Source organism: Glycine max, chromosome 1 (assembly GCF_000004515.6).
Source record: "Glycine max cultivar Williams 82 chromosome 1, Glycine_max_v4.0, whole genome shotgun sequence".
In the NCBI taxonomy this organism is placed as follows: Eukaryota; Viridiplantae; Streptophyta; class Magnoliopsida; order Fabales; family Fabaceae; genus Glycine; species Glycine max.
In genome coordinates this window covers 49,983,123-50,042,719 of record NC_016088.4, presented here as the reverse complement: position 1 = coordinate 50,042,719, position 59,597 = coordinate 49,983,123, and the positions used below count along the sequence as shown (strand labels likewise).

Below are 59,597 nucleotides of genomic sequence, written 5' to 3'. Positions count from 1 at the left end.
TGGCGCACGCAATACACATGATACGCATGAGGAGGTTGCCACCCAAGTGCTTCATTCGCAACAGCTGACTTTATACTTGCATGACGATCAGGAATGAGACAGATACCATCTTTATCTGTGACATGTTCACGCAAGTGTGTCAAAAACCATGACCACGCTGTTAATGTTTCCCCCTCAACCACAGCGAATGCAAGTGGAAGAAAATGACTATTTCCATCTTGTGTTGTTGCAATTAACAGCGTACCGCGATACTTCCCATACATGAATGTACCATCAACTTGTATGACTGGTTTGCAATATTTAAAAGCCTCTTTGCATTGACCGAAGGTCCAAAAGACTCGATGGAATTGTCGGTGTTCACAGCTGACAGTATTGCCAACAACAAAATCATCATCACAAATTTGATAATACGATCCTGGCGAATGATTTTGCATGTGTTTCAGCCATGACGGAAGAACGACATAAGACTCATCCTAGTCGCCATATTCAATTGTTATTGCCTTTTGCTTTGCCTTCCACGCTTTCCTGTACGAAATGTTGTAATTAAACATTCCATTGATCCTCTCTTGAATCAAAGAAATCTTGAGTGACGGATCTTCTTTGATCATCCCTATAAAAATAAGTACAAAAAATTATTGTACACCACACCAACAAACACAAAAAAAAGGATAAATAAGAATGAAAATTTATAATCATACCTAGTACACAAGTGGCAATCAAATCAGAATCCAATTTATCATGGTCTTGAGTTATACTCATATTCAAGCAACTGTGTGGTCCTCCCCATTGCGTAACTTTCCATGTATCAGTTTTTTTTGATAAAATTGCCCTCATATAAAAAGGGCATGGGATGTCATCGCTTCTATTTCCACAACAGACGACATATTTCTGCGATTTAGATTCAACAACTTTGAAACTTTGATGCACTTTCATTACATATTGTTGTAATGCATTTTTTACTGCGCTTTTGGTATCAAATTCCATACCAACATATAATTCTTGACCCATATTAAAATTTGATTCCATATCTAAACCGCAAATTTCTTCTTGGTCAGGATAACTCTAATTAATATTACTATAGTGAGAAGCAGAATCCCAAAATGGAGTCTGACTTCCACCTACAAAAACAATATACCAAAAATTTATAATTCAAGGGTAGAGAATTATTTAAATATTATAATATTTATTTATATATAACAATAAATATACCTTCTCCCGATTGCACAACTATAAGTGGTTCGATCAAACAAGCAGCTTCATCATCTGTGTCAGATATTTCATTAATATCCTCATCCTCATCTAATGAGTCCTCAGCGTATGAATTAGATATTAAATAATCATCATCATCAAAATCTTCTTCTGAATTTGTTCCAACTGTTGCACTACCCGATTCATTGTGAGACATATTATTTCCGCATGATAACAATGAATTTGTCAAATTAATTGCAGAAGCACCCGCAACATCAACTTCAACACATAATTCTATGACAGACATTTCTTGTTGTTGTTCAAAACTTTGAATCATTGTTTCAACATCTTCATCGTCACAAATTTGCAGTGCAATATATTTACCTGCAACTAAAAATCTACAAGTGATAGTAGATATACTTTCATGTTTTTGTAATTTTACCTTGTCGTGTATCCTTTTTTTTAAACTCTCAAAACTAATACCACGCTTTATTTGAATAGCTTTTTTAGGGCCTTCAAATGTGATACCATCATCAGTTTCGTACATCTTACCATTTAAATAGACGAGTGTAATAATTGAATTCATTTTTCAAAAATATACCTACAATAAATAATTAATGTCGTCAACAAACAATAATATAAAAAATATATTAACATAACATAAATTATTAACCTAAAATAAATTAACAACAACAAATTACTCTAAATAAATGAAATTACTGTCACAACAATTTCCTACTTCGCACACTCATGACGCAAAACAATCGGCATTTATTTTTAATGTCTATGTATAAATTTTGGCTATTAAAAAAATATACCAACAACATCAATAATTATGAGCTTAACTAATAATAATAATAATGTGCTAGACATAAAAACTACTACAATAAATAATTATTGTCATCAACAAACAAATATATCATAATTATAACCAAAAAATAAATTATTAAGTTACCAAAAATTACTAATTATCACACAAAAAATATAAACAAAATTACTATTTCATTTTATAGTTCATGTCAATTTGTTTATGCACCTACAAAATATAATCATTATTATCATCAACAAAATAAATATTAATTAATGCTATAATGTATTGAAGATAAAAAATATTTACTAGTTTTGAAAAAAATTTCTAACCGGTACGTTTCAACTCAGCTTCAAGGTTTCCAAATGAGCTTGATTTTTGTGTGAAAATGAAACGGAGGGCAGATGGTTTTATAGGGAACAGGGACGTGCCAGGGGCCCCACCACTAGTGGAAGTGCCTGCCAGGCTACCACTAGTGGTCGCGCCTGGGGCCCTACCACTACTGGTAGCGCCTGGCAGGTAGGCACGACTGGTAGCGCCTGGCAGGCAGGCACGACCACCCCTGTCACATCGTCCTGTCCAGACAAGCCACGTGTCGCGTTCTGGTGGAACGCGCTCCTCAGGTAGGCGCTTTGTAGTAAAATAACAGACCCCCTTGGTAAATAAAAATAAAACAGACTCATTTTGGTAATTAATTTGTAAAAGGGACCCAATTTGGTGATTTTGCCATTTGTTGAATGCAAATGTTTTATTGAATAACTCTTGATAAAGCTACTCCTTTCAGTATTGTACATGTATATTTTGATTAATTTAACCCTTGAATACTTTGATATGAACTTAATTTTCATGGCAACTAAATTTGTGATAAATCAGACATTTGTAATTATATAATCTTATAGATAACTTAATTAATATAATTAAAACAATATTTCTATTATCAAAATAAAAATACATAAATAATTTTCAAAGTAAATACCTTTTAAATATTTTTTCTTCCTCTCATGTCAAAGATTGGAATTGATACCAAATGGAGATGATAAGATATGGGAACTTACTATTGGTCCCAACCCCATTTGTTACCGACCCCTATAAATGTGAGAAAAAATCTTTTTATTTCTTCCTCTTCTCCTTTTCTTTCTTTGCACCCCACCCAACCCATCACCATTAGCCAAGGCCGTGAGCCACCACCTCGCCACGAGACTTGACCCCACCATGTCATCACCTCACTGTGCAACCCCTTCACCGACCATATTTGAATCGTGAAACCCCCTCACTGGCTAGATATAAATGCGACATCACCAATGGCATCATGCGTCGTTCCCAATTGCAGATTCGTGAGCGTGCAATCTGTTAGCTCTCCCTAGCTATTGGCTTCGAGGAACCAGAACCTCCGGCAATTAAGAAGAAGAAGACATAGAGAAGAAGACATAGAGAAGAGAAGAGAAAGAATAGAGAAGGATGAGGTAATTTGTATATTTTTCATTGATTTCCTTGCTTGTTATTTACATATATTTATAGGCTTCCTAGTAACAGAAGGATTCTAGGAATATTTGCAATAATCGAATTTGTTAGTGCTTGTCCCTCTAGAGCAGACAACATCAAGCAAGGTGGTTTCGCTGATCATCATCCATTCTTCCTCAGACGTAGTCGTTAAGGTAAGATGGTTTTGCAACTTTTCTTTTGGGCTTTGCTTCTTCTTGTACCCCCTGGTTTGCTATTTTGACCCTTACCCCTACTATTGTTTCTGAGTTCCTATCATCCTTCGACCCTTGTAAGACCACTTTGTCCTCAAGGTGATAGTTTCGGCATAATTGGGTCCAGTCTTCCCAGGAGGTCTCGTCTGGTGAAAGGCCATGCCACTGCATGAGGACTTCCCAGGGTGCTTTCGGTGATGCTCGACGATAGTCAAGAATGGCTAGAGGAAACACTAGCGGTTGATCATTAAGGAAGTCAGTGGGCAGTTGAAGCCCTTCCATCTGATTAGGGGAGCCTTGAAAAGGTTTAAGCGTGGAACAGTGAAACACAGAATGGATTTTAGTTGCCTCGGGTAACTGTAACTTATATGCAACAGGACCAATGCACTGTATGATCTTGAAGGGCCTGTAGAATCTTTTAGCTGGCTTGCCTGTGATTGCCTGAGAGCTTTTTGCCGTTGTCTAACGGTGAGAACGGAGATTCAAGAGGACCCAATCCCCTTCCTGGTAGTTGACCTCCCTGCGGTAACTGTCAGCTTAACTTTTCATGGCTGCCTAAGCTTTAAGAAGCTTTTTACGAATAAGTTGAAAAGTATCGTCCCTGTTAGTAATCATTTCCTCAATAACTTCAATGTTCGAAGACCCGGTGATGTATTCTGGAAAAGTGAATGGTTTACGGTCAAATGTAACTTCATACGGTGTGCTTCCTATTCCTGTGTTCCATGAAGTGTTATGAGACCATTCAACCTAAGGCAAGAGCTTCCCCCATAGGCTTGATCGGCGATGCACAAACGCTTTTAAGTACTGTTCAATTATCTAATTCAAGACCTCTGTTTGACCATCACTCTGGGGATGGTATGCAGAGCTCATCCGCAGTTGTGTTCCACTTGATCCGAACAACTTTTGTCAGAACCGACTAATGAATAGAAGGTCTCTATCCAAGACTAAGATTTTGGGAATTCCATGAATCTTCACGACAATGCTGATGAACAGAGAGGCGACCATGCGTGCCGTGTGCACAGTGGGTAGTGTGCCCAGGTGGATGCCTTTTGAGAAGTGATCCACCACCACTAATATGGTTGTATGGCCCTGGTACGAAGGTAATCTGATAATGAAGTCGAGAGAAAGGTCCTCCCATGGCTGACAAGGCACCAGAAGAGGACAAAGCAGACCCGTGACCTTTTGGGTTTCATATTTTGTAACTTGACAATCAGCACAATTAGCTACAAAGTGCTTGACGTCTTCCCTGAGACCGGCCCAATAAAAATTTTCTGATATCCTGGCTAAGGTCTTAGCAACACCGGCATGACCATCGGTGGGTGTGGCGTGGTACTCTGTGAGCAATGCAGAGGTAATCGGAATGCCCCGGGGAAGCCAAATACGGCCTGCGTGTAACAACAAATCATTCGAAAGGGAGAACTGGGGATGTTTGGTGGGGTCTTCGCGGATGTCCTGGCATTGCTATGTGTATTCAAGATGAGCTTCCAGCTGGCAACGAAGCTCTTCAAGGAAGGTCAGAGAAGTCACTGACAGAATCATGGACAGGGAGGGTCCCTGTTTCGACAGTCGTGACAAAGCATCCGTAGCCTGATTGTGGCTGCCGGAGCGATACTGTATTTGGTAATCATAGCCCATCAAGTGCGCCAAATACATATGTTGTTCCGGTGTCTGAATGACTTGAGTGAGTAACTCCTTGAGACTCCGATGACTAGTGATAATGGTGAAGTGCTGACCAAGAAGGCACTGCCTCCAATTCTTGACCATCGAGGTGATAGCAAACAATTCTCGGACATATGTGGAAGCACGGAGGAGTTTCATATTGAATGGTTTGCTGAAGAAGGCAATGAGGTGTCCCTATTGCGATAAGACAACACCCATACCTATCCCAGAAGCGTCTGTCTTGACAGTGAATGGCAAGGAGAAACCAGGCAGGGCCAGGACTAGGGCAGTGGAAAACGCTTGTTTCAGTTGCTCAAAAGCCAATTGGGCTTGCGGGGTCCATACAAATGGCTCAATGGTGGCGGTCTTGACCATGGGGGCTGCAATAGTGGCATAGCATATGATGAATCTCCGGTAGAATCCAACGAGGCCTAAGAAGCTTCAGACAGCTTTAATGGAACGAGGAACTGACCATTGATGAATAGCGGCGACCTTAGAAGCCACGGGCTCCACTCCCCGCCGAGAAACCATGTGTTCGAGATACTCCACCTGGGGCTGCGCAAAGAAACATTTAGACAATTTTAGAACAAAATGATTGTCAAGCAGCACTTGAAAAGCAATTTCCAAATGGCTTAGGTGAGCCTCAAAGGAAGCACTGTATATGAGGATATTGTCAAAGAAGATGATGATGAAGTGGTGGAGGTATGGCCGGAAAATCAAGTTCATTGTGGCTTGGAAGGAAGATGGCACGTTGCACAACCCAAACAACATTACTTTGAACTCGTAATGGCTGTGATGGGTTCTGAAGGTGGGCTTGGGGATATCAGCATCATGTATCCAAATATGATGGTAGCCCTGCAACAAATTGAGCTTCGAGAAGCATTCCGCGCCACCCAACTCGTATAGCAATTCGTCAATGGTGGGGATAGGGAACCTATCCCTGACCGTCACCACGTTAAGAGCACGGTAGTCGATGCAAAACCTCCACGTACCATCCTGCTTCTGGACAAGCAACACCGGCGACGAGAAGAGGCTCGTGCTGGGTTGAATAAGCCCTTTCTGAAGCATGGAATCAACCTGAAGCTCAATCTCCTGCTTTTGATAGTGAGGATAACAGTAGGGCCTCACGTTGACTGGAGGGGAGTTTGGGACCAAGTGAATATAATGATCGATGGACCTAGCCGGAGGAAGGCTCTGGGGTAGTGAAATAAGGGTGCAAACTTAGTAATCAAAGGTTGAATTACGTCAGGTGTGTTGATGGGAAGTGGGTCAGGAGGATCTTCAAGAAATACAACAATATGGAAGTAGGAAACATCGTCGTGTTTCCGATAGAGGCGACGAAACTGGGGTTGGTGAGAATACCCAAGTTGGTGTCATTCTCGCCCTGTAATTCCACCAAGCGCCCTTGATGAAAGAATTGCATGCATAGGGTAGCATAATCAGTGAGGACTAGCCCCAAAGTCTTGAGCCATTGCACCCCCAAAACAATATTGGCGCTTGAAATTGGTAGGACATGGAGGTCGAGGACGAAGACATGGTTCTGAATGGTCAAAGAAACTGATTCACAAAGGCTGGTGCACTCCAAGTATTGACCATTTCCCGCCATCACTCGTAATGGGGTTTGAGTGGTCCGACAGGGCAAGCTCAGGGCGGTAGCTAATTGAGGCTGGATAAAATTGTGGGTACTTCTCCCATCAACAAGGAGGATCATACGATGGTCGGAAAGAAAGCCTGTGAGGCGCAAAGTTTCCGGTGCCAAATTGCCCGATAACGAGGTCAAGCTAATTTGGGCCGGGTTCGGGTTAGATGTAGAGTTTGTGTCTTGGGTCGGGTCGAAAGGGTCTATATGAGGCCAACTGGGGTCTTCATCTTCCACGATAAGAAGGAAAACCCTAGAGGTGCAACAATGCCCTCTATGGTACCTTTCGTCACAGTTGAAACACAGCCCACGCTCCCGGCGTGAGGTGAGTTCATCTGGAGTCAAGCGTTTCACTGTGGGTGGTGGGGGTTGAGGTGGTGAGGGCAAGAGAGGCAGGAGCATCGTGGGACGAGGAGGTGGGGGAATGATGGGTGGGGGTCGTGGTCGCGGTGGCGGGCGATGGTCTGACAGCTTCTCTTCTTGGAGGCGCGTGAGGCCGGCGGATTGGACCAGAGTCAGGGATGATGGGCCTGGGCTTTGCGGCGAATCTCTGGCATCAAGCCGAAGATGAAGCAACTCAAAAGGAACGGGGCCGACAAATCGATAATGTGATTAGCCAAGTCTTCGAACTCCGACAGGTAAGCTGCCACTGAACCCTTTTGAGTAAGTTTGAACAGGGCACCGAGGTCCTCATATTGTGATGGGGCAAACCGGGTTTGTAGTGCTTGCAGGAATGTGGGCCAGGAGGTAAATTGGGCGTTGCTGGTCATGTACTAAAACCAAGCAAGAGCCCAACCCTCCATGTAGAATGAAGCTATGGTAAGACGATCCTGGTCCGGGGTGCCATGGTATTCAAAGTACTGGTTGATCTTAAAGATCCAACCAAGAGGTTCGGTGCCGTCAAAACGAGGCATTTCTATCTTCATTTTGTGGGTGGTTGCAGGAATAGAGGTGGAGTGGTGAGGAACTGGTGTGGGGTTGTTTGTGGAAGAGGGGGTGACGGGAGCAATGTGGGTGATAAGCTCGTCCATTTTTTAGGGTCATCGAGTGCATGGTATCGCCAAGACGAGCAAGGACATCCTCGAGATGGCTGGAGAAGCCTGCGTGCTTGTGGGTGTCGGACATGTGGACAACGAGAACACCAAATGTTAGCTCTCCCTAGCTATTGGCTTCGAGGAACCAGAACCTCCAACAATTAAGAAGAAGAAGACACAGAGAAGAGAAGAGAAGGAACAAAGAAGGATAAGGTAATTTGTATATTTTTCATTGATTTCCTTGCTTGTTATTTACATATATTTATAGGCTTCCTAGTAACAGATGAATTCTAGGAATATTTGCAATAACCGAATTTGTTAGTGCTTGTCCCCCTAGAGCAGACAACATCAAGCAAGGAGGAGATTTTTCCTAAGGTGACTTCGCTGATCATCATCCATTCTTCCTCAGACGTAGTTGTTGAGGTAAGATGATTTTGCAACTTTTCTTTTGGGCTTTGCTTCTTCCTGTACCCCCTGGTTTGCTATTTGACCCTTACCCCTGCTGTTGTTTTTGAGTTCCTATCACGACCCCTCACTAGCCCAACCAACACCATGTGTCCTTAGCATCGTGTCCAAACACCACTGTGTAGCCACAATTCCTTTCCTTGGTTTGTGTGCCCATGCATCATTAGATATATTCTCGTAAAGGAAGAATAAAAGGGAAATGGGCAATGGAAGTCAGTTCCATTTTTGTGTAAAAAAAACAATCAAATCATGATTCCATAATATTTTTTGCACCCCTTCAAAAAGAACATAAACACAATTTTATTGTATAACAAAATCATGTTTTCGTGGTTTATCCACTAAGATATGTAGTATACTTTGAGTCCACATTCTGTCATACATAAATGGCTCTTCGGTGTAACAATATCGTTACATGGCATTATGAAAACATAAAAAAAAACCCACTTTTCCATGTCCAAATGGAAACGGTTTGTCAACTATCAAGTGAAGGTAAAATAAAACAGGACTATTCATGAAAAAATTAATAGACAAGACTTTTATCAAAGGCAACACTTGTTATATCCACTCCCCTTCTTTGTTTATCCACTCTTCTTTTCTAAGTAAATAAGAGAGTGTATTTTTTGAAAAACAAATTATAAAGGGAAGTGGATATAAGCAAAGAAGGAGAGCAAATATAACATCTGCGTATTAAAATTTGTCTAGTCTTCACTTTGTTGGGAGGTATAGAAAAACTGGTCCAAGTAAAATAGACTTGTATTAGTCATGGTGAAAAAGCCTTCACTTTAGGGCGTTTGCTTCACGAAATTATCTTACTTTCCTGAAAATATGAATGTTTATTTTTATTTTTTATTTATTATTTCAAAACTTTAAAAATATTTTTAGGAATATTAGAAATTAACCTAACGCATTTATATATATATATATATATATATATATATATATATATATATATATATATATATATATATATATATATATATATATATATATATATATATATATATATATATATATATATATATATATATATATATATATATATGTCAAGAAATAACATTTCCATTTACAATATTTTTAGAGATGTAATTCCCAAAAATATAAAATAATTACGTGAAACAAATAATTCCTCCGTTGTATAGTAATTCATAGTGGGTTAACTCTATTAAGTGAATGACTAATAAAATAATCCTGTTAGTTGATTAATTCTGCTAGTGAAAGTGATTAATTAACTCTTGATTTTTATACATTAATATCTCATATGCGACTTGTATAAATACATATGTTCAGTTCAGTTGTATGTAATAGACAGTGTGTTAAATCGATTTAACGATTTATGCAAATTTTTGGATTTTTTATTTTTGTAATTTTTGGTTTCAACAATTTTTTTATTTGTTAAATTGATTTAACGATTTATAAATATTTTAATTCAATTTTAAATATCCTTATTTCATACCAATATCATAATATTATAGAAAAAAAGTCTAAGACTTTTGATTGTCTCAAGACTTCATAACATTGCTTTTAATAAAGTCTCCCAAGGAATTTCTTAGTAATAATAGTAGTCAGTGTTCTCGATGGACCAATTCCGGGATTAGCGGCTACTGAATTTCCATTCATTGATCCAGCTCAATCTACTTTCTTTCATTTTTGCCCTTTTTTCTTCTTTTCAAATGTAAGTACACACTCTAAATTATTTTGTTTTATAGAAACAAGTATTAGAGTTTTGCAATATTTCATGCATCTTATTATTTAATAAAATGAGTTAGATTCCTTTTGATGCACTTTAAATATATGTGATATTAAATAGTTTCTCTAAATATAAAAGTATATGAAATAAACCTTAGTTTGATTACAGTAACTTGATAAAATGACTGTTTAGATATTAATTATTTGTAGGATTTATTATTTGATACAATAAAATTTTAAAACTCCAACTTAATATAGGAAAATAAGTAAGTTAGTATTTTCTAAGTAAATTATAATTTATTAAAATGTATAATAACTTAAATAACAACTTATAATAATAATAATAATAAATTAATAATAATAATAATAATAATCACACCTCTATTTCAACAGGGTATCCCTCTCCTGAAAGTGTAACATTTTTTTTATAGAAACATTATTTTTTAACAACTTAAAACTAATTAACACAAATAATTTATAATCCGAACTATCCGAACCTTATTCCTGGAAAAATGACATAATCTAATTTTATGAGAACGAAAAATAGATTATTTTTATTATAAAAACAAAATTCAAATTTTGTCATGGATAAAAAACATATTTTTACCTATAACATATTAAAAAATGATTTCAAAATTGAGACGCATATCACGTCAAATTACAAAATGATCATTTTCTATTTTTGCTACTATTTTTCATTTATAATTTTGAACATTTTAACCCTTAAAAAAATTAAATTTGGATTTCGAGTTTCGTAACTTTTCCGATAATTGTTTTAGTATATATTTTTACATTTATCAATAATATAACTTAGGAGGAAATTAAAAGTATTTTTAAAAATAAAATAATACTTTTATAACTATTATTAAACTAATTATTAGCACAATTCCTGTGCTATCAATGCAGAGCTCAATTTCTACACACAAAAAAAAAAAAAAAAACGCAGGGCTTAATATTTCTTTTGGTAGAGTAAAATTTAGGGGGAGAGGATGGTGCCCATTCGAAACAAGAAAAAAATCTTTTAAGACTCAAAAAGCACTTACAATAAAATGGAAAAGGCTAAAGCCTAGAAATTAATTCTTTTTTGTAGAGGAGGCTTAATTCTATGTCTTGACCTGTTACTATAAAATAATACCATACCATATATTACAATACCAATAACTAAAGTCATTTTATTACAAATTTAACATTATTGTTAAAAAAACAAAAAAAACAAAATACATTAAATCCATTAGCATTTAAATTCAATAAAAAGTTATATAACTCCTAACATTTTTTTGCTGAATTATATAACTCCTAGCGTAAACATTATACATACGTACAAAACTTGTTATGCATATCAATCTTTTTTTTAATATAATTCTTGCTTCTATAATGATTAATTGCACACCATCATATATTCTTCGTCCGAGTAAAATTGAGTTTGATCTCTAAGTAACTTTTGGATTTGATCATATATGCTGAATAAAAAAAATGTAATTAAAAGAAAAGTAATCAAGTAAGTTAATTGGACAAAAATTAATAATTGGTAAAGGTAGTAGGAATTCCACATCAATATAATGGTGAAAAAAATGATAAATTGCTCATTAAAATTGTTTTTGTATCAAATTTTCTTTTAATTTGATATTAATGATATATTAATTAAATTGTTATCAAACTTTTATTACATGCTAAAAGTTATCATTTTATATCATACAATTTTGCATATCATTTTCTCTTGATTAATTAAACAAATGATACGCAGAAAATAGATAAGAATACATATTTAAAAGAATAAAATATATTTATAATCCTTATATTTTCGTTAAAATTTGGTATTAGTTTCCGAACTTCTACTTTGATCCATTTGGTCCCTAACTCTTAAAAAAAAAATTCGTTCCTCATGTTGAAAATCATTTGTGATAAGCTACAAAAACAATTACTTTTCCAAAAATTCAGGAACTAAATTGTTATAATACAAGGACTAATACCAATTTTTACTAAAATTACGGGATTAATAACATATTTCACCAATATTAAAAAATATATTTGACTAAAGCTGTTTTGGGGCTAATTCTTAACGTGAATAAAAAGTCCCTCTCGTTATTCTAACTTTATAAATTTCTCCAAAATTAGGTCCAATATGCAATTGCCTGTTGGTTGGTTATTGACTTGACCCTTTACTTGCATTATTGGTTACTGACTTGACCTGAACGACGTACATTTGTCTGATTCCATCCAATTTACCAGACTCCATATAAGACTATCTAAGAATAGAAATACCACCATCTAGCAGAAAATGAAGCATTTTTATCTCATGTTACTTGCATTTTGGTTTGTATACGTCCACTTGTTCTTTTTGTTTACACTAAACACATTATGGCTTAGCCCAAACATGTCTGCCTTTGCATCAAGAAATGAGGTTGATCATTTGACATTGCTTAAATTCAGAGAATCCATATCCAGTGACCCATATGGAATCTTGCTCTCTTGGAATACTTCTGCTCACTTCTGTAACTGGCATGGAATCACATGCAACCCCATGCTTCAAAGAGTTACAAAGATCAACTTGCGAGGATACAACTTGAAGGGATCCATATCTCCTCATGTAGGCAATCTCTCTTATATCAAAAGCTTCATCCTTGCAAATAACAGCTTCTACGGGAACATCCCACAAGAATTGGGACGATTGTCACAATTGCAGATTCTCTCTATCGGAAATAACTCATTGGTAGGAGAAATTCCTACAAACTTGACAGGTTGTGTTCAACTCAAAATCTTACACTTAAATGGAAACAATTTGATTGGCAAAATACCGATCCAAATTTTCTCGCTTCAGAAGCTTCAGTATTTTTTGGTTGTTAGAAACCAGTTAACTGGAGGAATCTCATCATTCATAGGGAATCTTTCATCCCTAACTTACCTCCAGGTGGGAGGTAACAACTTAGTGGGAGATATTCCACAAGAAATATGCCACCTTAAAAGCTTGACAACCATAGTAATTGGTCCTAACAGATTGTCTGGTACATTTCCTTCTTGTCTTTATAATATGTCATCTCTTACAGCAATCTCAGCTACAGTAAATCAATTTAATGGTTCTCTTCCGCCCAACATGTTCCACACCCTCCCCAATCTCCAAGAAGTTGGATTTGGTGGCAATCAATTCTCAGGTCCGATCCCACCTTCCATCATAAATGCATCTTTCCTTACAATATTTGATATCAGTGTAAACCATTTCTCAGGACAAGTTTCAAGTCTAGGGAAGGTACAAAATCTTTTTTTGCTAAATTTGTCTGAGAACAATCTAGGTGACAATTCAACTAATGATTTGGACTTTTTAAAATCATTAACAAACTGTAGTAAGTTGAATGTGTTATCTATATCTTACAATAATTTTGGAGGTCATTTGCCAAATTTATTGGGCAATTTATCCACCCAACTCAATGTACTATATCTTGGGGGTAATCAAATATCAGGAGAAATTCCTGCCGAATCAGGAAATTTAATTAACTTAATTCTCTTGACAATGGAAAATAATTATTTTGAAGGGTTTGTTCCTAGTGCTTTTGGGAAATTTCAGAAGATGCAAGTGCTAGAACTTGGTGGGAACAATCTTTCAGGAGATATTCCAGCCTTCATAGGCAACCTCAGTCAATTGTTTCATTTGGGTATAGGAGAAAACATGTTAGAAGGGATTATTCCTCGAAGTATAGAAAATTGCCAGATGTTACAATACTTGAAACTTTCACAAAACAGACTTAGAGGAACCATACCCTTAGAGATTTTTAATCTTTCATCTCTAACAAACTTGAATTTGTCACAAAACTCATTGAGTGGTAGTATGTCAGAAGAAGTGGGCAGGCTAAAACATATCTCTAGCCTAGATGTGTCTAGCAATAATTTGTCTGGTGATATTCCTGGAATGATTGGAGAATGCCTAATGCTGGAGTACCTTTATTTACGGGAGAATTCCTTCCAGGGATTTATACCAACCTCTTTGGCTTCATTAAAAGGTCTAAGAAAATTAGACCTGTCACAAAATCGCTTGTCTGGAACAATTCCTAATGTTTTGCAAAATATTTCTACTTTGGAATACTTGAATGTATCTTTCAACATGTTGAATGGTGAGGTACCAACAGAAGGTGTCTTTCAAAATGCAAGTGAGTTAGTGGTGACGGGAAATAGTAAACTTTGTGGAGGTATTCCAGAACTGCATCTACCACCATGCCTTGTCAAAGGTAACAAACTTGTAGAACACCACAAGTTCAGGTTGATAGCAGTGATAGTTAGTGTACTTGCTTTTCTTCTCATTCTGTCCATTATTCTAACTATCTATTGCATGAGGAAAAGGAGTAAGAAACCATCTTTGGATTCACCAATAATTGACCAACTGGCTAAAGTTTCATACCAAAGTCTACACAACGGAACTGATGGGTTCTCAACTGCAAACTTGATAGGGTCTGGAAATTTTAGCTTTGTCTACAAAGGAACTCTTGAGTCAGAAGACAAAGTTGTAGCCATAAAGGTCCTAAACCTTCAAAGAAAAGGAGCTCACAAGAGTTTCATAGCTGAATGCAATGCTCTTAAAATATTAAACATCGACATCTTGTTCAGATTTTGACATGTTGTTCCAGCACAGATTACAAAGGTCAAGAATTTAAAGCTCTAATTTTTGAGTACATGAAAAATGGAAGCTTAGAGCAATGGCTGCATCCTATGACACGAAGTGCAGAGCATCCGAGAACATTGAACCTTGATCAAAGGTTAAATATCATGATTGATGTTTCTTCTGCATTACACTATCTTCATCATGAATGTGAGCAATCAATCATTCATTGTGATTTAAAACCAAGCAATGTCCTTCTTGATGATGACATGACTGCTCATGTGAGTGATTTTGGCATAGCAAGACTTCTCTCAACCATCAATGGGTCCACTTCTAAGCAAACAAGTACAATTGGATTAAAGGGGACTGTTGGCTATGCTCCTCCAGGTATGTTCTCATTTTTTCTATGTCAACTTGTTATTTATTAGTATTGTGTATCATTGTATTGACAATTTTTTTTAATATATATTGTAGAGTATGGAATGGGTTCTGATGTGTCAACTTATGGCGATGTGTATAGCTTTGGGATTCTTATGTTGGAAATGCTTACCGGAAGAAGACCCACTGATGAAATGTTTGAAGATGGTCAAAATCTTCGTAACTTAGTTGAAATTTCATTTCCTGATAATTTTTTGCAGATTTTGGACCTACGACTTATTCCAATAGACGAAGCAACAACATTGGAAGGAAACAATTTGATTCTTAATGCAAACATGGAGAAGTGCTTAGTTTCCCTTTTTAGGATTGGACTTGCTTGTTCTATGAACTCACCAAAAGAAAGAATGGATGTGGTTGATATCACCAGGGAGCTTAGTCAAATCAGGAAGGACTTAAATGACATTAAGCTTTAGGCGACTTAAATCCAAAGTGAAATATTACATTTTACTAGATGAACATTACTTAAATGACATTGAAAATTATTTTTATTTCAACTTCCAAGATAACTTATTTATTATAATTGGTGACAATCTTCACTATAAATAGAAAAGAGAATTAGTGGAGAAACACAACACATGTAGAGAATGTGTGAGAAGAAAGATTGTGAAATAAAGTCACTTTGTTGAGAGAAAAATATCTTTGTGAGAGTGTTATCGTTTTTTTAACCATTGAGTAAGGTATTGATGTTTGTAGAGTGATATATTATTTGAGATGAGTTATAATCTTGTAATCATTTTTGTGATTGTGGAATACTTTTTAAAACGATTCGGTGGACGTAGACAAAAAGTGTCAAATCAGGTTAAATTCTTGTGTTTGTTAATATTTTTTTATTATATAATCTTTATTGTGTTCTCACTTTCCTTTGTGTATGTGAATAGTTTTATTTGAAGGAACATTTATATATATAGAAAGCCCAGAAAAGAAAAACTTCCTTGTTAACATACGCATCAATGATAACATCTAAGCTAGTACTATTTATTTGCTATTTGTTTGTCCTTGCATTTGGCCTGTTTTTTTTTTTTTTTTTGTAATTGACAGTATTTTTTCTGCAGAATATTTTGAATTTACAGTAAATATAAAAGCTTACTTTGAAGGATAGAACTAACAAGCAACTCAATGCCCCCATTGAAGCAATAGTCAAGGCCATTAAACAAATAGGAGTCAAGGTCAACTAGATTAGAAAATACTATAACTAGAAGCAATAAATATATTTATGTACAATTAAGAAATTGAGAAGTAAATTTTATAAACGGACCAAGTAAATTCCATGGAAATTAATCTAGTTAGTTATAGGGGTTTCTGAATTTTACTATACATGATTATATAGTCAAATTGACTAAGTATCCTAAAGCAATCTCATCTAGGCAATATGAGATTGTTTTTCTGGTACATGGCAATATACAATTGTTCAAATTATCTATCTACCCATTTGCTTTTAGGATTTGAAGTTAAGAGATTTAAGCATGTCTCCTCCAGAGCTTTATTCAACCGTCAAAAGCTTGTGCAGTTCCGGTCATGGTATGCCTTTCTAGACTGCAACATAGAAATAGATTTGCTAGCTATGTGTTTCACTGTGCAACATTCTATTATATGTTAATAGCACAAAAAGAGCTAATACTTTTAGATGCTTACTCTAACTAACCTATAATTTGTTAACCGGGAAATCCTCTGCTCTGCTGTAAGAGAGCTAATAGCTTTTGTAGATGCTCAACCTGTAGTTAGTGTTAACAATAGAATCATAAGAGTTAGCAGATGTAAGAAGAAGAAATCTACGAGGCCAAGGCAGAGAGAGAGATTTAAAAAACGTTATATTTATGACACAACTTGTGCATGATTACATTTTCTCAATGTCAACTTGTGCATAATCTTGGATATACCTGGGCACTTCTTTGTTGGAGTGGAGGTGCATAATGTTGCAGAGTTGGGCTACGCTATGCACGGCGTAGAACATCCAATTCTTACCACAATTATTCAAAAACTTGACTCCTTTTGATAGAAATTAAGATGCAATGTAGTATGCAATGAAGCTACTCTGATACTCTCTACTCTAATACATATATAGTGAAATAAAACATGAAATAAAGGGAGTAATTTAAAAAGATTTATTTCACAACTTCAAATAAAATTTTTTAATGGAATAAAATGTTCACATTCACAATTTAACCAAGTTAAAACTTATCGGTAAGAATATAAAAATGACTTTCGTCTCCAAACAAAGACCGTACTGGTATTATGTAACATTCCATTTTTTTCGTGAAATAAATTAAAAAAAAAATTCATTTAAAATAAATAGAGTTTTTAAAAAAATTGATGAGGTTTTTGTAATTAAATAAATAAGGAGAAATAAATTTATTAAAATAATGATTTGAAAGAAAATAAAAAGAATATTTGATTTATTCATTTGATAGGAAATAAAATAGAGTTTATTTTTATAAAATAATAAAAATAAATAAATAAAGTAAATAATAGGTTGTGAGTACCCTAAATATAAAGAGAAACATGTTAGCTCACTGACTCTTCGTCTCTACGTCTCCTCTTCCTCTCAATTTTTTATTTTCCCCTTCCAAAATCTTCTCTTTTTTCCGCATACACTCAAATTTGTCTTGTTATAACGATGATCTCAGACTTTTTAATCGTTGGATCGTGGTGATATTTCAGCACCAGGTTTGCAACTCAGTTCCGAGAATTCTAACCGTTGGAAATTGCAAATAATTGTCAGATCTAAGAAAAATGTTCTTCACATTGTAACTTTCTCTTTTCCCGCAGAAAATCAAAACCTGTCCAGTAAAATTATGATCTCATACTCGTTAACCGTTGGATTGTTGTGAAGCTTAGCCACCTGGTTTGAAATTCAATTTCACACACATTCACCATTGGGATCTATGAAATAATATTCATGGAGAGAGAACAATGAATTACACGAAGACAGTACAAAATGAAGGCTTTAATCTCATCTATTTCTCTCTAACGCTTAGAAACCCTATCAGAGCAAATCAGATGAAAAACTTGAGGAATCTCAGGAAATTTCTAGGGATGCCACTGTCACTGTCAGAATACATACGTGAGTCCACTTAGAAGTGAGAGATAAGTTTATCGCAATTGGGGTTAGAATGATTATGTGTAGGGATCCTTAGAGGATTAAATTTGAGTTTATTTTTGGATATTTATTGAATTATAATTTTTCCTTTACAATTATAAATACAATATTGTTGTGTTTGACAAACCAATTGATGTTTTGATGCAAATTGGTTGATAAACTTGAGTGCTCTTGGTGTTTTCGTATTTTTGACCTATGATTTTGATTTATTGATTTTAATATGATTGTGTGAAATTATTTGAGGGGTTTTACTCCTCATCCTATGAGAAATATTTTATATAAATTGTTATATTGAGATTATGAAATGATGATTCAAATTGTGAGTAACTGACAAATTAAACTTGTGATGAATGGTGAGATACATGTGTATTGAGATATTATATGTATTGAGTTGTGAGCCATGAACTGTGCAATCACACAATTGTAAGACCCTTTAAGGGCGACGAGTTTTGCGCAATGAGTATTGTGATGGGATCTACTGTGGGAACCCGACAAGTTTAATCACTTTGAGGCGCGACGAGTTAAAATGATTTTGAAAATAATTGAGTAGTTGTGTGTATTGCATAATTCATAGGTAAAGTGTATATGATTTCTAAGGTGTAATAACATGTTAAATTGAGATTATACCATTGTGATTGAGATCGAGTGTATGTGATAAATTGAGTATGTATTGACTTGTGATAATAATCATCAATTGACCTGTTAAAGATAATAATCTCGTGATTATAATCTTAAAGGCAGAATTATAATCATAAAAATCTCAAAATAAATTTTAATTTGATCCTCTAAGGATCCTTACACATATTCATTCTAACCATAATTGCGATAAGTTCATCCCTTATTTCTAAGTAGGTTCACGTGTGTAGTCCGACATCAATAGCGACATCTCTAGCAGTTTCCTAAGATTCCTCAAGCTTTTCCTCTGATTGTTCTGTTAGGGTTTCTAAGCATTAGATAGAAGGAGAAATGATTGGAGTCTCAATTTCAGAACAATCTAACGGTTAACGAGTTCGGGATTGTAGTTTTATTAAGACATGTTTGAGTATGCGAGAAAAAGAGAGAATTTTGGGGAAAGAAAGAAGTGAGAACGAATTTGGGAGGAAGAAAGAGCGTAAAGACTCATGTAAAAACTGACCTAATATGTCTTTATTTATTGCTAAGGTACTCTAAGCATATTATTTATTCTATTTTTTTTATTTTATTATTTTATACAAATGAACTCTATTTTACTCTTTAATTAAATAAATAACCAATTAAAACATTCATTTATTTTCTAAAACATCATTTTACTATACTTGTTTTCTAATACTATGAAACCTATAGCACCCTATTTTTTTGTAAAATAAATTAAAAATGATTTTTTATTTAAAAATAAATAGTTTTAAAAAAATGATGAGGTTTTGATAATTAAATTAATAAGGAGAAATAATTTTATTAATTAAAATAATAGTTTGAAGGAAAATAAAAAAGATATTTTATTTATTCATTTGATAGAAAATAAAATAGAGTTATTATTTATAAAATAATAAAAATAAAGAAAAATAGAGTAAATAATAGACTGAGAGTACTTTATCTATAAATAGAGACACGTTAGGTCAGTTTTCATATTGACGATACGTCTATACGCTTCCTCTTCCTCTCAATCTCGTTTTTCCTTCTTCCTTCCCCAAAACCCTTTATTTTCTTGGATACACCCAAACTTGTCTCATTAAAATGATGATCAGAGACTCTTTGAACGTTGGATCATCTTGAAATTTCAGCACCAAGTTTGGTACTAAATCCCGAACATAGACACAAATCTGTTCCCGTCGGAATTTGCGTAAAAATGTCTGAGATGAAAGAAATGCTCTTCGCGTCGTAGCTTCCTTTTTCCCGCATACACACAAATTTGTTCCCGTAAAACTATGATCCCAGACTCCTTAACCATTGGATCATCGTGAAATATAAATAATAGGTAGGAAATTAACTTTTGCACAACTCTACCGTTAGGATTTATGAAATAATGTCTACAGAGAGAGAAACATTCCTTTCATGGAGACAGTAAAATGAAGACTTTAATCCCTTCTCTTTCGCTTTAACGCTTGGAAACCTTAATAGAGCAACCAGAGGAAAAACTTAAGGAATCTTAAAAAATTGCTAGAGATTTCTTTATTACTGTCGGAATACACACGTGAGCGCGCTTAAAGGTAAGGGATGAGTTTATTGCAATTGGGCTTAGAATAAAAATGTATAAGGATCCTTAGAGGATCAAATTGAGGTTTATTTTGAGATCTTTACTGTATTATAATTCTTACTGTATGATTATGTGAAATTGTTTGAGAGGCTTTATGATGTGAATCTGATTAGGAGCGGATCGCTTGATACAGGCTGTAGAGTTTGTTGGATGACGCCACTTCCAGTGAAGGAAGATAAGTCAGGGTAAACGCCACTTCCGGTAAAGGAAGATAAGTCCGGGTAGACACCACTTCCAGTGAAGGAAGATAAGTCAGGGTAGACGTCACAAAGATTACCTTGATAAGTCTGATAATTGGTTCAACAAGGAACCCAGAGAGAAACTCTCACCCAATTTTATCAAATGCCAAAAGTTTTTTTTATTGAAAACAAAAACCAATACTTATAGTGTATCTGAACAAAAAGATAAAAATAGACATGAGTCTTCTAAACAGTTTGGGCCAAAATTACAATAAATAAAAATTATAACTAAAAAACATATTTAACTCGGGCCTTCAAATTAGTTTGGGCCTTCAGCAATAATTAATAGTCTTGGTAGAGCCTCTGTTTCTGGGCCTTCATCTTTCTCTACTTGGGCCTTCATCCTTCTCCACTCGGGGGCTTTGTCCTTCTCCACTTGGGCCTTCGCCCTTCTCCACTTGGGCCTTTAGCCTGCATTTGGCCAGTTTCAGGATTCTCATCACTTTACTCCCCGTGTTGTGAGAAGTATTTTTTTATAATTTGTTTGTGTTTTGGATAAGATTAGAGTGATAAATAGTTATATTGTGATCATGAAATTGTGATTAAAATTATGTATAAGTAATAAATTGAATATGTGATAAATTGTGGGATAACATGTTGCGTTGAGATTATAATATTGTTATTGAGATTGACTATAAGTGTAAAGTTGAACATGTGTTAGTTTGTGAGATACACCTAAACATGTAATGATGGATTGTGACGTTATGAGATGTTAAATTGTGGACATGAGATTTGGTTGTGAATAAGTGTGTGGTTAACACTTGATGTGAAAATACTTGTGTTGTGAGTTGTGAATTATGCAATAACCCGACTGATGTTTACCTTGAGAAAAATGTTTATGCATAGTGTTAAAAGGAAAGTGTTGGATTCCTAGTTAGGAACTTAAAGTATTAAATTGTAGCGTAATGTATTAAACGTGTTTGAAACATGGGTGTGAAGTCGTGGGTATTGTATAATTCATGAGCAGTGTCTACGTGCAAAAATTGTTTTAGGGGTTGGACCTAAATTTGGAAGGTGAGACCCTAACAGATTCTTTGGAGTCTAGGCATTGAAGGTAAATACACTTGGTTTGAGTACTCCTTAAAGCCTATGTTGATCCCATATGGTTGGAATATTCTAACAAAACAGAGTGATCCTGACTGGTCACCTTATGATTTTACTTAGTGAGAGTGATCTGACGTACCCATTGTGTGGTGTGTCTTTTTATGTACTCTTAAGCGCCCCAATATGATTTTTCACTAATATGATATCACATTACATATATGCTTGAGTCTTAGTATAATTGTTACATAACACTTATTAATTTTTTATTATAAAATTGATGAGTATTATTACGTCTTGACCCACGTGTGTGATTCATGTATAACATGATTGGTGATTGAAAAATTAATTTTAAAAGATAAAGTGGTGAAGTGACGTGAATTGTATTAAGTTGAATTATATTATAAATATTTTCATAATTTATTATTTGTTTATTTGTATTTTTTTAGAAATGTAATAACTCACTCCCTATGTACTATTTGTGTTTGGATCATGTGATGATCTCGAACCTTGTGTTCGTGGGAGCAGATGATCAGATGAATGACTTTAAAAAACCTCATGCTAGAGGGCGTCAGAACATACTGTTATGATAGAATGTGACATTGGAGCATACATTTTTAAATTAATTGTATGAAATCTTGGATGACCTTGCTTTTGAGTCGAGATGATTTTATTATTTATTTGGATGCATGATGTTAGAAAAGTGAATGTGAACCTTTTACCTTTTTAAAATGTTTTTATTTAAATGCGTTTTAAAAACTTTTAATTAATTCCGCATTTTTATTTTTTTTATTATTAGTACATATATGTGTAAGGTAGAGGGTGTCACAAAATTCTTATTTTAATTAACAAAAACTTTTTTTTCTCATTTATTTAATTTCTAAAAACTCTATTAATTTTTAAATAAAATTTTTTATTTATTTTTTTAAAAATGAGATGTTACCGCTAGAGTACTAAAAAAGTGAAATTCAAGATTAAATACCAATAAATACTAAATATTTGTAATATGTATTTCTTTTTGTTTTTGTTTGATCTTATAATAAAATGGACTGAACTTTTTAGATGGACTATTCTTTATTTGAGTTCTGATACTATTTTTTTAAATCCCATTTTTACTAAAGCAGCCATATTTTGTGTTTTTGTAAAAAGAAAATTCCATAAAAATCTTGATTTTTTGGAAATTAGTTTCTGGAACCGTTACAATTCTAACAGGATTTAATTCCAGGATGTGTTAAAATTCTAACATTTCCGGAATCTAAATTCTGGAAGCCAATTTCAACATAGCCATTCAGCATGATGAGGTACATTTGTCAGTTGTAGATTTTCAGCACTACCAATGAACAGGAAGTTCTTAACATCTTAACTTTTAGCTCAATCAGTCACTGTCCTACAAGTGAAGATTGATATTTTAAGTTGTCTGTGTTAGATATTGCATTTACTTATGTCTAAGTCTCTGTTTCATTAGAAGAATTCTAATTGAGAATTGCATTATGCTAGCGTTGAACTAAAAGAAAATGTATGTGTTGCTTGCCACTGGTGCTCAGTAAGGCATAAATGTATTGTGCACAAGAATTACTACAGCTCTAGGTTGATGTCTGAACTATATTTAATTTCTTTGAAACTGATGTCTGAACTTGTCTATATATGTAAAATAGACAAGACTTTTATCAAAGGCAATAAATTAAAAATTGGTAAGTCTTCACTTGGTAGGGACATATAAAACGTAACATAGACTTGTACTAGTCATGGTGAAAAGTCTTCAATTCACTTTTTTTTTTCTTTCGATACGAAGCTTCAATTCACTTGGTCTTCATGATAGGAACCTACAAAATTTGTCAAGTCTTCACTTGGTAGGGACGTATTAAATTTGTCAAGTCTTCACTAAAGTAGACAAGTGCCAACTTTTGTCAATAGAAATAAAATATAATTTGTTAAGACTTGGAAGGAACGTATAAACTGGGGCATGTACCGCGTCTCTGTTTACATTAAATAAGTTTGAATTTAGGTGATTTTGATTTTATAGGAATTAATTTTTAATAAAAATAGATTTAAATAATTAATAAACACTTGATAATTTTTATTTTAAAAATATGCTTGCAATTTTTTTAAATATGAAATCATAAATTTCAGTTTAGTTAAAAGCATTTTTAGAATATTAGATTTTTGTGTGAAGTATTGTTTAGAGCATGACACATGAGTTAGTATATTTTTTTAGTTGACTGACTTATTTATCAAAAAATGCCTTCACATTTTAGATTCATAACTTTTTTATTTATACTTGTTTTTAAGTCATTAAAATGGAACTTATTCTCCTACGCTCCTCTGACATTTATCACTTGCCTTCAATCTCTAACTTTGATAAACTAGCAACTTTAGCATTTGATTTTCAAGAACACTTTTGGATTGAGGATGTGCCTCACCAAGTGTTATCTTATATTTAGTCTGATGTAATCTCTTCTGTTGGCTCATTGCCTTAACAAAATTGCATCTGACTTCAAAAAAAAAAAAACTTTGAACTTGTACTTGCTTGGGTTTTAGAGGTGACATGTGTTTACTTTAATTTATGAGAAAAAAATAAAAGAATATTTATGTAAGAGAATAATGAGTTTGAAGTGTCAAATTATTTTGGGACATATAGGTTTAGGTTTCTTAAGATTAAATCCTCCAATATATCCACTTTCTCACACTCTTGCATTATAATTCACATAAATTATAACACACTATTTAGAGCCATATTCAAAGAAAGACCTAAACTACAAAAAAAAAAAGTAATAAAAAATTAATTAAAGGACTCAACAAGAAAAAGTGTCAAACCTTTTTTTTTAAAAAAAAGACACAAGTGATCAGGAAATGAAGACAAAAATGTTCTTCTTTCCCAGCTTTGAGAGAGATTTATCCCAGGAGAGAAATTTATTGCCACAGGTGAATTAGGATTGCTTAAAGAATCCTCCAACAATTTATCTCCTATTCTAGAGAGTATGCTGAAGGCTAAATTTCCTAGAACTCTGAACTATACTCCCTACAGAAACAGAAAGAAACCACATTACCACTGAATGTATGCAAAAAATCTCAACTTGAATAATGACAAACTTTTGGCCCTCAACAATTTGGATACTTCTCTTTTACTTTTCTATTAACCTTTTTTTTCCCCTTTTGGTTTGAAACTGAATATAACCGGACTTTTTAGTCTTTTGGGGGTAGGCAGGAATGTAAATGAGGCAGATAAAACTAAAATCAAAAGGATTTAGTGTGTCTTCTCCAGTTAGAATAATTAGTGAAATGCATTACAAGAAAACTAACCTTGCCCTATTGAACTTTTGGTAACATTCAGAAATGTTTGAGGAGGGTTTAGATATCTGTATTTAAGAAGCTGTAAAAGTGTTTCTACAATTCTTAACAAAAGATGACCATGAGGATCAAACGGGGGATTTGCCACTAACTTGTTCTTCAATTCTCTCTTCCCATGAGAATATAGAAACAGTCTTCTCCAGAGATTAATTTAAGCATTTCTTCTCCAGAGCTTGATTAATTCATTCGTCAAAACCGTGTGCTGTTCCTGTCCAAGGTTTTCCTTTCCAGACTGTAACATAGAAATAGATTTACTGATTTAGTAATAATGCAATGAAGATCACAATTTAGTTTATCAAGTGTACCCTTTGATTATGATCAATGTAAATTTCTTGAGTCCTGAATGAAAAGCTTGTCATTGTCAGGTTATCAAAAGATGGAATTTTCTTGTTCAAGAACTTAAGCTTATATTAAGTGTCAACGATTAGATGCCTTAACTACATTAAAGCTGCACAGGATAATACATAGTTTCAATTCCATTCTTATTGAAGTTATTCAACATTACAAGATTACCTTTGAAAGTCCATCTTGAAAACCCCACGTACCAGTACCACTTTACATTGACATTGATAAAGAAGCCTCTTTCTTGCAGTATCAGAAAGATCACTTTTTGGTACTTGGGGTGATTGAAGCCACCATATTTTGCTATGCTTTGCATTTGTGAACCTTCTGTCTGGCTTTCTGCCTCTGCATACCAAAACTCCATATTCATCATCAAATCTATTGCCTCCTGTCAGCCAAAACTGATGTAGTAGCCTTGTAAGTCAGTTGAAACTTGAAACATAGTTCCAAACGTTAATGAGAATAAAGAGATCACAATGACATACAATAAGCATAGAGTGTTGATCAAAGATTAAATATTATGCGAGGAATGACACTAACTGCAGAGCATACGAGGACATTTAGCCTTGATCATAGATTAAATGCTGCATCTGCATGACTGCATTACACTATCTTCATAATGAATGTGAGAAATTGATCATTCATATTGATTGAAAGCCAACAATGTCCTTCTTAATCATGACACGACTTCTCACATGAGTGATTTTGACATCGCAACACTTTTCTGAGGTCTCAATCATTAACTGTACCACTTATAAGCAAATGAGTACAATTGGAATAAAGGGGAAAGCTGAGATCAAAATCCCACGGCTATTTCAGGAACTGATGTGCTTTGCAGTATGATGTATTGTTTAACTATTTGACTCCGAGTTATCTGCTCATATGAATGCATCAATTCATCCTTCATGTAACATTTATCATATACTTTGTTGTAATACTTCATCTAAGTACTGGACTTGTTATACTTCCTTTACTCTTATTTCCCTTGATTTTCCAAATTTTAGTGCAGAACATCAAAATGCTTGTAAATCCATAATCACAGTACCGAATTTTGTTTTAATTTATTGGGGATCCATAAACTTGTCTTTAATACTAAGGGGCTAAATAGCAGGGAATAACTTTGGTTTCTGAGACATGAAATCCATAATTAAAAAACATCCATATGAAATATTCAAATTAGTAAGTATTATTGGTTGACATATGGATATGTTTAATCACAACCATTATTGACAAACTAAGGATAAAGATAAACAATGTTTATCGGAATACGTCCTGTTGGGTTACAAGTGTGAGGTGAAGTCCCACATCGGGTAAAAATGAAAAGGTTGAACACCATATAAGTGAGGAGAAGACCCATAAACCTGAGCCTTAAGGTTTTGGGTTAAAGTGTGGTGTCAGGTCTCCTATGCTGGTTTCCTACTTGACTACTTCCTAGTATGCCAGAAAGTTTCAGTATACTTATATATTAAGTGGAATACCCCTATGTGGAATAGGACCTATTACGAGTTGAAGTAATCCAAAACCATCTAAATGAGTAATTTATTCAAGCAACTTTCACAATATAATGGGTGCAAGGGAATGGCTTGACTGGCTCTCCATTTATTCAAAGTTTACTTAATGCTTCCTGTAAGTGTCTTCTTGTTGTTGCTAAAGTCTGTATTTTTTACTGGTAAATGTCTAACTAGCTTCCAACATGAGTGTGATTTATTTCAGAAAAACAACATTAAGAAATCGGAAAAAGGCATATAAAAACTATACAATTAGATTTTCTAGAAAAGAATTTAATATGGTTCAACATGTATTTTTTTCATCATCAGGTTTGTTTAGGTGGCTCCAACCACATGCAACCAGTCCAGACTTTTACATGTACAACCTTTTTTCCTTTACATTGATCATATTGTGTAAGATTCTAGTTGCTTTTCGTTATATTTCGCCCTTGTAATTCTCAAATTATCATATGCATCATATACCCCACACAATATACATTAATGTTGATGGGTTCAGGATTTATATTTATTGTATAGTAAATACACCTTTAATCTTCTCTGTTCCTATTTCCTCTCATGTCAAAGTTTGGAACTGATACCATCCTCTTTAGCATCACCCAAAGGGCTTCAACATTTAGACCTCTCACGAAACAACTTGTCTTGATCAGGATTTATATTTATTGTAAAGTAAATACACCTTTAATCTTCTCTGTTCCTACTTCCTCTCATGTCAAAGTTTGGAACTGATACCATCCTCTTTAGCATCACCCAAAGGGCTTCAACATTTAGACCTCTCACGAAACAACTTGTCTTGATCAATTCCTAATGTTTTGCAAAAAGTTTCAATCTTACAATATTTCAACGTATCTTTTAACAAGTTGGATGGTGATGTGCCAACTGAAGGTGTCTTTCGAAATGCAAGTGGGTTAGTGCTGAATGGAAATAGTAAGCTTTGTGGAGGAATTTCAAAACTGCATCTACCACCATGCCCTGTCAAAGGTAAGAAACTTGCAAAAGACCAAAAGTTCAGGTTGATAGCAGTGATAGTCAGCGTGGTTGCTTTTGTTCTTATACTATCCTTTATTCTAACTATCTATTGGATGAGAAAAAGAAGTAAGAAACCATCTTTGGAATCACCAATAGTTGACCACCAGTTGGCACAACTTTTATACCAAAGCCTACACAATGGTACTGATGGCTTCTCATCCACAAACTTGATAGGGTCTGAAAGTTTCAGCTCTGTCTACAAAGGAACTCTTGAGTTCGAAGATGAAGTTGTTGCCATAAAGGTCTTGAACCTTCAAAAAAACACGAGCTCACAAGAGTTTTATTACTGAATGTAATGCACATAAAAATATCAAACATCGAAATCTGGTTTAGATTTTGACATGTTGTTCCATCTCAGATTAAAAAGGTCAAGAATTTAAAGCTCTAATTTTTTTAGTACTTGAGAAATGGAAGCTTAGAGCAATGGCTGCGTCCTAGCACACTAAATGCAGAGCAACCGAGAACATTGAATCTTGATCAAAGATTAAATATCATGATTGATATTGCTTATGCAATACATTATCTTCATCATGAATGTGAGCAATCGATCGTTCATTGTGATTTGAAGCCAATAAATGTCTTTCTTGATGATGACATGATTTCTCATGTGAGTGATTTTGGCATACCAAGACTTCTCTCAACCATTAATGGGACCACTTTTAAGCAAACAAGTACAATTGGAATAAAAGGGACTCTTGGCTATGCTCCTCCATGTGACATCCTCTATCCCATACCATACGTATATGTACTAATAAAAAAAAGAAAATCATAATTAATTAAAAAAAATTTAAAACACATTTTAAAAAAAATCCTTTTAACAGGATAAAAGACTTACATTCACTTTCTTTTATATCATATTCAAACTTGTCCAAATAAATAATAAAGTCATCTCGGCTCAAACAAAGTCATCTAAGACTCCGTACAATTAATATAAAAACCTATACCCCAATATCATATTCTATCAGAGCATTGTGTCTCAATGTCTTTCAACACAATGTTCCTTAAAGTAATTCATCTAGTCATCTGTTCTCCCGAACACAAAATTCAAGATCATCAAAGGATCCAAACACAAATAACACACACGGAGAGTGAGTTATCACATTCCTAACTAATGGAGAGAAACAAGATAACATATAGGTGTAAATATCATATAAACAAAATAAAACTTACTTAAATATAGCTCACGTAATTTCACCATTTTTTCGTCCAACATCACATCACAACACATCTCATTCATTTTCGCAATATTCATGTACTCAAGGATCAAAACACAATATCACCAAGTCAATCAATATCGATCAATACACAAGCATTTGCAACATTTACTCTAAGACTCAATCCTATATGCAATGTGATACCATGTCAGTGAAAAATCTCGTCAGACGTCTAGGAGTACATGACAAGACAAACCACACACTAGTAAGTCAGGTCACTCTCACTAGGTAAAATCATAGGGAGACCAGTCAATGTCACATTGTTATGCGAGGATGCTCCAATCATATGGGATCAACATAGGCTTAAAGAAACACTCAAACCGGGTGTATTTACCCCCAAGGCCTACACTCTGAAGAGTCCGTCAGGGTCTCTCCCTCCTAATTCAGGTCCAACCCAGAAAACATTTTTGCACACAGACTTTATCTATGAACTGTACAAAACACACGACTCATCAATTATTTTTAAAATAGTTTTAACTCGTCGCCCTTTAAGGGTCTTAGCATTAATTCGTCGTCCTTAAAGGGTTTTAGCATTAACTCGTCGCCCTTAAAGGGTCTTGGCATTAACTTGTCACCCTTAAAGGGTCTTAGTATTAACTCGTCGCCCTTAAAGTGTCTTATAGTCGTGCGATTGTACAGTTCATAGTTCATAACTCAATGCACACAACATCTCAATCACATACATACTCAATTTATCAACATACACTCGATCTCAATCACAATGGTATAATCTCAATTTAACACGTTATCACACCTCATAAATCATATACATTTTACCTATGAACTATGCAATACACACAACTACTCAATTATTTTAAAAATCATTATAACTCGTCGGGTTCCCACAGTGGATCTCATCACAATACTCGTCGCCCTTAAAGGGTCTTAGCATTAACTCGTCGCCCTTAAAGAATCTTACAATTGTGTGATTGCACAATTCATAACTCACAACTCAATACACATGTATTTTACCTTTAATCACAGGTTCAATTTATCACATACTCATGATTTGAATCACAATTTCATAATTTTAATATAACAATCCATACAAAAGATTTATCACAACATGGGGAGTAAAACCTCTTAAATAATTTCACACAATTATATAAAAAACCATAGGTCAAAACATAAAAACATCAAGAACACTCAAATTTATCAATCAATTCTCATAAGAACATCAATTGGTACATAAAACATAACAATATTGTATTTATAATCTTAAAGGAAAAATTATAATTCAATAAACATCCCAAAATAAATCTCAATTTAATCCTCTAAGGATCCCTACTCATGTTCATTCTAACCCCAATTGCGATAAACGCATCCCTAAGCGGGCTCTCGTGTGTATTTTGTGACACCCTCTACCCCTCACATATATATTAATAAAGGAATAAAAATTCAAATATTAATTAAAAGTATTTTTAAAACATTTTTAAATACAAGCTTTTCAAATGGGTAAAAGGCTCACGTTCACTTTCTTCTACATCATATTCAAACTTGTCCAAATAAATAATAAAGTCATCTCGACTCAAAGAAAGTCATATAAGTCTCATATAATTAATATAGAACCTATATCCTAATGTCACATCCTATCAGAGCGTGGTGTTCCCGTGTCCTCTAGCATGAGGTTCTTCATAGTCATCCACCTATTCATCTGCTCCCCCGAACACAAGTTCAAGATCATCACAGGATCCAAACACAACAACACACAGGGAGTGAGTTATCACATTCCTAACTAATAGAGAAACAAGACAATTAAATATACATATTATATAAATGAGATACCACTTGCTTAAACATAGCTCACGTAACTTCACCACTTCGTCATTCAAAATTCACTTTTCAATTATCAATCACATTACACAAGAATCCCACACTTCGATCAAGATATAATAACACATCAATTAGCAAGCATATGCAATAGTTATGCTAAGACTCAATTCTATATGCAATGTGGTACCATGTCAGTGAAAAACCACCCTGGGGCGCTTAGGAGTACATAACAAGACACACCACACAATGGGTTTGTCAGGTCACTCTCACTAAGTAAGATCATAGGGAGACCAGTCAGGGTCACGATGTTTTGCGAGAATGCTCCAACCATATGAGATCAGCATAGGCTTAAAGGAGCACTCAAACTCGGTGACCCCCAAGGCCTACACTCCGAAGAGTCCGTCAGGGCCTCTCCCTCCTGATTCAGGTCCAACCCCTAAAATAATTTTTTTTTTACATGCAGACACTGCTCATGAATTATACAATACTTACGACCTTACACTCGTGTTTTAAACACGTTCAACACAATTGCGCTACGATTTAACACTGGTTCCTAAATAGGAAACCTACATTTTCTCTTTAACACTGCGCATCAACGCTTTTCTCAAGATAACGCTGGTCGGATATTGTACAATTCATGGCTTACAACACAAGTAATTTCACATCAAGTGTTAACTACACACTTATCCACAACTAGAACTCATTCACAATTTCACATCTCATAGTGTCACAATCCACCATCACATGTTTACACGTATCTCACAAATTAACACATGTTCAACTTTACACTTATACTCAATCTCAATAACAATATTATAATCTCAAAGCAACATGTTATTCTACAATTCATCACATACTCACAATTTGAATTATCATTTCATATCCTCAATATAACAATTTATATAAAAGACTATCACAACATGAGGACTAAAACCCCTCAATTAATATTACACAATTATATCCAAATCATAGGTCCAAATATACAAATATCAAGAGCACAATTTATCAAGCAATTTTCATCAGGACATCAATATTTTATTTATAATCATAAAGGAAAAATTGCAATTTAACAAACATCCCAAAATAAAATCCCAATTTAATCCTCTAAGGATCCCTACACATGTTCTCACTAATCCCCAACTGTGAATAACTCATCCCTTACCTCTAAGCGGGCTCACGTGTCTTCAGTCAGTGATAGCAACATCTCTAGCGGTTCCCGGAAATTCTTTCAATTATTCATCCGACTGCTCCGATAGAATTCCCAAACGTCAGAGAGACGGAGAAGAGATTGAAACCTCCACTTGTACTGTCTTCATACGATTCCTTTTTCTCCCTACACGAATATTGTCTCGCAAATCCCAACGGTGGAAGCGTGCGGAATTGAATTTCGAACAACATATCCAAATTTAACAATAATCCAACGGTTAACGAAACCGGGATCGTAGTTTTACCAAGACAGCTCTGGGTTTCTGCGGGAAAGAAAAAGGCTACAATGCGAAGGGTTTTTCTCTCATTTAAGACCTGATATCGAAATTCCCAACGGTGAGAATGCTCGGAATTGTGTTGCGAACATGATACTCAAATTTCACGACGATCCAACGGTGAACGGGTTCGAGATTGTCATTTTTCTGAGACTTGTTTGGTGGGCTGCGGGAAAAAGAAAGGGTTTTGAGAGAAGGGGAAAAACGAAAATGAGGCCAAAAGGAGGCAGCTGACTTAACATAACTATTTATACCTAGGGTACTCAGCCTATTATTTGCTCTATATTTATTTATTTATTTATTTATTACTAAAAAGCTTTTTAAATTTATTTACGAAAAAATGGGATGTTACAATTCCACCCCTCTTAAAAGAAGTTTCGTCCCCGAAACTTGCCGAAAGATCGAGAAAAAGATATCACGCATATGATTCTCAATATCAAGATGTGTGTCTAGTTGAAACTCTTTTTCTGTTACTCTGATCACAAGACTCCTCTGCACTTAACTATTAAATCCGGTGATCCTCATTTACTCAATGATAGTATTACATAAGTAAGTCTTCTCACGAGAGTGACATCTCAACTATAATAGAATGTGAATGACATACTATTTGGAGTAGAATAATATCATAGGAGACACTAATGACAAATTGAAAAGAACAAACAAATACAAGGAGACGTGACTGATCACATGGTCGACTCTTTTTCGAACATCGGACGGTTCAAGAAAGATAATGAGTTTCGAGACTCTCACACTCTACCAATCCTAGTTCACGATGACTATCGAGAATACATGATTTGCCTACCCTTGAGTCTAAGCCTCTTCCTTCAACATGATCTTTCTCACTTTCGTATACTTGACTCATAACTCTCACTTAGGTTCAAGAATGGTAACGATTCAACTCTAAGGTTGCCTACTTGATACTAACTGGGTGCTAATTAGATAAGCAATACAGATTACTCCCTACTTCTGTAAGTTTGTTCACCTTGAGGTAATCTTCACACATTTATGCTCATCATGTCACCCTATAACTTTGCACTTGAAGTTGAGATTTCAACTGTTGTTTACGATATCTAACTCTATAACTAGGACACTAGTCATATCATCGGTTTCCTATTCAAACTCTAACTACTAAGCTAGTTCTAACATTTAAAACTAAACTCACAACAAGATTCTTGAGAATTTTACACATCTCTTTTATCTCGGATTCAGCTCCAAAGATCCTCACAATGTATCAACTAACGGTAATGTCTCCCAAAATATTATGGTGAACCCCATGGTTACCTATTCTAACTCACATATAGGATAAATCTTTTCATAAGTCTTAAGTTGTCAAGAAACATTGATCACTATTTGTCCTCCTACAAGCACTCCTCTAAACTTAAAAATTATTTCAAATATTTTACTACTCCAATAAGGACCTACGCGACTAAGATAGCACTCAACAATTTACAATGGTCGACTTCTCTATGAACTTATGGCTTACTCCTTACAAGGATCTCACTCAAAAACTTAAACTTACTTAAGTCATCTCCAGCAAGCATTAAGGTTAATCCAATGAGTCCTAAAATAACCTTTTGGTTCGACTACTAGTTAAGAGCATTTCATCTTAATCTTAGGTTTCCTCTCATCTCAAAACAACTTCTGCCCAAGAAGGATTTGTAGTTATCTTTCACCTAGACGTAGCATACTTTAAGGGTCATCTTCATCTAACTAAAATGCATAACAAAACTCTTAGCTCGGAACATGATGTCCAAGGGTCTATAACAACCTTATAATTGCACATCATAATTCAACTTAACTGGAAACATACTAAACACTAATCATCAAAACCACAACAAGAGCTAACTCAGGGTGAGAGATCCTATCACGCATTCCACAAACACACATAGACATCAATCATATTATGACATGACCAGGTACACATAGAGGTCACAATAGGTACTAAGGTATTTCTTAAAGCATCAACAAACTTTTTCTATATTAAGGTAAAAAGAACTAATATTTATCTTGCTAATCATACAACTATCATCAATAATCTTTTAGGTCACCTACCTTACGCAAGAACACTCACTCTTGAATCCTTCTATGCTTAACAATTAATGTCTTACTAACTACCTTACTCTCTTCTTAAGGTTCCACATTAAACCTCTTAATTATACTTCATAACTTTTCCAACTAGACTATGTTCTCCAACAACTCTACACTAGATATTTCCCACAAACTACGGTTACAAGTTTCTATGGGTACTACACTTATAAGATTCTCAATCTTGCACTTAGGTGGTAACTAAGCATATCCTCAAGGAACACAGGTACATGTCTTACTAAGTTTGACTTTCGTCTATAGGTAACAATGATCATGTCTACTCAAGTATTTCCTCTCAAAACATCTTAACATGATTGTCAAAGGCGAAGTCTCTCTTTATTTGTATTAGAAGTAACAACAAGAAAGATTATCAAGCAGTTTAACTAGACATGATTGGAAGATGAGCAGCCAATAATAAGATGAACACTCGATTGATTAGGAGACAATAATTTTAAATCAAGAAGGATCACTCATCTAGAATCAACAGTAGATACTCCAAATGAATTCTAGAAACGAAAACATAATCACAGTGTACGCACATATGGAGATATCAACTATCACTTGATCGTGACAGAAACATCAATAATCCAATTATTTGATGTAGGCTCATAACACAAACAATGAATTATACTCAAGCTTGCAAGTGAAATCGAATTACTCGACTTAAGTACGCAACACAAAGAATAGTTTACACTAGAATAAAAAGGTATGGTCAAAAGAGTATTCTATATAAAATATATCTCGATACGAGTCCTCGAACTATAGAGTATCAACATTGCAAAGAACAAGAAATCACGAACAATCATACTATCTATGCAATTAAGGCAAAACACCATACTACTAACATACCCAGAATTATAAGGTTCTTATAATAAGTATACAACGTACATATAAGAAGTAAGAATTTAATAGTTAATAAGGATGTATTAAACAATCACAAACTTCAACTACTACATTCACGACTACACACAAAATAAAGTGAGTTAAGTAGTCATGCGTTTACACATCAAGAAAGACATACTCATCCAAGACATATATATGGTTCAAAAGGTTTTCACAACACTAATCCACACATCAAGATAGAAATAAGTTTATTAACAACATACAAGCAAGAAGATAAGGGCTCATTAAAGCATTATCCATCAGTATCAAGGCTTCTTGCATCACCTAACGGCTTACCATAATGTCGAACCGCACTTCACAAATTATAGAGATGGCCAGTCTCATAACTCATGACTCAACAGTGGATTTATGGTATAACAGACATTAAGGATGCAAGGCACATACAAGCATTATTATTAAGTCTTATTTAATCATGTAGGAGAAAATACAAACAAAAATTCAAGCATGCTCAACAAAAGTACTCATAAGTAACCACACACAGTGCACACCAGAATATGGTAAGCACATAACACACTGGCCGAAAGGTTCGACCTGCTCTGATACCACTAAATGTGACACCCTCTACCCCTCACATATATATTAATAAAGGAATAAAAATTCAAATATTAATTAAAAGTATTTTTAAAACATTTTTAAATACAAGCTTTTCAAATGGGTAAAAGGCTCACATTCACTTTCTTTTACATCATATTCAAACTTGTCCAAATAAATAATAAAGTCATCTCGACTCAAAGAAAGTCATATAAGTCTCATACAATTAATATAGAACCTATATCCTAATGTCACATCCTATCAGAGCGTGGTGTTCCCGTGTCCTCTAGCATGAGGTTCTTCATAGTCATCCACCTATTCATCTGCTCCCCCGAACACAAGTTCAAGATCATCACAGGATCCAAACACAACAACACACAGGGAGTGAGTTATCACATTCCTAGCTAATAGAGAAACAAGACAATTAAATATACATATTATATAAATGAGATACCACTTGCTTAAACATAGCTCACGTAACTTCACCACTTCGTCATTCAAAATTCACTTTTCAATTATCAATCACATTACACAAGAATCCCACACTTGGATCAAGATATAATAACACATCAATTAGCAAGCATATGCAATAGTTATGCTAAGACTCAATTCTATATGCAATGTGGTACCATGTCAGTGAAAAACCACCCTGGGGCGCTTAGGAGTACATAACAAGACACACCACACAATGGGTTTGTCAGGTCACTCTCACTAAGTAAGATCATAGGGAGACCAGTCAGGGTCACGATGTTTTGCGAGAATGCTCCAACCATATGAGATCAGCATAGGCTTAAAGGAGCACTCAAACCCGGTGACCCCCAAGGCCTACACTCCGAAGAGTCCGTCAGGGCCTCTCCCTCCTGATTCAGGTCCAACCCCTAAAATAATTTTTTTTTTACATGCAGACACTGCTCATGAATTATACAATACTTACGACCTTACACTCGTGTTTTAAACACGTTCAACACAATTGCGCTACGATTTAACACTGGTTCCTAAATAGGAAACCTACATTTTCTCTTTAACACTGCGCATCAACGCTTTTCTCAAGATAACGCTGGTCGGATATTGTACAATTCATGGCTTACAACACAAGTAATTTCACATCAAGTGTTAACTACACACTTATCCACAACTAGAACTCATTCACAATTTCACATCTCATAGTGTCACAATCCACCATCACATGTTTACACGTATCTCACAAATTAACACATGTTCAACTTTACACTTATACTCAATCTCAATAACAATATTATAATCTCAAAGCAACATGTTATTCTACAATTCATCACATACTCACAATTTGAATTATCATTTCATATCCTCAATATAACAATTTATATAAAAGACTATCACAACATGAGGACTAAAACCCCTCAAATAATATTACACAATTATATCCAAATCATAGGTCCAAATATACAAATATCAAGAGCACAATTTATCAAGCAATTTTCATCAGGACATCAATATTTTATTTATAATCATAAAGGAAAAATTGCAATTTAACAAACATCCCAAAATAAAATCCCAATTTAATCCTCTAAGGATCCCTACACATGTTCTCACTAATCCCCAACTGTGAATAACTCATCCCTTACCTCTAAGCGGGCTCACGTGTCTTCAGTCAGTGATAGCAACATCTCTAGCGGTTCCCGGAAATTCTTTCAATTATTCATCCGACTGCTCCGATAGAATTCCCAAACGTCAGAGAGACGGAGAAGAGATTGAAACCTCCACTTGTACTGTCTTCATACGATTCCTTTTTCTCCCTACACGAATATTGTCTCGCAAATCCCAACGGTGGAAGCGTGCGGAATTGAATTTCGAACAACATATCCAAATTTAACAATAATCCAACGGTTAACGAAACCGGGATCGTAGTTTTACCAAGACAGCTCTGGGTTTCTGCGGGAAAGAAAAAGGCTACAATGCGAAGGGTTTTTCTCTCATTTAAGACCTGATATCGAAATTCCCAACGGTGAGAATGCTCGGAATTGTGTTGCGAACATGATACTCAAATTTCACGACGATCCAACGGTGAACGGGTTCGAGATTGTCATTTTTATGAGACTTGTTTGGTGGGCTGCGGGAAAAAGAAAGGGTTTTGAGAGAAGGGGAAAAACGAAAATGAGGCCAAAAGGAGGCAGCTGACTTAACATAACTATTTATACCTAGGGTACTCAGCCTATTATTTGCTCTATATTTATTTATTTATTTATTTATTACTAAAAAGCTTTTTAAATTTATTTACGAAAAAATGGGATGTTACATATTTCAATGGTGATAGCGGCATCTCTAGCAATTTCATGTGATTCTTTAAGCTTTTTCTCTGATTGTTCTGTTAGAGTTTCCAAGTATTACAGAAAAGGAGAAGGGATTGAAGCCTCCATTTTATGGTCCTATGTGCGATGCATTTTTGTCCCTTCAAAGACATTATTTTTCAAATTCCAACGGTGAATTCGTGCGTAAATGAATCATGAGCCACATATCAAAATTTTACAACAATCCAACGGTTAACGAATTCGGGATCGTAGTTTTACCAAGACAATTTTGGGTTTCTACGGGAAAAGGAAAGGCTACGATGCGAAGGGTATTTCTCTCAGCTTCAACATTTTTTTGTAATTCCCAACGGTGAGAATGCTCAGAATTGAGTTGCAAACCGGGTGCTTAAATTTAACGATGATCCAACAGTGAATGAATCCGAGATCATTGTTTTTCTAGGACAGGTTTAAGGGAAAACAAAAGTGAGAGCGAGAAGAGGCTTAGAGGATATAGTCAGTCTCAAAAAAACTGACCTAAGATATCCGTATTTATAGTTAGGATACTCATAACCTATTATTTATTCTATTTATTTATTTTTATTATATTATAAAAATGAATACTATTTTATTTTCTATCAAATGAATAAATCAATTTTTTTTTCTTTAGATCATTATTTTAATACAACTATTTTTCCTTATTTATTTAATTACAAAAGTCTCATCATTTTTTTAATTCTATTTATTTTAAATGAAAAACCTTTTTAATTTAATTCACGAAAAATGGAATGTTACACTCCTATGCTTTTATGTTTTGAATCATTAGTGTTTCTTTGAATTCTCATTTTTATGTGTTAAGTGTTATTTATTAGTATCGTGTATCACTAATGATAGTTTTTGTATTTATTTTAGAGTATGGAATGGATTCTGAGGTGTCAACTTATGGAGATGTGTACATCTTTGAGACTCTTATGTTGTAAATGCTTATAAGAAGAAGACCTGAAATCTTTGAAGATGGTCAAAATATTCATAATTTTGTTGTAATTTCATTTCCTAATAATACTTTGTAGATTTTGGATCCACGACTTATTCCAAGTGATGAAGCAACAAGGTTGAAAGAAAACCATTGGAATCTTAATCCAAGTGTCGAGATGTGTTTAGTTTCACTTTTTAGAATTGGACTTGCTTGTTCTATGGAATGGCAGAAAGAACAAATGAAATGAATGATGTCACCGGAGAGCTCAATCGAATCAGGGACGCCATGATTATTTTATAGGACACAATGATTATATATATATATATATATATATATATATATATATATATATATATATATATATATATATATATATATATATATATATATATATATATATATATATATTTTTTTCTTTTGTTCTTTTTATCTCACAAACACAAAAAATACCGTGTCACTAGTCGCGGCTATACTGATTTTTATTATAAAGAAAATTTGTTTCTCTATCTTTTTTCTTTCAAAATCCCAAAACTACAAACGTAATGGAATTATTGAATTTCAGGTGTTGACATTGGAAAAGAATTAAAGCTGAAATCAAATGCTGCAGTCATTTTGGATACAGATGTATGTACTGTATGATGTCTTGTCAATAAAGTTAAGTTGGATGCAAACTTTTCTACTAATTTGCCTCAGGTTTCTATCCATCTAAATAAATCAATCCATCCTTTCTGTAACATACATTTTGTACTTAATGGGTGGAATACTCCATCCAAATAGTAGGCTTATTGTACTCCCGTATTTTTATTTCATATACTAGTGATTTTCCAAATTTTGCTGCAAAAACATCAAAATGCTTTCGAACTATGATGCATATATCTAGCATTCCAATTTGTTTCTTTTTCTTCTGGGTCCGGGGGAATCCACAAACTCTAAAGTAAGAGTAGAAATAATTAGCTGAGATTTTTTTATTTCTGGCTTAGTTTAGGAGGCATTAAATGTTAGATAAAAATTTAGAAAACCAAAACAGAAAATATAAATAATAGTAGTATTTCACATCAAATCATAACACTTACAATGCTTATAACAATCAATTAATACAAAGGAAAAAATTAATAGAAGAGAGTTTAAAAAAGTTTGGGTTGAAGTATGCAATTCATTGTCTTTAGAGATAATATAATACTTTATTTTTCATAAAATAAATTAAAAATAATTTTATTGGAAAATAAAAATAGTTTAAAAAAAATAATGAGATTTTTATAATTAAATAAATAAGATGAAATAGTTTTATTAATTAAAATAATAATTTTAAGGTAAATAAAATAAATATATGTTCTTATAAAATAAAAAAATGTTTTATTTATTTATTTGATAGGGAATAAAATATAATTCTTTTTTTATAAAATAATATAAAAAATAGAATAAATAATAGGTTAGAATATCCTAGCAGATATTACATCCTTACAATCTCTCATCCTTTCAATTTTATTTTCCCTTCCCTTCTCCGAAAATCCTCTCTTGTTCCCGCATACACTCAAACATATCCTAGTAAAATTATGATCCGAGATTCGTTAATAGTTGGATTGTAAGAAAATTTAAACACCAGGTTCATAACTCAATTTCTCACATCTCCACCGTTGAGATTTGTGAAATAATGTATGCAAGTGAGAGAAATATCCCTCACATATTGATGTATGATTAGTTAAACCACAATATATGATTAAGATTGTGTATAGTTAGTTATAAAAGCAACCAAAATATAATGGAAGGCAAACCTATCAGTTTGCTTCTTTTCTTACTAAGCATGCCATGTAGTAATAACAATAACATTTACAAAAGTGGCCAAACAAAAGCTAATAAACTAAGGAGAATTTTGAGGAGACACACTTTTACAAGCCTCTCTACTAATGCACCAGACAGTACTCCTGTTTGGTGTAACTATTACAGAACTGGATTTTGTATCGATAGAAGAAAGTTCTAAATCAGAAGTATAGCAGCTAGAATCACAATATTGTCCATCTGCCTTGTTGATCTTATCAAGTAAGGACTGCCTGATATGTGAACCGACCACCCAAGTTTGAGAGAGATTTATCTCAGGAGAGCAATTTATCGACACAGGTGAATTAGGATTGCTTAAAGAATCCTCCTGCAATACATCTCCTATTCTAGACACTATGCTGAAGGCTAAATTTCCAAGAACTCTGGAATATGCTTCCAAAATGGAATGTCCAATATCCTACAGAAACGAAAGAAACCACGTTACCACTGAATGTATGCCAGAAATCTCACTACTTTAATAATGACAGATTTTTATGCCTCGACGAATTGGATTTTTGAGCTTTTTGGGGGTAGGCAGGAGGGTAAATGAAGCAGATAAAACCAAAAACAAAGAGATTTACGGTATGTTTGACACTTTGATTTCTATTTTTGAAACCTGTTTAATTTTCAAAATACAACTAAATAAGGTTGTTGAAATAGTTGGTGGAGGGTGGTTGAAGGCACGGGAAAGAGTGTGGAATTGAGAGAGTTTGAACAAGATGAAAACAGAAGATGATGAGAAAACATCCCTAAGCTATTTCTGTTTTTTTTTTTTTTAAATACTTGTTTTGGAAACAATTTTCAAAACATAATAGATTTTAGACAAGAAAGTAATAGCTGGATAGTATGTAATTGTTTTAAAAAACAGTTTTTAAAACCAAAAACTGAAAAGGGAATCAGACAGGCCATTAGTGTGTCTTCTCCAGTCAGAATAATTAGTGAAATACATTACAATAAAACTCACCTTGCCATACTGAACTTTGGTAGCATCCAGAAAAGTTTGAGGAAGGTTTGGATATCTGATTTTAATAAGCTGTAGTAGTGTTTCTGCACGGTCCAATAATAACTCCAGTTTATCAACCTCTGACATAGGATCCTTCACAAAAGGCGACCATGAGGATCGAACAGGGGATTTGCCACTAACTTGTTCTGCAATTCTCTCTTTCCATGAGAATATAGCAGCTTCCAGTCTATTAACAGTCTCAAGGACAAGATGTTCAGATTTCAAGTTGAGATATTTAAGCATGTCTTCTCCAGAGCTTGATTCAGCCATCAAAACCTTGTGCAATTCCTGTCCAAGGTTTGCCTTTCCAGACTGCAACATAGAAACAGATTTACTGATTTAGTAATGATGCAATGAAGATCACAATTTAATTTATCAAAGTGTACCTTATGAATATGATTTCTGTAAAGTTCTTAAGCTGAGAATGAAAAGTTCCTCACGGTCAAGTTATCAAAAGATGCAATTTTCTTGTTCAAGAGCTCAAGCTCATATTCAGTGTCAACAATTAAATGCCTTAACTACATTGAAGTTGCTCAGGATAAAATCATAAAATGTACATAGTTTTAATTGAATGAAGTTATTCAACATTACAAAATTATCACCTTTGCAAGTGCATCTTTAATAATAGATGGCACGGGCATTTCAAGCAACACACTTTCATTGATAGCTTTGGCAGCCTTGAATACTTGCCGTACCACCCTACCCTGATGAAGCAACCTTTTCCTTTCAGTATCAGAAAGACCAGTTTTTGGTACTTGGGGTGATGGAAGCCACCATCTTTTGCTATGCTGTGAATTTGTGTCCCTCCTCCCTTCTGCCTGGCTTCCTCCCTCTGCATACCAAAACTCCGTATTCATCATCAAATCTAGTGTTTCCTGTCAACCAAAAATGACATAGTAGCCTAGTAGGTCAGTTGAAACAAAGTTACAAATTTTGATGGGAAAAAGAGATCGCAATGTGACATACAATAAGCATAGAGTCCAACTTCTGAAGTGCGGGAAGATTCATATGGATGTCTGCACGAGCTTTTGGGGTCATTATCTGTTTGAAGAAGATGACTCTCTTATTTTATTGCAATATGATGTTTAAAATAGTCCATCCTTTTATATCAAAGCTCAAATGAAAAATACCTCAAAAATGCCACCATTGGAACTGCTTTGCTTAGCAGGAACTAGCTCGACCATATAGTTGGTAGGAGACAATAACCAGTCCATTTCTCTTTGCCATTTTCTCTTCCTTTCTTCAGATAGTGGTTCCAATTTCCACAGCTCACCAAAAACCGTCACTGCATATGTGATCATTAAGTACTTAGATTCCTTAAAAATAAAACCAGAAGAAAAAAGAGAAATGAATAAGAAATGGTCATTTACTCTTGCAAGTGAAATTTTATCATTGTACATAAGGTTTAAAAGAGTAACATAAAAGCATTACAAGTCATTCCTTTTCTGTGATAAACTTCATCACTTGTAATTTTTAAAGGAACCAAAACCAGATAGTTGTAATTTGTAAAATGGAGTTAGAGCAGACCTGCTAGGTTTGTGATGGCATTAGACAGTGCCAAAGCTGTACTGAGGCCCTTAGTTCCTCCTGTAACATCTTCACCTAGCAAAAGCTTTGAAAATTTATCCTTCATGGCTTCTATATCTGAATGTTGAATAGCATAAGGCTTCTCTTTGACACAAAAATGTTGAGGACTTTCTGAGAGTTCCCATTCTTCAAGTCCTTTATCATCCCTTTTCATTGTCAAGCATTTTGAAGAGAATGATCCAAAAGCATCTTTGCTGGATGAAGAGCTGGAGTTGTCATCATCAAATGAATCTGTTATGCATTCATCTCCTCTACTTGTTCTGCTCTCATCTTCGTAAGACTGGTTGTTCAGCATGCAACTCTCAAGGCCATTATATGTCATAATCCCTGAAACATTCCATTATTATACATTCATAAAACTATGATTTCAAAAGGTGTTATTATACTTAAATTTAACAATAGTACATTTTACATGTAACCAAATGATCATGAGGAAAAAATGTAGTCTGTCTGTCATTTTCAAAATAATGCAAGAATATATTCCCTCTGCCGTTTGACAAATCAGCAATGCAGGCAAACATCCAAAAGTAGCATATGAATAAACAGCATGTTTACAATTAAAACCCAAATATAAATTGTCACTTGGGTACTGGTACATAACTTCTATTTAGTGATAATATTTTAGTAAATCAGGCAATTTTTTTTTCTCAGTTCTTCCATATCTACACACATATAAAATTATAAATTATTTGCTGTTGTTATTCTCAAGTTGCTCCACTCGACACATCTAAAAATGTAATTCATAAATACTCAAAGAAGCCTCCAGATTTAAATAAATAAATAAATAAAAACTATCTCTAATGGTTAAGAATTAATTGTATCACGGAGAATGAACAATTGAGATTCCACCGTATCTCTGTCACGGATAACGTTAACTTCCTAGTTTGTATAAAAAATTTATGCCTTCGTCACAAGGTTAAGTATCATTGCAACTGCAGATCCTCATAGCAAAATAATGTGACCTATTGCAAGATATTCGCTGACTAGAATATATGTTATTTTTGCCAAAAAGTCATATATTTGTTTATAACCTAACAATATTTAAAGCACATGAGAAGTTGAGTGCTGAGAAAATTTTGAAATTGTTAGGCTTTATCCACTATATATTATTGTCTTATGAGTCTTTAAAAATTCATGGTAGATCTTGCACCAACATGGCGATAACATTAAGAGAAGGGCATAGCCATCAGAAAAATCTGTCCTGAATTCTATATTAATATTATGGATAACGAAGCATAATAACATCGTCACATGCAAGTGTCATCAACGAACCTTTTTTTGTTTATTTATTTTTCCATTTTGGAGTTTGGCAATACAACTTGAGTTGAGAATAAAATGTTTCACCTAGCTTTCTGTGCAAATCATTCAATAAGATAACTGAGACAAGTTTTAATTCGGATTTCTGAAGCCTGTTTAATAGGCCTGCATGAGCAGCAGAAAAATTTCTCCAAGTATTTAAATTTTCTAGCTGAATAACACCAATATGGGTGCATAATAATTAGAAAAAATTTTCTTACATATTTTCAATGGTTTATGCTTATTTTTGAAACGCGGACTCTCGTGATTTAAAATAGATGTTATCATCTAAAAAAATAATATTTTGATGTTAATTTTTAATTAATTTTATATATTATTATATTCATCGTCGGGTCCTATAATTTTTCAGCATTTATTATATTCCTATCTGCATGTAATATCGTATCCATATCTTGAATTATGGACCGATTAGCTTAAACTTTATTTGTTAAAAAAATACTCATTTTAACAAGAATTGACAACTTTTTATTTTTTTTAATGTGTTTGTTTAAACTATTTTAGTTTTAAAAAATAATTTTTACTTATTTTAAAAAATAAATTTTATTTGATTATTGAATAAATACTTTTTTGAAAAATATTTATTTTAAAATTACGTACTTTTAAGTTTAAAGAAACTGGAAAAAGGATGAAGAGAGTGTTCACCAAAATGAGCCAGGGTTTGCACGGCAAATATTCGAACAGAACAGAAAAGCTTCAGAGGCAATGAGCTATGACAGGATAGAACATCAGCAGCATCGAATTAAAGGCAAAGAAAAGCCAAGGACAAAAATGCCTCAAAAGATATGCAAGAGAATCCCCACAAAAGAATGAATCACATCTAAATAGTTGGATAAAATATTTTATATTTTGATTTTTGAGGACCAAAGTAGGGCAATAAATGGTGCAATGTTCATCCCCACTCTGCACCTATTTACTTCAATTTGTCAGCACCTATCAACAAGAGTGGCACAGCTAGTAGTTACCACTAATAACAACACTCCCTGTGAGGCCCATGGTCAACCAACATGTTGGTCAAAGGTGTTCAGATTCAGATTTAAGATTTGAGATTGACAAAGATAACCACCACAATTTTCTGTGATTTTATCAAACCCCAAAACTTCTTCACATTATTTATTCATTCCATTTTTCTAACACCGTCACAATTGCTCAAAACAAAAACAGGACCCATGTCACATCTTAAATAATGGAACAAAGCAGATGGTTCAAATTGTGGGATTCCACCAATTTTGTGTAGAAAAAGGGAAAAAAAATTAACTGATGGAGAAAGCTCAACAATGTAGGAATATCAGTTGGTCCCCTTCGTTTTGTCAAGTTTTATACTACCTGTTAGTCCTATTTATCTCATAAATTTTACGAAAAGATTGGATTTTTTTCAAAGCTCAATGTGCTGAGCTTGACCAAAAATTTCAGGATTAACAATAAATAATTGATGCTCAAAATTCAAAAAGTGAATATTACTGTTTATCGTTTGGCTTGAAACAAGAACGTGGCAATAATTGATCAGCATACAAAATTTGAAAATGTGGAAGTTCCCTTCGTTGGTCCACACACATGACCATAACAACCAGAAAATGACCACCTACTCTGAAAATGGGTATTTCTGTCCAGCGTTGAAATAAATCATAAATTATGATACGAAGTTTCCTTTCACAAAATTTATTGTATGTTAGTCATATTATTGTTTTTTACACGAATCAACATGTAAATTTATCAATTCTTCAAATAATTACAAATTTTTCTGTCAAATATTTATAACATCGGCATTTACTTAGATCCAATGGCAAGCCATACTTATCGTAAAGAGAACTCAGCAAAAAAACTTATCGTAAAGAGAACTTCCTTTTTTTGAATATCGTTTACACACATTTTTTTACAGTCTAATCAATTAAAGACCCAAGTCCCAAACTTTCAACTCGGCAGGATAATTCATTTGTCGAAACAAGAAAATCGAATTGACAAAACTAGTTAATAAAGAAATTTATTTTTCCTTTTTGAGATGGACCTGATATGTTTTTCACATAGCCATATTCATGCAACAGGCATGTTGTAGCAGTGAAAATAGTGAAGTTCGTCAAGATGGCTATTTAGTGCCTGTTGTTGGATTTGATGTGTTGCAAAAATTAATTTTGAATGGAGTTGATTTTGTAAAATTAATTTTGAAGTGATATGATTTATATTTGAATGGTTTATTATAAAATAAGTTAAGAGAAAAATTCATTATAAAATTTTGAATCCAAGACAGAAACTACTCAAAATTACTTCAATTTAGACCCATAATCAATTTAAAATTTTTCTTCAATCAAACATATAAAAATGTGTCCAAAATCAATTCTGAATTCAGAATTAATTTTTCAATGTCAAACCTAACTAACAGCCACGATGACTTATGAGACTATGGCAAGAATAAATGAGAGAAGTAATAAAGAGATTTTTTATTATCCAACATAGTAATATAGTATGATATCATTAGTGAATGAAATTGAGATTACTAGCAGGGAGAAGTAGGTATAGATTTCAATTTTAAATTTAGCTCTCATAAAATTGTTGAGACACTAACAAAAATAAGTAACATTAGTATTTGTTAAAGTTAATTACTTAATTTTATAGTTGTAATCATTAAAAAATTTAAAACTTTTATTGGGCCTAATCAATTTAAATTAATAATAATAAATAAAAAAGCACATAAACAGAGTGTTTGTTTGACTAGTATGAACTTACTCTCTTGCTCATCATGATCGATGCTAAATTTCCTTTCCCTTGTGCAGCATGCTAGTCTTTTTCTCATCATCAACATCCCCTTCAATTTCTTGCCTCTTCACTACTCCACGGTCAGTGTTTGAGGACAAAGGCTAGAGCGAAAGATCACTGACTCACTGCGGCTTCAATAACTCTTACTCTGAGTCCTTCACCAACAATGCCACCAAAACATTATTCTAAGCCATTTTCAACACTCAGATTATGCCCACACCTGATAAAATTTCGAGATTAATGCATGCTGAGGACACCAGGGTCCACCAATGTCACCCCCACCATTCCTAAGCATTTAATTTGACGTACTACCAAAGTCACGCTTGAAATAACTTCCACTATAATATCCCAAAATTTCAAAAGCAAAAGCTATACTATTCCATGAATTTACACAATTTGTTTTACAACAAAAGAGATAAAACAGTAAACAGTAAAAGAAAATTTGAATAAAATAATTAATGTGATAAACGAGATAAAAAAAATATTGGAAGAATATTATATAAATAATATGAGAAAAAAAGTTATACACTGTCATAGCATTAAACCCTAACAATATACCTCTTTCAATAAAAGCAAAAATCACATTTAGCAGCAATGATATCTTTGATCCGAACAGAACTGGTTTGAATCCCGCAGAAAAAAAAAATTATATATATATTTAAGATCTTTGATAAATGAATACATTTTCTTTTGGATTCCAAATAAATTTTTTCATTCTTTTAAGTAAATGATATATTTTATTTTAAGTCAGTGTCATAAGTAAAGTGATCTCAGTAAAGTGATCCGTGATACCATTGTTGATAATGTTGTGTAAGGTGACATGTTATTCTTTAACTAAGATAGAAATTTAAAACAAAAATTTCAACAGTAACGTTAACAAAGTTTGGTCATTTATCAGGTATTTTAAATAAATTTAAGCTAATAAAGAAAATGAAAATGAACTTTTTTATGTGATTCATCGGCTACGTATATATATCCACCCCCTACTCCTTCTAAACCAATTGATCCCCAAGGATTAACCGAAGTATCATAGAAATTAAAGAACATGTGCACGTTGAGCATAATTACTTAATTACTAAGTAATCAGAATTAATAATTAATTAATCATAAGGGGGGGAAATAATACTAAAAGAGCAATGGGGTGGAGTGAAGATAAAGGCGTTACTTATAGCAACTTTACGAAGAGATGGTCAAAAAGTAAGAGAGGATGGTCTTCCAAAAAGTAAAAACATGGGTCACGCAGATGATACCCTGATTCTGCATAAAGATTTGCTTAAAAAAAACGTTTTTATTAACAAAAGTGGGATTGAGGAAGATCCAATCAAAAGAAGAAAGGTGAGTTTAAAAATTAAGGAAGAAAAAAAAAAGAAGGAAATTTAATTTTGGTTCTAACATGTGTTGAGAGTGGAAACAGAACAGGTTCCTATAATGGAAACGTTAACGTACCTGGGATAGCATTGTTGTTTGGTGAATGGCGATGGCGAGCATAAGCAAAGAGCAATGGCACCGTACAGGGAGTGAGAGAGAATGAGAAGAAGGAGAGTGAGGTTAATTGGAGTTGGAGAGAGAATCTAGCAATGGAAATGGAGAGTGTGTGTGTGTGTTTAATAGCAGAGAGAGAGAGTAACTATTTTGGGCCGTTGAATGAAGTGGGGCCCGGTTCTCTTTCGACGGTTTAGATTGTGGATCAATAAGTTGTAGAAGTGGGGGCCAAGGATTGTGAGCCCTATCTATTAATATCATCCTTAAGTTGGAAATCATGTTTTCATAATCAAGCTTTTCATTTCAATTTTCAAATTGAACTTGTTCACTCAGGGGTCACTAATTATTGCATTATTACAGCTAAATGCACTTTTTGTACTGGTTTTTTAGGGTACATCATATTTTACTTTCCAATAGTTTTCTATTCGCTTAAATATATTATATTTTTTTTGTAACTGTTTGTATTTTTTTATTTGGTTCCTGTAAAAAAAATTGTTAGTTTTTAATTTAGATAAATTTGTATTTTTTTTGTTTTAATCATTATAAGATATTTTATTCATTTTTAATTTCAGTAATTTTATATTTTTACAGCATTGGTTCTTGTAAGTGTGAATTTATGAAAATTATAAAAAAATTTAAAGAAATTAAAATTAAAAAATAAAAACTTATAAGAACTACAAATAAATAAAACTTATGAAAACTAAAATTAGAAAAATTAACTTACTGAGAAAAAAAAATATTAACTTACATATGCCAGAAACATTTTAAATATTTTGTATTTTCTTACCTTTTTCTTTATATATATTATAAGTATTTTTAACAAAAGACAATTTTACTAAAATACAGTAAGACTATTGTGATGACAAAATTCAGTGATAAAGGATATTAAAGGATAAATGAGAAAAAATGTGAAATTAGAAGTTAGTAAAATATAATATATCCTTTTTACCATGGACACATAATAATATAATTTTCAATTGAAAAATGGGAAAATAAGAATAAGATCATGCCTTCCATCGAGAAATGAAATCTATGGAATAATCTGATTTTCTGTAAGAAAAACTATACTTTTACTGTTCTTGTTGGGGTTGTTCCAATGATGACAATATTTTTCTTCCTCTCTGCCTTGAGATTCCTCTAATCATGGCTAAAGGATGGTGGGTCATGGGTGGATCCTTCTAGTAAATAAATATTTTGAGTTAGTATGTTTTAATAAGGAAGTTGTTGTGACAAAAGTTATATATGCATACGGGATGTTGACAAATGTCTTTGCATAAAACCTTTTTCTCTTGTCTGTATTTACTAGACGAGGTAATTTCTATTGTTAACTGATAAATATGCTTTTTTTTTTTATGAACTGATAAATATGCGTTTGTGCTATAATTATAGTGAATTACAAAGTCATTCGAGTTCTGTAAAAAAAAAAGTCATTTGAGTGGTTCAAACCTTTTTTTTTCTGAAGTGGTTCAAACATGAGTAGAATTTGTAGGAATTTTATAGCTTTAGTACTTTTGTTTTACTTTGTATTTTGTATTAATATCTCTTATATTTTTGTGGTAATTTTTGGGTACAATTAATGATTTTTCATTTCTTATTTTCTTATTACCATTTGTAATGAATTTTGGAAGGGTGAATGGAAATTGAAAAAGACTTTGTAATTGTATGCATTAGCATTGGCACATTTGAGACGAGCAAGTTTGGATACAATGCAATCCTCTTAAAGATTCTTAATTTTAACTTTTCTACCTAATCATACTCTCCCTTCTATAAAGTTTAGAAAAATGTCTAAATTAACACTAATTTATTTTGTGATGGAAACTTTGTTTAATTGATTCGTGTATTAAATTAATTATGAAAAAAAAATGAGAACTAATTATGTGTTTGGTATAGGGAAATAATTTTTAACTAGTATTTTATACTAAAGGATGTACAACACTCACGTTCTCTACTTAACTAATTATGTGTCTGGTTTAGGGGAGTAATTGAAAACAAAGGAAAAAAAATTAAGAAGTGACAATTTTTTAAAATTATTTGATAAAAAAGAAAGTTAAAACTTTTTTTCTTTATTTGGTTGACACAAATATCCCTAATAAATGAGAAAAATATACAAAAACTAAAGTACCAAATGGTAGAAGGAAGAAAACTAACTAATTTATTTCCTCTCTTCTCTATGCTTCCTTCCTTGTTCTTGCTTCCTAAACAAGCATGTAACTATGTAAGTGTTGTTCATTTGTTCTTGTGAGCAATTGAACATATTAACATCTTCATCTTCATGTTTGGCTTTTTTTTTTTTTTTTGAAGATTCATTAAGTATTTGATCTCTCTCAGCATATATTTTTCAATTAGTTGAATATAATACTTGAGTTATTGTAAATCATTTCACACTAAATTGAGTTATTGAACCGGATGTTAATATATGTAACCACCATATTTAAATACGCTAAATTGAGTCAGTCACTAAATAAATAAGTTAACTATAACTCTACTTTTGTATTTGGGAGGAATCTGTGGGAACGATTATCATGGGAGGGCTATATGTTTGGCATAATAGCATTATGCTTCTAAGTTCGTTTCGGTTTGGTGTTAGGCCCATTCTTGTGGTATAGCCCAACCTGTTTTCAATAATTCTTGCTTTTGCTGTGTAAAAAAAAAAAAACTATAACTATTTTTACATCAAATAATTTATAGAATACATTGATAAATAATAGTTATTGTCTAAGAAGTTTCAAACCAATTCAAGGATTTCTTTTTTAAGAAGTTCACGTGCCTGATTCAAGTTTTTGACTTTAGGATCCATTCAATATATAACTAAACAAACAAGCTAGATTCACGTGTAAGAAATGGAACTAGACGTTATGAAATTAACACTAATGTTAATTTTGAAAAATTAACATCATTACTGTTCTGATATAAAAACACTGGCAATGAATCTAAACAGTTAAAAAAAAGTTCAGAATTCAAACTTAACACATGGTATATTAGTATGGATAGTTGTCATTTGTCAAAGCCTATGTGCCATGAACATTAGAGATGCACCTGCAGGCCTATGCCCTTATTGTCAGTTAATTCCCCCATTTCAGTTCCATGAAAATCGCCGGCACTTAGGGTTCCTGTCTCCTAATTTGTCCATACTCTCATTGTACTATTCACCAAAGTGTGGTATAAGCTAGTATGCAGCAGCAGCTGCAACCAACAGGGTACAAATTGTACTTAATTAATGGTGTAGTTTAATTTTGAATACAAAATAAATTATGTTAAAAAAATATTTATTTTATATATGTTTATAATTTTTAACAAAAAAGAATTTTGATATTGAATATTTTATAATAATATGATGATAAAAAAAATTGAGATTGAGAATGAGTGATGCATAATTATTTTGGTATAAGTTGTCGGCAATGTTCGGTACAAAATATCTTGATAATATAAATACTAGCATTCTCTTGAAGTTTATATATTTTTATTTCTAGAAAAAATAAAAATAAAAAGAAATTGTACTAGATAAAATTTCCTAACTAGAATTTTACAAAACTTAAAATTTCCTAACTAGTAAGGACCACTAAGTAGAAATTATAGGAAGCAAGGCCAACATCTATTCTATTGCGTGCAGCTAGCTGTTAGGAATATGGGGATCGATTATGAAGTGGCTGTATCTAATTTGTTTCCTTTTGTAAGTGGCACCAAAGTAGCTTGCCTTTGCTGCTCCTATACCTATCATCACACATTTGCTATGCTAAGAAACAAAAAGCTTAAGTTTCGGTGCCTCTTGTTGGATTTTGATGTTAATTGCATGCCCTACTGTATATCATATAATTGGCAACCCCACCACCACTACATTTTGTCTCCATTTTGCTGTGTACTATCCTTGTGCTTGGGATAAAACTGATAGAAGAACATGGGGATTATATATGGTGCCTCTTCTTGAATTTTGATGTTTCGGTGCAGGGGCATAAAATATGGGCAATAGTCATTTGTACAACCAAGGAAAAACCTTTTTATCCATGCGTTATTACTTGAAAACATTTACCGTTTAACCTCAAAATTTACTCTGATGTTTAATCGGCTGTACTTTGTGAAGATAAAACACCATGGTACAATTCAGTCAAAAAAAAAAACCCACCATGGTACAAATATTATGTGAGTTAGAATACTAATATAGAGCAATTTGTGAGGGTTTTATCTGCAATTTGAAAACACATTATTATTGTTTTTTATGCATTTCCATTTTAGTTATTAAGTATAGTTTATGGGTCCTATAGGTTTTCCTTATTGATCATATATATTGAGGATTTGAGGTATTCCATGCTAAAATTTCTAGTGTTATTATACTTATGTTATGTTTTCTCTTACTGTCTATTTTAAGTTCACAAATCATAGAAAGTGTATTGGCATTTACCAATAGTTGCATCAAAGCTCTCAGCTCTCAAATACTAAGGTATCATATTCATAAGAAATTTGTCAGTAAGTTGTGGCAAGGACGGATGCAAATATGTATGAAAGGGGAGGTCAGATTTTTTTCTTTTCTTTTGCACAATAGTTTAAATATCAATTTTTTTAATAATTCTTTAATAAATAATGAGTTTTATAAAAAAAAAATATTTATTATTGTTAGGTGTAAAAATAGAAATATGATCCACTGCCAGAAAGAAATTAAACAAATATTAACTTAAATCCTATTTTTTTTCTCATTTTTTTACAAAGTCTTTTATCTTGAGGAGTGCTAGTAAGTAGTAACACACTCTTTCTAATACACAATTTTCTATTGGATAAAATTTATTAAAACTATAAAAATAAAAGAGACTCATTAAATACAAAGTAAGACTTACCAAAATTTGTGTTTCAAAAAAATTTCTATCAATAGAGGATTTATTTAAAAGAGTGTTGGCATTTCTCTTTCAACCAAGTGAAAAAGCTTTGAGCACTCTGCAACACTTAGCATATGCTAGCATTTCCTATGCACATCGACACAAATTAAACCTGCCTAACTTCACATTGACACAAACGTGCAGCATTTAGAATTCGGCCAACTTCCTTTGACTTTCTTTTAGGGGGAAAAATTCATACATGAGAGCTTGGTACCATTATATATATATATATATATATATATATATATATATATATATATATATATATATATAGTCAAGTTCACATGCCTCAATACCTAAATCGTATCAATTTCAAAGGTTTTTGAAAAAAGCAAATGCTTCACATGCACATAGCGTCTAAAGGCAACGCGATTCCATCATAGGTTGGTTGTCTCTCCCGTGACAAGAAAGCACAGGGAAATGATAATTCTTCTACAAATTACATCAGTACAGTACCATGCTTTGCACGATAATTAAATATAAAATATTTTAAATTTTAATGTTTCTAATTAAAAACTCAAGTGTTATTACAAAAAAATAGTAAAATGTATAATATAAAAACATTATACATGATAACTGTATTAATATTTATAATAATTATCTTAAAAATTATGTCTATTATATTATGATTTCTAATGGATTAATAGTATAAATCTTTTTACTAACAATAGAAATATAAACTCTTATTTTATTCACATTTCTATTGTTTAAAATGTTACTTATTTAAAATCTAACTAGACTCTTAAGAACATTTTAAAGTGTACTGCTAGTACTCTTCCTTTATCATAACAGCAGTGTTACAACATGGACCTATTTGTTATTTTGTTGTAAGACAAACCTACAGGTACCTCACTTGTGATCTTCACCAGCTCAAAGAGAAACCTCTTCATGACATGGTGTGGCAACAAAATTGGCACAACAACCCCATCCTCACCTTCATTGTTTCTAAACCGTCCATAGAAGCTAACAAAAGGTATAGCCCCTGCAGGCCCTCCATAGATAGGACTCCCCCACCCAAAATCCACATCATAGAACCCCACATGGGTAGTATCCCCAATAAGGTAATTTTCTTTTGTTTTGTATTTGGGCCGACCCTTGAGAACCATAAGATCCGCCACTGATTTCACATATTCTAGACCCATTTGGGCCTTTGCCTTTTTTATCAAACCCAATGCATATTCCAATGGGCTTTGGCACAAAAGTCCAGCCTTAGAAAGCGCCATTGGAAAGGCAAAGGCATTGCCATAGTACCCATTGGGCACATGTAGGCCCACTTTGCCACGAGCAGTAATAAAGGGAGATAAGCCCACTATCTCATTGGGCTCCAGCCCAAGTGCTTTGGTGCGACATTTCCACAAGCAAGCAGATAGTATCTCAAAAGTTGAGCATTTTCTTAGGTGCTGAGGAAGGTGACTCCTAAGGGTTGCAATCTCTTTTGGGCCGAAGAAAAATGACTCGTGGGCCATTTGGTCAAAGTCCATTGTATCTTTGTTGCTGCAATGTTTGGTTTCATCATATTCGTGGTGTGCATAAGTGATTCTTGGTGGGTCTCTTGCATTGAATAGTTCTCTTTGCCACACAGGGAACTGTGATATAGAAACACCTCTTGCAATCTCACCAACCATGGTGAGAAATTGAACTAGCCCGAGTGAGTCGCAGATTGTGTGGTTCATGCGTGCGGCGAAAGCAAATCCTCCACATGTTAGACGGGTTACCTACACAAACATCATATGTGAACAAATTCAATGATAGTGTGTTCTTTGTGCTGTGTTAGCAAACCAACGTTTCTGTTTCAAGCATGGTTCATGGAAAATATATATTGATGAATATATAAGGAACTAATTAGTTATATTTTTAGTGTACTAAATTACAACGTAGTTTTCTTTTAACCCGATCAAGAAAAGAGATGAGGATTCTATTAAGGAACTAGGCGATTTGGTCACAAATTACCAGTTACATGTAATTATGATTGTTGTAAAGACACAGTAATACTTTGCAATTAATTGCAACGAATCAAGTATTTATCTAAATATCTACTTTCTTAATAATCTGACATTATGTAGTTCATAGAACTTTCAAGGTTTCGTTTTAAGGTAGGCGTTAACATCTATAATGTAAGTAACGGTTTAAGAATGAAGTTTCCCAACTGCGTATATATATTGTAACCAGTGCTTTTTATTCTGACAGTGTCCACACACCCACACACGCATAAAGTGCCTGAGAGGTCTGTTACGGATTGTCTGGCATGTACGGTGAGAGACTGTCGTTACGTTGATAATGAACTAGATTTTCGTGACCAAAGAAATTAACGTGTATGTATATGCACCAACAACTGAGTAATAAATGAACTAGATTTATAGATAATGAACTAGATTTTCAATAAAAATTAATTATTTATAAATGAGTAATTTTTTCATACCTATAACACGACAAAAGAAAATATAGATAAGTGGTAAAGTGTTTTATCTAAACCAATAATTATAACATTTCGATCAAATCATACATGATAGAGATTTAAATATTATATAGGCATGAGATTATATAATTGAAGATAATTTAAATGAATTAATTGGTATTACTTATATTAATAAGATATATTTTTTTTTTAGATTATCACTTAAGAACTCTACAGTTAAGTGTTTGACTTAGAAAAATTATTGGATGAGTGAATTTTTGAAAAATTCTCCAAAAAACATACGAGTAAGGATAAAACACATTGAAAAATCTTGTGTTGGTTTGTAGAAATAATCAATAATCCTAAAAGCAACATAGATGATTGTTGATTTGAAGTCACGAAATGAGATTCTATAGAAGATTTTGACCGGTGGAAGGTTTTAATCCACTGACAAAGGAAGTTGTGTGAAGTAAAGTGTGAGCTAATAAATGTCAACAGTAAGGAATGTTACAACACCTACCTTCATTTTTAGAAAGATTTTCATCTAGTTATTATTTAGCAGTGAGTTTAAACTCAAAGGTATTTTTTATGGAATACATAGAGACTAGCTTGTTTGGTTAAAGGGAAATTGGACTTGAATTATTTAAATAAAATCTCAAGTTTAAGTTTAGTAGATAGAAAAAATGTAATTAAAAAGAAATTTTCATTAAAAAGTTCTTCGACAAAAATTAGATATCCATAATATCAATAGATACTTCACATTTATATTATAAAAAAATTAAGGTATGCTTAAATATTTTACTTTTACTTGAACCAACAGTTGTTTTCATTTTTTAATTACTATGATTTTATCTAATCATTATTTAGTGGTATGTTTAAACTTAAAGGTATCTTCTATGGAATACATGGATACTTGCTTCAAGGGAATTGGGTTTAGATATTTTAAGCAAAATCTTGACTTCAATTTTGATAGACAGAAAAATATGATTAAAAAGAAAGATTCAATTAAAGATGATAAATTAAGTTTTTTGACAATAATTAGTTATGTATAAAATCAATAGATACTTCACATGTTATACCATGACAAAATAAATATGAAGGCATGCTTAATTAAGTGCTTTACCTGAACCAACATTTGTTTTCATTTTTAGAATGATTTTATCTAATCGTTATTTAATTAGTGGTGTGTTTAAACTCAGAGGTATCTTTTATGGAGTACATGGAGACAGCTTGTTTGATTAAAGGAGAATTGGACTTAGATTGTTTAAGTAAAATTTGAAATTTTAGTCAGGTTGACAAAAAAACATAAAAAACGTGATTAAAAAAAAAGATTCCATCAAAGATAAGAAACAGATTCATCAAAAGAGATTCATTGTTTACAAAATTTCTGCATAAATATTTCACACCTATAACACCACAAAAAAATATGGAGACGTGCTTATGCTTTAATTACCTGAAACAACAGCAGAGGGCATCCGAGAATGCCTTGTGATCCAGGAACATCAAGGAGGAGTTCCTTCATGTGGGGGCATGGTGGCAGAATGGAATTGCCTAGCTCCTTGAGTGAAACATGAGCCTCAGCTTCAACGAACAAAATGCCCTCACCACTGCAATCCACTGTTAACTTTCTATTAGGCCATTCTCTCAACCTACCAGCTAGTGGGTAATAGTGTACAAGTGCTTCAGCCAAACCATATTTTATAACCGTAGCAGGGTGTTTTCCTTCCATAACATGACTCTTTTGGTAGAACATTATTACCTGATGCTGAAAACGTAACCCTTCTTGGTCATCTATGTCAGAGAGGTTCTTTAATTCTCGCGGAGTTGGTCCTGCTGGCACCACCAGTTCAGGCTCACCATGCACCACGGAAAAACTTGTTCTTGACGACATCATAGGAATTTTAAGTGAGGACTAAAGATAGCTCTTCTTGTACGTGTGTGCTAGCTTTTGCTCTTCCTTGGAATGAAGATTCCCTTAGTCCATATTATATAGAGTATAAGGATAAGGTCTTAAAATAAATGGCTTACATCGTACAACTATAGTTATTACTCATTCCAAAACGTCGATGTTCAAAACTGCAAGGTCAGTATATATATAGGCAGGTCCATAGGAAAGTTAGGTTTGTCACCATAGGGTGGTCCGAGTCCGAGAGTGGTCCAAGGCTTTTTTCTCAACATGCATGATGCATGTAACACGATTTGTTATTAGATGATTTGTAAATATTTTTTACAAGCATTCTAATTAAGTTTCTAGTGTTGGGATTCAATTCCAAATGTTGGAATTTAATTAATCAGCCTATTTTGATTTTAATAGATAATCATCAATTCTAATCACATGTTTTCTATTCATGTAAAGAGAAATAATATACAAAGATGAATAAAACCTTCTTATATTTTCGTACTAAAAAATCATGATAAAAATTAGTTGCGGAAGCACACCTAGATAATGAAATGATGATATTGATCAAAAGATTGATTTTTATGATCTTTCAAATGTAGAAGGCTCTTTTCTTAATATGAATTTTTCTCTTCTTCTCACCAGATAAAAAGAAGAACGAAACTGTATGCTTGCTCTATATATAAGAATCTTTCATGATATATATGTCCTTAATCATATTTTTATATTGATTAGAACACTTTAATATATTGGTTAATTATATAATGGTCCTACCTCATTTAATTATGTGATATATATATATATATATATATATATATATATATATATATATATATATATATAACACCCAAAAATTACTAACATCTAGATCTAACTTAAACTTTTATGAGGAAAAAAAAAGTTTTTTATTGATTAATAGTATAAAATAATTTTAAAATAATATCTAATTTCTCGAATTATATCTTTTAGGTAAGTTTTTTAATTTTTATAAAATTATCTTAAAAGTTATATGATTAATTTGTAACTAGATTTCAGAAATGTAATGGAATCAAACATATGACTGAAAATTAAATGAGTGGCTGGGATGTGTGCCATTAAAGGTTCAGTCAGGCGTTTGTTTGAAGGTCGGTGCAAGATAGAATCCCTACGGCAAGTAATCTGGTTAGGAAGACGGCGAATCCTTGTCATTTGAATATTTGTCAAGGTTGAAAAATGAGGTGGAAACAATAAA

At 33.3% G+C, this 59,597-nt stretch overlaps 2 protein-coding genes and 2 pseudogenes across 4 annotated transcripts; 2 read left to right on the top strand and 2 right to left on the bottom strand.

Moving 5' to 3' along the window:
• The first annotated feature begins 12,451 nt into the window (after window positions 1-12,451).
• On the top strand, window positions 12,452-16,607 carry LOC100817959 (probable LRR receptor-like serine/threonine-protein kinase At3g47570; annotated as a pseudogene).
• A 9,651-nt stretch (window positions 16,608-26,258) lies between these two features.
• On the top strand, window positions 26,259-39,351 carry LOC113002413 (probable LRR receptor-like serine/threonine-protein kinase At3g47570; annotated as a pseudogene).
• A 1,663-nt stretch (window positions 39,352-41,014) lies between these two features.
• Window positions 41,015-49,346, bottom strand: LOC100818685 (rop guanine nucleotide exchange factor 14). 3 transcript variants are annotated; one of them, XM_006573431.4, is made up of 8 exons: window positions 49,174-49,325; window positions 47,698-47,947; window positions 43,603-43,989; window positions 43,206-43,360; window positions 43,042-43,116; window positions 42,678-42,950; window positions 42,037-42,387; window positions 41,015-41,490 (listed from the first exon to the last, which is right to left on the bottom strand). In XM_006573431.4, the coding sequence occupies exons 2-8, from the start codon at window positions 47,771-47,773 to the stop codon at window positions 41,116-41,118; spliced, it is 1,692 nt and encodes a 563-aa protein (XP_006573494.1). In that variant the 5' UTR covers window positions 47,774-47,947; window positions 49,174-49,325; the 3' UTR covers window positions 41,015-41,115. The 3 variants fall into 3 exon arrangements, with proteins under 3 accessions (XP_006573494.1, XP_003517093.1, XP_025984283.1); XM_003517045.5 differs by having other exon boundaries at window positions 47,698-47,882; window positions 49,174-49,323; XM_026128498.2 differs by lacking the exon at window positions 47,698-47,947 and having other exon boundaries at window positions 49,174-49,346.
• Window positions 49,347-54,825: 5,479 nt separating this feature from the next.
• LOC100817429 (methanol O-anthraniloyltransferase) lies at window positions 54,826-58,509 on the bottom strand. The gene is made up of 2 exons (XM_003516455.5): window positions 57,923-58,509; window positions 54,826-55,789 (listed from the first exon to the last, which is right to left on the bottom strand). The coding sequence occupies exons 1-2, from the start codon at window positions 58,361-58,363 to the stop codon at window positions 54,872-54,874; spliced, it is 1,359 nt and encodes a 452-aa protein (XP_003516503.1). The 5' UTR covers window positions 58,364-58,509; the 3' UTR covers window positions 54,826-54,871.
• Between the last annotated feature and the right edge of the window lie 1,088 nt (window positions 58,510-59,597).

Excerpts from the sequence above, each read along its gene's own strand:
- LOC100818685 (XM_006573431.4), bottom strand. The coding sequence starts at position 47,773 with ATGTTGATGATGAGAAAAAGACTAGCATGCTGCACAAGGGAAAGGAAA. Across the intron at positions 43,990-47,697 it reads CGATCATGATGAGCAAGAGA|GGATTATGACATATAATGGC; the intron begins GTAAGTTCATAC and ends GGAATGTTTCAG. Across the intron at positions 42,951-43,041 it reads AGTTGGACTCTATGCTTATT|GAAACACTAGATTTGATGAT; the intron begins GTATGTCACATT and ends TTTGGTTGACAG.
- LOC100817429 (XM_003516455.5), bottom strand. The coding sequence starts at position 58,363 with ATGATGTCGTCAAGAACAAGTTTTTCCGTGGTGCATGGTGAGCCTGAA. Across the intron at positions 55,790-57,922 it reads GCCCTCTGCTGTTGTTTCAG|GTAACCCGTCTAACATGTGG; the intron begins GTAATTAAAGCA and ends ATGTTTGTGTAG.